This window comes from Myiozetetes cayanensis, unplaced genomic scaffold (genome assembly GCF_022539395.1).
Source record: "Myiozetetes cayanensis isolate MyiCay16 unplaced genomic scaffold, myiCay2020 scf4, whole genome shotgun sequence".
In the NCBI taxonomy this organism is placed as follows: Eukaryota; Metazoa; Chordata; class Aves; order Passeriformes; family Tyrannidae; genus Myiozetetes; species Myiozetetes cayanensis.
Window position 1 is genome coordinate 36,448,592 of NW_026087631.1, and position 72,089 is coordinate 36,520,680.

Genomic DNA, 72,089 nt, shown 5'->3' on the forward strand with positions numbered 1-72,089 from the left:
TATATAGAGAGAGTATACATATATGCATAGTACTTCAGCTTGATAAAGTCCAAATTGTTTCTTTACCTCCTCTTGAAAATGCGCATTCATGTCCTTGGATAGGCCTTGTTATCTGTACTAGATAAAAGGTACTTCTAGTACTAGTAAACTAAATTAAAGATCCTCAGGCTAGAATGCACCCCAACCCTCTTCCTCCTGTCATGTTTCTTATGTTATGAAGGAGGCTCTGGTGCAGTAAATTAGGACACAATACCTACCTTTGTTATTCTGAAAATATAAGCCTGCTGAACTGACAGTGACTGGGTGATGGATTAAAAAATCAGAAAGATAGTACCATTTGTTGGCCGATAAGACAATCTTACAGAGACTTCAAGGTTAAATCTCTCACCAATGCTGCTTTTCAAATCTAAGTAACTTGGACTGCAGGTAAAGTTACAGTTCTGTGTTAAATTGTTTAACCTCATTGTGATGCTGCCAGCCCTATAAAGTTCGCTGGTTGCAGATTTTTACAGCTTTGTTGCTTGAGTAATGAGTGTCTCCACCACACTAAGAACTGTGTATTCACAGTTTCTAAATTACCTATAACAATTCCCTATAACAATTCCTCACTGGCCGAGGAATGTAAGCTCAGTTTTTGTGACTTCCTCTTCATTCCTCGGCCAGTGACAATTCCTACTGGCTGGTTTATGCTCCTACTTATCAACATCCTCTTGCAGTTCCAAGCTCCAGAAACACTATTTAGTGTGTTAAGAATGCAATAATCACATAGAAGAATAAGTTTTATATTAAACTTTTCCTTGTAGACAGACATCTAAATACTTCCAGAACTTTTGCTCAGGTTCTTCAGATTTCTGATCCAGGGCTATCCTCTTTTTGGTACTTTTCAAATACTTTATCATAAGGAAAACATTTATTTGTGCTATTAAAGCTTGGAGATCCGTACTGTACTTGAGCTTATACTGCACTGGCAGGACATCTATTTACTTAGGTAAAAAGCATTTCAAGACGTAGGTAAGTACATTGTTTAGATTGTAACAGGAACAAACAAATATATAAAACCAATGAGAGATGCAAAACTTGTCAGATTATCACCTCACTTCCAACCAAGTAGAAATAATTTCGATTGTTTTATACCTGAAGATTTTGTTTCAGTAAAAAGACTCTGATCTTTACAAACATTCACAGACAGCATGCTAGCTACAAAAATAATTTCTTGAGACCTTTTGCATTGATAGGGTAATGCTTACTTGGGAAAATAAATCTCTAAATGGGGCTGTCAGTCACTATGCAGATTACGTAGGACTCTCTATTGCAAGCATTGTAATGGCATCTTCAGATCAGATGCCTGAACTGTAGCTGAGATGAGCTCTTACAGCCCTAGTGATATTAAGTGTGCTGCTCTAGTCCTGATAACAGGATAACTACTGCAATAATTGCATAATAAATTACCATGGGCTAATTTAAAGTACCTGCAAAACATATTCTAACTATCTTAGCTGTGTACAAAAGACCTTACCATGGCAGGAACAGTTTCTACCAATTATTCAAAATTCCATTATTCAGATTCTCTTATCTATGCATGTTTTGGTCAACTTCTTTCCCTGTGGCAGGACCTGCTTTGCCTGAGGGGACGCCAGAATTACTCTGTTTCCCCACCCAGGGTGTCAATGGATACATCTCAAAGTACATAACTAGCACGTAGCACATGTGCACGTAGCACATAACTACTGGTCTCAGCCCCGCAGGAGGTGCCAGGGCAGGGCCTGGCAGAGCTAGGAATCCAGCACCTGGGGAGATCCAGTTTCAATTAGGCAGTTGCTTCGAGTCAAAGCAAGCTAGACAAGCAGTGAAGTAATTTGTCACAAAGGAGACCTCATATGAGAACAAAGGAGTTCTCATATGTACGGATAGAAGCTGGGAAGTTCTGGTGAACCACTCTGGGTATGCCCACAGGCATATGCCAACCACACTACATATAGAACTACAGAAAGAACTTGAGTTTACCCCTGATATCATAATTGTAAATGATTTTCCATGGGGTTTGTCACACCCGCTTTTGCATGCATGCATTATTTACATTTAATTCACTTTCTAACTCAGAAGTGTCCCCCCGGGATCAATTTTGGGCCCACTTCTGTTTAATATCTTTATTGACGATTTAGATGAGGGGATTGAGTCCACCATTAGCAAATTTGCAGAGGACACCAAGTTGGGAGGGAGTGTTGATCAGCTGGAAGGCAGGAGGGCTCTGCAGAGGGATAGGCTGGAGAGCTGGGCTGATTCCAACAGGATGAGGTTCAACAAGGCCACAACAACCCCCTGCAGCGCTACAGGCTGGGCACAGAGTGGCTGGAGAGCAGCCAGGCAGAAAGGGACCTGGGAGTTTGGATTGACAGGAAGCTGAACATGAGCCAGCAGTGTGCCCAGGTGGCCAAGAAGGCCAGTGGCATCCTGGCCTCGATCAGGAACAGTGTGGCCAGCAGGTCCAGGGCAGAGATTCTTCCCCTGTACTCAGGGCTGGTGAGGCCACCCCTGGAGTGCTGTGTCCAGTTCTGGGCCCCTCAGTTCAGGAAGGATATTGAGGTGCTGGAGCAGGTCCAGAGAAGAGCAACCAGGCTGGTGAAGGGACTTGAGCACAAGTCCTGTGAGGAGACGCTGAGGGAGCTGAGGTTGTTTAGTCTGGAGGAGACTCGGGGAGATCTCATCACTCTCTACAACTCCCTGAGAGGAGGTTGTAGCCAGGTGGACTTCAGTCTCTTCTACCAGGCAACTATCAGAAAGACAAGAGGGCATTGTCTCAAGATCTGCCAGGGGAGGTTTAGGTTAGATGTTAGGAAGAAATTCTTTACAGAGAGGGTAATCAGGCATTGGAATGGGCTGCCCGGGGAGGTGGTGGATTCTCCCCCCTGGAGGTATTTAAGAAGAGACTGGTTGTGGCACTTAGTGCCACGGTCTGGTAACTGTGGTGGTAGTGGATCAAGGGTTGGGCTTGATCACAGAGGTCCTTTCCAACACATCTGATTCTATGATTCTAAGTCTAATTTACACAAGAGCAGTGACTATCTTGTTGACTGTGTTCCATTTCATCTCACCAAACAGAAACTTTGCAGAAAGGTACGATTATTACAAAATAAAAATGAACTAATGAGACAGCAGACATGCCCAGACCTAAACTGCACTTTGCATGAAGCATATTGACACAAATTACACACCAAAATCAGTTGTCTTTATGACACAGTTTTGGTGTCTTGGAAGGGAGCAGACCAGCTAGGTGTTTGTGACTAGCCTGTATATGGTATGAGGCAGTAGTCATTGGCTAGCTCTACGCCCACTCGCACCCTGAGCCCAAGAACAGAGGCAAAGGACAACAACGCTAGCAGTTGAACAGCCAGGGCTGATCTGCCTCTATTAGCAAAATGGAGGGATTTTATAGGGCGAGATAGGGAAGGTGCTGGAAGGTAGGAGGAGCATGCAAATCCTCTACATGGGATAGGTTAAGAGTAGATGCATAAACATGAAGGGGTGTTAACAAGCCTTGAGGCAACTGGGGAGAAACATGATTGGCTGGTACCACAAGGTAAACCAGCCAATAGGGTATTGTTGCTGTGCCATGAGGCAAAGTCTCTGGAAAACAGGGTAGAAAACAAAATGAAGGATTCAATCCTAATATTAGGTGAAACCCTCAGGCGAAATAATAAAGTCCTTCAAGCAGCTGTTGGTGAATCAGTAGGTACTTCTTCTCCAGCTATGAAACGCTCCTTCCACTCATGGAATGATGTTTCTTCCTCTAGGTCATCCCCAACAGTCTTTACACAGTGTTTAGGCTCTATTCATGTGTCTAAACAATGATCATAAATGGTATGGGAAAGTTTTCCAACATACAAAAGGTATAATTTAGCAAGCAGAAGTAAAACCAAACAAAACCTACAAAAAACCCCACACAAACCAATAATCAAACCAAACAAAGAACACAACCCAAACCCACTACCCAGAAGAAACATTGTTTCAGCCCATGTCTGCATGTGATGACATTTGCAGATTGATGTCAGTTACAGTTATTCCAAATAATATATTCAATCATGCTAATCTGTTCCATCTTTAAATGTAAAACAGGACATAATTTTTACTTTTCAAGGGATGAGGCACAACTCATGACAATTTCAATCTGTGTGTAGAAAGATATCAATGTAGGCCTCTAATGAATACATTAATATATTTTTTTCAATTTCAAAGAAACAGAACGCTATCATTTTTGGTGCTCTTAAAGGCAAAACTTTTATTCACTCAAGCCCTGTCTGGCATTAGTGTCTGTGATAATGCTACTATTTTCAAAACTTAGAACAATCTGTATACACAAAGTCCATAGTCAACAAAAAACATGGGTGAGAGACCCAACTGAGTTCTAAGAATGTATATTTGTAATACTGCAAATAGCAAGCCTGAAAAGTGTTAGAAAAACTCTGGTTGAAGGTGAGTATTCTGAGGACATATAACCAAATGACTCCATGCCATAAAATACAGGATGCCAATTGAAAATGCATAACCAGTACTTGTAAGAGTTTTGGGAGTTTTTCTTATCCTCATTTTTTCTCTTCCTGGGTGAACTCCCTAACTACTATAAAAATAGAGCTCCAATAATTTCACAAAAATAGTTACTTGAGAATACCTGTAAAAAAGACTGAACTGTGTAGATCTCTCAAAATCTGGGTGCGGAAAATTTTCCCCTGTGCAAGTGAAGAAAGCCAGAAGTCATATAAGTACACTCTGGGCTCATCCAGAGATATAGCTGGTAAGATATATTTCTGGGGCCCCTAGGTATGCCCCCCTCTGGAAATATTGAGTGCTGTTTTTCACGCTGGCCAAAAGGGGCTGTGCCAAGGGAGAGAGAAGGTGGAGCTAAGAGTAATCAAGAGTAATCTGAGAGGGCCTCCAGCTAACTGGGCTTCAAGTGATACCTGTACTGTGGATGGATTAACCAGGTTCTGGCTGCTGTTGTCCTGTACTGCAAGTACTTTCAACATTCCCCTGAAACCCTCCTGCCCACGTTAGGCACATGGAGCTGAAGGAGACCAACCGTGATCCCTCAGGAGTGCACAATTTGGCCTTCCAGGTAAGCATCATTTCCTTTGTTTGTGGGGAAGAGGAAAAAAAAAAACAATGAACAATGCTTAATTCAGTTCCTGAACAAAGAAAAAGCAATTTCTGTTCTCAACCTGCAGATATTTTACAACATCCTACATGCTTTGCTCTGATATCATGCCAAAGTACGCGGCTCTTGTAAAAAGAACTGGAGCACAATTGCCACATTCAGGAGTACACTCCGCTAGCTGCCTTCATCTGCTGCGGGGTATGCAGCTATTTTTGAAAAGTCTCCTGACTCAGTAATATTTCATAGGCTGATGGATCTCACTGGCTTATCCACCTCTTGTATCCTTTGCTTGTTTTTTCTGACGATAGGTGATTTACAGTTCTGTTGAAGAGAAGGGTCATCATTATGCCACAGACATATACCTCATCAAAGCAATCCATATTAATAACATGAGAAAAATAATAATTTAACCATATTATTCTCCCATGCATAAAATAAGTGCAATTGTCTTGTTCTGCTCTCAAGAAGAACACAGAGAGAAGGTAAAGAGCCAATCCAAAAGATTCTGCATTTTATGTACCTAAAGTAATATTAAAAGCCATTTGAAAAATACAAATTTCAAAAGCAGAAGCACAAACCCCCAAACAAATAAAACCCCACAAAAAACCAACCAAACAAAAAACCCCAAACCAATAACAACAACAAAAAAGCCAAAAAACCCAACCCCAAGGCAACCCAGTTAGTTTTTTTTTCTTGGTGCCCAGCATCCGTGTGCTTTCATTGACATTAGAGCAGGGACAAACAAAAATTTGTGAACCCACAGCCAAGCTTTGTCACTGTGCTTATTGCCGAAGGTACAATAGGCCAGGGGGAGACAGTAGCTTTTGAGTATCCTGAAGAGTGTTGTGTTAGCAAAGCAACCCCTTGCTCTCCTCTACAGCCTCTCATCCTTACCCTGCCCCTGAGCTCAGCTAGCCGGAAGGGGGTAATGGATTGGAATGTCAGGCGACACTATTCAAATAACAAAGAAAGGTCTTTGTAGAAGGTAGGCATGTGGAATATTGCATAACATCAGTGACATCCAACCACTCTGTATATTTATTAATTGCGCTATGGAGACAGATAAGCAACAGACCGATGTGAGATTCTGCCAGTCAGGGAATATTTGCGGAATACAGGAGCATCAGGTCAAGTCCCTGCTTCAGTCAGTAGTTAATAATCCATGCTAAGTGGGACAACTTCAAGAAGGGACAGAGATTACTCCCTTAAAACATGATAGCCCACTGGTTAGGTCATTTTCCTGGGTAATCAGAGCGCCCTCAACGCATCCATACTTCAGAGCAGATAGGCAAGTACTTGGGTCTCCCTCAATTCCAGTGGATGAGGTAAGAGAAGGCATCAGTGTTTTCACACAAAATGTGTGTCTAGGCTAGTGCCATCAGCTTTCAAAGTCTGTGTGTATAAACACAAAAAGTAGAGAGCCCCTCCCTAGCTGAAAGCTCAGTATTGAATACTCTTGAGTAACATAAGCTGAAAATGACCTTTTCCCTCAGCAGTCTCTGTGGAGCACAGTAGAGTGATCTGAGCTAACCTTCTGCCTTGCACAGCCTAGCTCACCTGCGCTGTGTGCGGGGAACCCAGGTTCTTCCTTTCCTGTCTGTTGCAGAGTTTTGCAAGAGCCTACAATACTTCTCTGATTTAAATAATTCAAATGGCAAATCGCTGAGGCTATCCAACAATGAAACCTGATCTGATGCAGGTGTTTTGTTGATTTGTTTTTTGTTTGGTTTTTTTTTTTCCTGGAACATCAGAAGGTGTTCACAATTACATTTATAATGTCTATCTCTGACTCAATATATAATCCACTCCTTAGGGAAAATAAGGCACAGAAGGAAATAAGTAAACTTCTGCATATAGAAAAATCACTTCACAGTAGAAGCCACTGAGAAGTAAAAATCTCATCATTTTCCCTATTTCTTGTATTTAAACTTTTCTTGCATAAAAAGTGAACACTTGAATTCTTCCAAGATAAGAGTGTCTTACAGTACTAAGCAATAAGTATCTTACTTAAACCACAAAATATAAATATTCTGGAAAAAGGTTAATTGAAACCATTTTAAGTATCCTGGTAAGTATCATTTGAAGTATCCATAGCTGTCTTCAGATGTACCTGAACCACTTCATGATTAATGCACAAGGGGATAGAGTAAGAAAAGAGATAAAGTAAACCCAACTTAGCTAATTTGTTTTAGAAAGTACCTAAGTTAACAATACAGCTCTCAATGTAACACAAAGCAGCTCAAGGCTAACAAGCAAAGGATGAAGGATCAGATCAGAGCTTTATTAAGTCAAGAATGAGAAACAATGTGCTTTCTGTTTTGGAGGGACTCTTAATGGGATGAAGGGATTGTAATATAGAGCAATCTGCCTTTTGATTTGTTATAGAAGCGGTCAAAGGGAGTATAAGGTCTTCTCAATTTCATGTTTGCTGTTGATACCACAAACACATACAGCCATCTCTACTCTGATAGGTTTTTCACTGTATCACAGAAGCATTTAACTGCATCACCTTTTCCAATGATACTGTCATATCCCCTCAGAAATTAACCAAGGTTAACTCTGAGACAGGACATGCATCCCTGTAGCATAAAGTTATATCAATACCACTAACTGCATTTTCAAAAATGCTCAATCCTGCAAAATATCCCCTACTTCTTTTGTACACTATGCAGTTTCCACTTCAACTAGCATCGAAGTCTGCATGTCCTTCATTATTGCCTTGTGATAATGTCAGTACCTGGGAGACCCAGAAGTAACTTTTCCACTTATTAGCAGCTCAAAATTGTCTCAAAACAGAAAATAAAGCCAAAATGTACAGCTCTGCTGTACCTCTTGTTTTCTCTCTCTCTTTGATAATAGGGACATCCTAATTACTAACAGCCATTTGGGTAAATTACAATGAGTAAGCTTCTTGTATTGGTTTTAAAAGGTTACGTAGCTCTACCTACACTGCCAATCTTCCCTAGCATGCTCCTATCCTTCAGTGCAATATAACACAACACAATTGTTAAGACCTGCATGCTAAAGTTAGTTACTTTGGATGTCACCTCATAGCTAAAATCAACAGATCACTGCAGTCTTTATAATGAGACATTCAGGTTGTTAATATTCTTCCCCTTAAAAACATTGTGCAATTTAAGGAACTTAAATCATTATCCTCAATTCAGAAAATTGACCTCGTTAAGTGTCTACCTGCTAATGCAGTACATTGTGCATCTATAGCTACTATAATATCATACATAATTTGTGGAAACACTATTGTGTCTCTTGCCTTCAAGGTGGTTCCTCTCTGATGGAACTGGCTCGAACACTGCTACAGTTGTCTGCAGAATTCCTTCTCAGAAACCCTGCAACACTAACAATAACCCTAAAACTGAGATTGGATTCACCTAGGTTCTATTTAGTCCTCTTTTAAAAGGCAAAAATGTTATCTAATCAGTTTTGATGATTTAGATCTCTGATAATATGAAGTAACGCTCCTCAAGCAATGACAAAAGCTGCCTTATAAAAAGGGAAGGTAGATGGGATGAATAAACTCCCCTACATTTAAAATCAATACAGAGGTAAACATAGAACAAATACAATGCAAAGGAAAGGTAATACTTAATAAATATTTCTTTTTCACTGGCCTCCTGTTGTCAGTGTTATGAAGCAATAAGCAGTCTGCACTCGTGTCTGTAGCTGAGCACACCATGCTCTTAAGAAGTTGACATGAGGAAGGATCCTCTTTAAAATTCTGCCTTTTACTCATATTGCACAAGACATTGGTATTGCCATAACACATTTGTACTCCATTTAATTCAAACAAGCTTAAACTGTGTCCTAAAAAACGCCACTTGTTTTTGTGTTTGCACCATTCTCCCCCACTTCCTAAATACTCTTATCTGGTTTGTTAATTAAGACTATAGGCACTATTAAGAATTTATGTTTCATGCACATAATTTTTGTAATTTCCCTTGGAAACGATGAAGGTGTTGCATTGCATTACTTCATCAGATCCAGAGAGGAAATTCCATGTTTTCAAAACTTGCTTTCCAAAGCCATGCCTGTTTTATTAAAAAAAAAAAAACCCTGTATTTTGTGATACTATCCAACTCTCCTATCCAAGAACAACAAATTAATTTAAAAAAAAAAAACACCTGTGTGCTCAGAGGTGGGGAGTCTTATTTACAGCCCTTTCTAAAAGATTTAGCCTGCTAAATTTAAATCTATCAGTCCATGTTTCTTATCTGCTGTCTCTGCAGCTCATTTACTGTAATTTAGCACATGGATAATGAATATTCATTCTCCTGCCCTGTACACAGGTACAAAGAATTTTATCATTTGACTGGAATTTATGAATGCTATGATTATTGATTGAAAAAAATGTTCGTCTTCATTTAAAATGCATTTTAACTCCTTCAGAATCATGACACTAGCTAGCAAAAGATAGTACATGAAGAAAAGCTTAGATAAATGCTCTTCAGTTCAGGATATTTAAAGAACAGCAAGTTTTGAACTGTAAGTGACATGGCTTCATTTCAGCTAGCCAAATACAGTTGAAAATCTGACTAAATTCAACAAACCCCAACATTAAACCATTTGCTTTTGAAGTGTCTGTTTTCCACCGAGTTCCTTAAGTATTCTGATTCTAATCTCCAGCATAATGTAGTTACATGCCCTTAAACCATAAACAGTTTAAGCACCTGCCTGCATGCACTGATGGCCAATTGGTTTTCGTCACTAATTAGTAAGAGAGAAAAAAACTACTCTAGAGTGTCTGCTCTTGTTAAAAGCACAACGATGGAAGTTATTAGGTCTTTGCTGAATCCATCCTCCAAAAGTTGGGGAAGATGGCAGGGAAGGTAGTTGTGCAAAGACTTGACAAATGAACAGCTCAACACGAGGGAACTAAACAAACATTGAAAGAGCACCTCACTTACAGGGACAAGACAGCTCTGTGCTCTTGCTCTTTAATATTTTGCAGGAGGAGAATTCCAGGCAGGAAAAGTAAAGCAGCGTGTGAAAGCAGAACACTTCCTTCATAACAATTTTCAAATTGTAAACGTTCAAAATAGATGGATCAATACTGGAATCCTTCAATTGTGGCCTAAGATATGAATTTTGCCCTTGGTTAGGAGGAAGGCTGGATCTTTATTAACTTGTTGAACCAGTTCTGAGACGAAGGGCAACAGCCCGAGGACATGTGAGTTTAGACAAGAAAATAGTAGATACACATTAGCTGAGCACCATCCATGGCTCACACAGCTTTGTGCAATAGTGCAGGGACTGGAACAGCCAAGCTCTGTACACTGAGTTTTGGGCTCCCTGTACTAGTAAAGAAACATATAGAACTGTAGAATCGTTTAGATTATAAAAGACCTCTAAGACTATCAAGTCCAACCAATAATTTAGCACCACCATCTTCACCACTTAACTACGTGCCCAAAGTGCCACATCTACAGGTTTTTTGAACACTTCAGGCCTGGTCATTCCACCTGGGCAGCCTGTTCCAAAGCCTATTTCCACCCTTTCAGTGAAGAAGTATTTCCCACTATTTAATCTAAATCTCTACTGGTGTAACTTGAGGCCATTTTCTGTCACCTACTCACTTGTCATCTATTCACTTGTTCATGTAGAAGTATAGGCATCAGAGCATAAATGAGTTCTTACCACATATGAGAAAGGCTTTCAGCTTCTGATTTGAGCCTGTACAATTTCTGGTCTTGTCATGTTCCAGAATGACAGTGAAAGTGTGGATGCTACAAATCTGGAAGGCCTCGGAGACAGTTCACAGGAAATCAAGAATTCACAAAATAAGAGAACAGGGCATACTAATCAGGTATGGTTTGGGGTTTTTTTCCTTTTTTTTTTTTTTTTTTTTTTCTTTCAAATAACTTTATGTAAATTCATAGACCTAAATCTTTAAACACTGGGTTTAGTGACAAACTTTCATTCTGACAGAGAATACATATTATTAAATATTTAATAATAAGTAATATCTAATTATTAAATGAACATCCAAAATAGGGGAAATTTCAGACAAACACAAACTTGGGGCAATAGCTCTGATGTAAAACTGACCAGAGAAGGAAGAAAAAAACACAGTACAGATTAGTTTAATAATAAACATATTCATTTTAACTTCTTTTCACTGTATGTTTGTTTAAGACTGCATAGTGGGTAGCTCACTATGAAAACATGAGAGTCAGGTTAAAAAAACCCGCAGGTGTTTCACCAGAGTCTAGTATTAACATTTTCACGTCTACACTCCAGAAACAAACTTCTATTCTAAAAGTTCCATTATGTTGTAATCGTATCTGCTTGCCAAGTTTGGTGATGGTACTTGAAACAGCACATAAGAAATACCTGATGCAGTGGTACTCATTTCTATCTTCCATTGATTTTTTTGGTTATAATCAGAGGCAGCAAAGGCATGCTGCCAAAGTAATGCCCCTGCTTTCAAAGTTGAAGTAATTCCATATGCAGGTGTAGAAAGGATCACTTGGAGTGTTCTGTTACGCAGTCCTGGGAACTAGACTGGTATCTGAGATCCTAGGAGAGAAAAATTGTAGACAATGCCTATAACTTCCTCTTCAAAAAAAAAGCCAGCAAAAAGAAAATTTTTTAAACAAAAAGGAAAAAAGGACTTTCAGAATTGATTGAAACTGTAGAAAATTGGAGAAAAGTAGTGGCAGTCAATGAAAGCTTGATTTTTATCAGAAAAACAAATTTCCCACTGAAAGACTCCATCTGAAAGCATTCAACCTCTACTTGGTGCAAGTTTAGCAGAGATGAGTATACCCACAGTGACACTTTCTCAGACATACTATGACTGATGCAGAAAAATTTATTTTGAGGGTCTACAGCGTATGGATTTTGCTGTGTCCTAGCTGGTAGAAGTCCATAAGCTCCACACAGGCCTTGGATAACCCTCAGCAAGGGCCAACACTCTCCAAGAGCCAGATCTGGTATTATGTTTGCCCATGAAAAAGAACAAAAGAGGAAAAGGGGTTTGGATCCATTCTCCATTTCCCTTGTGTATCTGCACAGTTTCACACTAAGTCCTCTTTTATTTCAGATTTTCTCAACACCTTTTAATGTCAGTGTAGGAAAGTATTTGTGACAGTAAAATAGTGACATATATTGTAGAAAATGTGAAAATATTAATATTGATTTTTTTTTTTAATTAAAATACTCAAATGGAAATATAGGTTATATTCTCAGGATAAACCATATATTTCATAAATTCAAAGAGCCAGAGCCCAGGCTGTGGGTGATCCGAGGCCAGGGAGTAGGTTGTGGCACGGGGGAAAGCAATGAGGGAGTATGGTCTGGTCTGGCAGACCATGAAATAGGTGAAGTGGGGATGGTGGTGGGGATGAAGGAAATACCTGTAGGACATGAGCTTCAGGCTGTGACTGAGAGAGTGGACATAGTGCCAAAGAGAGTGTAGGTGCCTGCAACTGTGAAAGCATGGCTCTTCAACTCAGAGGGATGGTACTCCCCTGGTTTATAATGTAGGTACAAAAATCTGTGAGAAATACTGCTATGCAACAAACTCCAAATTTAAGCCCAGGAATAAATGATATTTACATACAATCAGCACTATGTGTCCCTCAGGTGAGAAGCCTAACTCCGGCAACCACTGAGAAGAGTTACTGCCAGTTACTAAAAATAATAGCAACTTCGTAGGAGTTTTTCAGGCTTGCTTTATTTCACAATCAAGACCAAAGAGAGAAAGAAATTGAGTTTAGCAAAAATCAGCCATAAGTATCAGTGCAGCTTCACATAGCTACACAATTCCACATGCACCTGTCCAAAAACTGCAGTGAAGAGGACCAAGAGACTCCTGTTTGTGTCAGGCTCAGCTTTCCCTAGGGGAATGAATGGCAGCTTCCACATACATACTGTTCCATTCTCTCCATGTTTCAGATTATTTAAAGTATGAAGACATTTGACAGGCTGACAGTGATGGGGTTGTTCAGTTTGGAGAAGAGAAGGCACTGGGAAGATCCCACTGTGGCTTTCTGCACTTAAACAGTGCTTCTTTAAAAAATTAGTTAGAACTGTTTATACAGGTAGTGATAGGACAAGGAGGAATGGCTTTAAATAGAAGGAGGCTGTGTTTAGGTAAGGTATCAGGAAGAAATTATTTACTGTGAAGGTGGTGAGGCACTGGAACAGTTTGCCCAGAGAAGTTGTGGATGCCCCACCCCCAGAGGTGTTCAAGGCCAAGGTGAATGGAACTTTGAGCAACCTGGTCTAGTGGAAGGTGTCCCGGCCCATGGCAGGGAGGTTGGAGCTAGATGGTCTTATGGTCCCTTCTGACGCAGGCTGTTCTAAGACTCTGATTCAGATCTTTCCCTAGCAACTCCCTGAGGGCTTTCCAGGACTTCCGGCAGCCCCTGCAGCAGGGAAACCAGACAGAATGCGGGGGCCAGGCCAAGGTCTGTGGTAGGCCTTGCTTTCCACAGCAGACTGGGGGATGGAGTTAGAAACAACAGTGACAGAAAAAGAAAAGGTAAATCTGCCTGCAGATTGTCACTGATCCAAAAGTGGCAGGGGGTACTGTGGGCCGCTCCTCTCAAGAGGATAGGACGTGTCCACTCGATCAGGCAAAGACTGCCTTCCCCGGGTGCTGGCCGGGCACTGCAGGGCAGGCAGCTGATCACGCTGCCCTGACACGGCATTCAAAGGAGGAGGCGTGGGTCTGGCACCCAGGGCCCAGCTGGGTACACTGCTGTCTGAACACAATGGTCCCCCGCCGTGGGTCATCAGCACATCCACAGGCCCCCCACCATGAGCATGGAGGGATGTAGCCATGGCACAGGTGCTTTCCCTGTTGGACAGGGATGGGGGAAGTATTGTAGTGCGGGCATGGCAGCCCCCAAGAGTGTGCTAAGGAGCTTGGGGAGGCTGTGCTGCTCCAGGCCACCTCAAGACAGTCTTCAGACAGGGTGGATGTCAGCCTGTAGTCATTCAAAAGCTTTAATGTGGCCATGCTTTTGTGGATTCAGATAGCAAAAAGCTGTTTTCCTAATGGAAGTGCGTTATCTGGCCAAATTTTGTGTTTCTGCTACAAAGCCTGTGGATGATAGCTGTCTTTAAAAGATTGTTTGTTATTATCCTTTCAGAGCAGCTTTTCTTAAGAACTATTAACTTAGTTAAATTTTTAAAACAATAAGCCTTCCTCAATTTAAACATTCTCTGTACACTAAATCATATTGAAGTTTGGAATGTCTGTGAGGTGCTGGGCAAGCTGACTAATTAGCAGGTCTACTGTCCCTACCTGCTGATCTGCAGCCCTTGCTTTTTGATTGTCTGCAGTGGTACTCTGTATGGGACCCCACCCTCTTCAGCTCTGAATAACATTTGTATGTCTTCCCCCTTTTATTTCCCTTTTGAAAATGGTGTGGATGGCTTGAGAATGCTCACAGCTATTCTAAACACTAGGTTTGCCTGATAGTGGTCACAGAGTTGGTGGCAGACAGGAGAGCTGGAGCCATGCATGCAGTGCAGACTAGAAACTTGAGACTGCTTCAGCAATGTGCCAGTGGGGCGTTTTTTGCAACTTGTTTAACAGTATACACCCCTCTCACAGCCTCAACACCGATCTGTTTTCCAGGGGGATGAATACATCAATATTGAGAGTGATCTGCTGGAAAACAAACGTGCCTCAGTAGAGGATGAGCAACCACGCTTGAAAGGGTATGCATTACGAATGAGTAAGTTTTGCACTCACTTCATCCTGGCCTAAGCAAAAAGCTGTTAGTGTTTCTTCTTCTGGAGTGACAGCTCTGAATTTCACTGCCATACCCCTCTGCTACACAGATGTTTGTATCACCTAGCAATTTGTGTAATACAGGAACACATCATGTTTAAAATTATTATACCTTACAACTGACATGGGTGACTGTGGAAGTATCCTTTTAAAGCTTTGCAAATTAAAGGAGCAGTATTTTTAATTTTTGCACAATAACTACTTTTTTAGCATTTCCACAACAGTTTTTTAAAGTGAGGTCTCTTTAAAACACAGTTCAACAGTGGTCTCTTTCAGAAAGTTAAAGATTCACTATTGTCTTTCAGTTTGCATAGTCATTTACACCCCCCTCCCCCCGTGCAAAGAAAGAATAGAACAGCTGTGAAAAAAGCCATTTTGATGGAGCAAAATTATTACACTTCCTTTGCACTGTTTCCGAGTGACCACAGAGTGAAAACATACATCTACATTTCACTTGAGGATTGGGCTGTTTTTTGGGGATACAACTTACAACACTTAAAATTATATCTCCTTGTACTTTTTTTCCTGTTATATTGAACCTTCGTTTGTGTCACTGATTTCTTTCAACAGATAGTACTGAATAGCCTGTGGTCTGAGACAGCCCCTTTGAAAGATCAGTCTATTGATAACAACGATTCACTACAAATGCAAGTTGTTAACATTCACTTCTGGGGTACATGTGCAATAGAAAATAGATTTCTGAGTTGTAAAATGCAAACAAGAATAGGTTTGGCATAAACAAATTTCACAGTAATGTGCTTAAGTGAGATTGGTTTTTTCAATATTTTTGGTTAAGTAAAAGCCATCAGCAATGTGCTGCATTTCAAGCCTCTAGGATCACCTTTTATGAAATAGTGTTTCCTTAGTAAATTAATTGGATTTCATAAGGAAGATATTTTTTCTGCCATCTTTCAGAAGGGAGCTGCATATTTATGACATGGGTCTGGATATTTAAGATATTTTGGTACCAAAGTGATCACAGCCTAAATTAATAAAACAAAAAGTAGATATGTTAAAGCAGATAAGAAATTACAAGCAATTGTAACCGGAAAGTAACAATTTTAAATTCCAAAGGACTCATAAGTAGCAGTAACAGGCAGTAGATAGTATTTTTTTCTTTTCTACGTTGATGGATGAGCCACAAATTTCATAAATAACTGGCTTTTTCATACATTTGTCTCTCATTTCTGCTTTTCTTCTCTTTCTGTTGTATCTAACATCTCTGGTGAGATTGGGTAGATGATCTAATGTTTTTATAAGATAAAAAAAAAAGCACTGTAATTTATGAAGCAACAGGAATTCTCAGAACTAAAATTGAAATATCAAAAGCAATCAAGATTTCTTAGAGACTGTATAACACTTTTATTGATGAAGGCGAGTGTTCCTGCTCTATTTTTCCAAGTGCTGATATGAATTAAATTAATATTACTTATTTCACTGGAATTTCATTTAAATTAAATCAAATTTTTTTCAAGTGCAGAAAAGAAGGGTATTTTTGAATTTCAGTATGCATCTAACTCCAGCTGCATTTAGTTTCCAAACAAGTAGAGCCTGTATAATTAGTATCTCTAAATATAATGTTGCTTTTATATAGTGAGGGTGTAAGGCAATGCTTTAGCAGACACATCTCTGAAGCAGTGCCTCTGAGATGACAAAGGTACAGCTGTGATTTCTTTTCCAGCTTGCACAATATGTAGCTACAGCTTTTGTAACTGAAATATATCCGTATCACCAGCATACATATCATTGGAAATCTGTGTGGAATTAACTCCATTAACTGCTGTTTCCCTAATTTCCCTAAATTTCAACCTCCCTCATGAAATCACTCTGTGTTACCTTTAGTGAGGTGAGGAAACAACAAAAGTGCAACACATAATAACTGGAAGAACTGATACTAGAGTAGGATGTTCAAATACAACATAATGTTAACTTCCATGAGCTGATGACATGAAAAGTTAATGTAAATCATAACCAAATTTTAAAAAATCCAGAAACATCTACGTCCACTATAATAAGGTTTTAGATAGATATTGGTTATTTTACACACAAAAATGCAGCCATAGGCTTTCACAGTTTTAGCAAGCCTACTGCTCCAAATAGTAGTGCTGGGCCAGTCGTATTAACAGACTTTGTGGGTCTACTGATGGCCCTGAATCTGTATCTACCTTAACAGACTCCTTCACGGAAGAACTGCACATCAGAAGCTAGTGGAACTGGCTGGATGACTTTGGCCAGTTAGGCAATTAACAGATTGTCCAGTTAGAAATCTGCCATACTTTCTTTTTTACTTGTCCAACATCAGCCTAAAGTAGTCTTGCTCAAAAGGCACAATTTCATTAGGCACTTAGGGAGCCAAATTTAACCTTTACCAAGTTCCAACTGCAGTGGCGAAACTTTGACCAACTTAACCCAATTTTCTTCTGCAAAAGCTTACATTTCTGTTCTTCATTATTTTTTCCCCATTTTTCTAGGCATTTAGAAAAGAACTACGATAAAATCTGTGAATTTTACAAGGAACATAAAATTAGAATTCACTACGTGATCTGTGGAATTTTAGTTACAGGTACGGTATGTATTACACTCAGGGTTGCTGAAGTTTTATTTATAGGCCTTCATGAGATTATAGGCTGCGCTTGTCTTCTATCTGACACAAAAAAACTCTTGTCTGTCTTTAAAAATACATTTCAAAGGAATTAAAAGTGAATTTAGTACTAGAAAAGAACTCCAGGTTGCAAAATCTCCTCTCATTTTGAAACAAACCCCACAAATCTTGCTAAACTGCTCCTCTGGCATGTTTCCACTCTGACTAACAATTATGTTTGAGATAGCAGGATAGTTCAGTCTTTGTGACTGCTTCACTGCCAGCTGCCTCCAAAATAACAGTTTCAGGAACTTGCCCACAACTATGAAATCACATTAAAAAAAAAAAAAAAAAAAGTCGGGCACAAAAATAAGACTGAACTTAAGTCAATAGGCTAGAAATGAAAGTTTTCTGTTCTGACCCATATCTCTCAATATCCATAAAAAATGTTTTCCAGAGGAAGTGTTTATGACAGTATGCACTGAAGAATCATTCAGATATTCTTCTTTCTCCCTCTCCTAATTAGCCAGTAGGTCGGTTTGTTTCATCAAATTTGTTTTTGTGATTTTCTTACTACTACCACTGAGAACATATAGAACTGAAATACATCTGTGAGATAGGCACCAGCATACCAGAAGGCGGTTATAAAAGTGCTGTTTGCATGCTGAATATTCTACCCTCACAACATCATCTTTTCTTGCTTTGTCATAGTACGTGCATATTCCTGCTCAAGAGAGTAAGTGAGTGCTAAGGATATGTCAGGGTTACATAGAGTTACTTACCTTACAAAAATCAGTAGTCTTTCTTTCTTATTTGCCATAGACAAAATCAAATTATTATTTACAAGAACTGAATATTTTTTTGACCACCATATATCAGCAATGAGACTGCCAAATGACAAAGAATTTCACAGCTATTTTACAAAGTATACTACTTTTAAGCTTCACAATTACTTCAGAGAGCCATCAAATTAGGCAACTGACATATTTCTAAGTGGTTTTTTCTAGTTTTATTGGATACACTCATTCTCTTATGAAAGAAGGAACGAGACTTATGCTCTTAATTCATGGTTTTTGCACAGGAAAAAGAAGTTCTTTGTTTTTCTTTGTATTTAATTTTCCCAAATGGTTAACATTTTTGATATGAACTTGGCCAAAGCATATAACCTTCTCTAACAGAATGAAAACCATCTTTCATATCATAAGCACATCATGTTGCCATTTACAAAAGTAAAGTTTTTCAGTATTTCAGCAAAGAGTCAGAACATCACTGAAAAGATAAACCTGGGCCTGACTGCCTGACTTTAATCATGTCCTATAAATTTAAGATTTGATCCTTACGATTTCTTTTTTTAAAAAGCCCAACCTAATGGACATGTATATTCTTGTTTCTGTAACAGCATACTTGGCAGTAGTTATTGCAGCCTGCAGCTTGAATTTTCAGAGAGCCTTGCCACTCTTTATCATCACTGTCATGGTCACATTCTTCATCTGCTGGGATATTTTAATAGCTAAGTATGAAGACAAAATTACTGCATTCTTTTCCCCTGGAGAAAAATATCTGAAAAAACAGTGGTTTTGGCTGAAATGGTAAATATTAATTACTTTCTTTTTATGTAGAAGGACAAAGCATTAGTCAAGTTAATCAGTCAAGTTTATGTCAACTTACACCCCCATAAGCGCAGGGAGATGGGTCAATCATGCAAATTTCAATAAGATCACAGAATAATTCCTATTTTGCAGTTTATAGATATCAGACACACCTTTAAGTTTTAAATGCACTAACTAGGTACCAAAAATCTTGACACAAAGTGTACAAAAATACCAGAGATTGAGATAGGACAAGTTTGTAGTTGGAAGAGAATACATTCACAGAAGTTTGGTTGTGTTGCATTCACTCTGCAGACCAGAAAGTGCTTCACTGTCACTAGTTCAGAGAACTGTTAGTTTCATAAAAACCTTAACTCTAACTTATGCAAACTGCTTATAACTGAAGTGTATTACCTAGACACTGCTTTTCCACATATCCCCATAGCAATTTTTACTTGGCCTTCAGGAATCAGAATATGCCAGCCACAATTAGTGTCATAATAAGGTCATACAACCTTAATTTGGGGTGGTAGACATTCATCTGGCAGATAGATGGTAGATAAATTAGATCTGGCAGATGCTTATTTCAAGTATTCGTGAGCACGTATCAGGAATATTGAAGTTATCATCGGTAAAATGAGGAGCCAAAGGAGACTTGTAGACTGAAGAAAAGACCACACAAAATATCATTAAAAAGGAAAAGCAAATTGGCCAGCTGCGTTCTATTTCAGCTAGGTTACCTGCTAGCTGAGAGAGAAAGAACTCTGAGGTGGAGTCATTCTCAGTTCAGGAAAATGTTCCATCTTATTCTTAAGATTTAAAAATGGTTTTGCTGAGAGGGATGCTATAAAGATTGTGGTCCTTCTGCTCAGGAGGCACATTAGAGAGCAGTCACAAAGACACATCTCCATTAGATAATCTGGCAGTCTTTTTGGAGGAAGGAGCAAAAGGAACAGGAGAGCCCCAGGTAGCACGTGGAACAAACCATGGGCAGTAAGTGCTGTATTACCCAGACTGCAATCCATATCACAGATTAAGTGCTTAACCATATTCCTCCAAGAGACAGAAAATCTTTAAGGTGTAGAAGGTGTTATTCAGCTTTGCAATGGCCAAGCTATTTTGTGGAGTTTCCAACTTTTCTAATCCAGGTCTGAAAATGGAATTTGGGCGTCCATTGCTGAAATCAGTGGAAGCTAACTGTTAGACACAAATTTTGAGCTGTGTTTATTTCCCATCTGTGTTTGGGAGATGTATTTTGCTGCCTTTCAGGCTGTCGTTGTAGTAATTAGCTTCAATAAATAAGCTGAATATGGTTCTGTGATAGTGGGGACGATAGAAACACTGAAACACAGATATACACATGGCTCTTGTCATTGTTTTTGATATAGCTTAACAGACTACATCTGGTTACAAAGAAATAAACCATTTATAACCTGCTCCTTGATAGAGTGTTCTTCATAGACCCACGAGTTAAATGGCACAGTGCTATTTGTAGAAAGCACAGCCTGTCTTGCCAAGAGTTAAGGAAAGATTCAACAAAGGAAAGGAAGGAAGGGAAGAAGGAAGAGGATGGAAGGAGAAAGGAAGATATCACACTTCATTTAATAGAAATAACACCCAGACAAGAGTTACTCATGCTCTATGGGGTTTTGCTCTGGGTTTTTAATCTGGCTTGGGGGACCTTGTTGGAGGACACTTCTTTGGGATGCCACCAAGGGATGTTGTTGTTAGAGGTGCATCAGCAAAGGCACATTCCTGCTTGTGTAAAGCTACATGTTTCAGCCTACAACATTGCACAGAGAGTTCATTCACAAACAGAAATGTAAGTGTTGTGGGTGGGGGAAGGGAAAGGAATATCTGGTCTTTTCAGGATGTCATGATGCTTTTTTTTCCCCAGGGTGTTGTGTGCAGCTCTTATTATAACTATCATCTGCTGGCTCATCTTTGACACAATGGAACAGGGATCCCACCAGCTAATCTCCTTTGGTGGGCTTGTGATGTATGTTCTCCTGATGCTTATCTTTTCAAAATATCCAGCCAGAGTGAGTATTTAGTCCATGTTGGATTGCTGGGGATTTTTTTTAATTCAGTATCTCAAAAGCTATTCCCCTACCCTAGCATCAAGTTCAGTAAGAGAAAGAGAGGCTTACTAAAATTTAAGTAAAAATTTAGGCTTGCCCAATACCAAGTGATGCATTTAATTTCTGAGGAAAGTAATTTTGCTCTTGGTGAGCATGTGTGGTGTTGAACCAGCATCTACCTCTCATTATTTTGGGAAGCCACTGCCCATCTTTTGTCCATCCAGCTCTGATGCAGATTGGAACACATTTGCTCCTGAAGCATCAGTGCAAGCTGAGGTGGGCCTTCTACACATTTTCACCCACAGGAGCCTCGCCACAGTCCTCTGGACATCACAGGGTTGTTTGAGGACATTGTCATCACATCAACACAAATTGCATGGAACTGAAGATTGTCTTGTATATAGCTCTTAATCTCTCATAAGTTTGCTTCCCACTGCAAACTCAAAAACTGAGGCCTAGTGGAGGTCCTCACTTTTAACTCACCAGCCATAGACTGGTCAATGCCATTTATTTTAAATTTCCGTCAAAGATGATCACTCTGTTCTGCTGTGTTATTGCGAACAACCACCACAACTCCCATCTCAACTTTTCCTCCTGTGTGAATGCCTCAAATACCAGTGCATGCTTTTGTTAGTCATATATCCACTGTCCTGGTCACCAAGTTTCACCAGTACTTTCCACACTTCTTGCATCACTTCTTAACAGGTGAAGTCCTCTCAGCAAGGACTAATAAACCTGTCCTATTCTCTGCAACTGCTGCTGTCTCCAACTGAGATGAAAACTACTCCAAATGCATTATGGTCTCCCATGAGTCCTCATTGCACCTAATTGATTTGTGTTGTTCAAATACAATCTGAGTAAATTAGAATACCATTTCAACTCTTTGTCTTGTAAATAATTTGGTCTAATTTTCACAAACAAAAGATGTTTTCTGAGGCAGCAGAGCAGGAATCTTCAGTGGAGTGAAGAGGAATTAATCACAGGCAGCAACAATTTTTCTTACAACTACCTTTATATGATGAATCACAATATATGACTGAGTATTTCTTAAGTATCAAAAGTCTTTTAAGCTGGGGAACAGAAACAGATTTGAAATTACCCAAGGATAAACCCTGTAAAAAAATCTCCTTATTCTCTGTCCACGTATGTGAAGATCCAAGTCCCTTACAACCTGGTTTGGCAGCTGCTCCTATCCTGCAGCGTAGTCAGACAATCCCCTTGCCTTATTTTAATAAATGTCTGAAGTAAATTATTATTTATTTAAATAACAAAGAGTTTCTTTATTTTTCTGTCTATCTAGGTTGCTTGGAGACCAGTACTTTCAGGAATAGGAATGCAGTTTATTCTTGGGCTTCTTATTCTGAGGACCAAAGTGGGTTTTGATGTATTTAACTGGCTAGGCATTCAGATCCAGGTAAGCTACTGGGAAAAATCCTCACTGTTTTTAATACAATTTTCTGTCCTGAGACTCTTACATAACAGTCAGGCTTTTCAAGGATCTATTTGCTTCTGGATGTTTTCTCCTCTTAAGGAAAACTGGGTTCTCAGAATGGTAATTGACTACCTGAATTCAACCTTCTAATTTCTTTTTTGTCCAGTTAATACAAGACCATGGGGGACAATCTGATGAGTAATGGCCAGAAAGATCCCATTTCTTAATGGATTTACCATCCTTGGCCTGAAGTTAAATTTGCATCCTTGAAACATAAAACCACTATTGTGCCAGGGCACTCATAGAAACTCTTAGACGTGGCCCAACTCCAAGCATCCTTGCAATAAATGTGACATTCCGAAAAGCCTTGAAGTTTAAGGCGGAACCACTGTTGTCTTCAGAGTAGCAGCAGTCCAGGCATGAGGGATATTTCATAGTTCTCATGACATGTAAGAAAATTAATTTAACTACATACAGGTGGCAATATCCACATCTGCAAGCAGAAAAATATCTCTAGAGAGTGGATAGGATCTGTCTGTAGGTGTCCCTGCAGACACAAAGTTTTTTTTAAAAAGCTCAGTGCTGTAAAGTAATGAATAAGCAATATTCAAAATGTAGATCAGAGAGTACCCACTGAAGGACATTCACACTTTTCACCCCAGGGATACTATTCTCACAGCTGCTCTTCACAGGTAATTAAACACACGTAAAACAAGACAGTGCAGAATGTACTGTCTCTCTATGGAAGCAAAGGCACAAGTGTGATGTCTGCCTTTTCTGCAAGCAGTGGGAGTCATCTGGGTTTTGTCACCAGGTTCTCAGTCTCTAACTGAAGCAGGTCTGGTGCACCCTTTCATTAACTTCATATGGCTTACAGTTGCTCTTGTCAGAATTCACTACTATAGCTATTATAAACTGTACTTTATCTCCAGTTTAAAATGTATCATTAATGCATATTTTGGCATCAGGAGTATAAAAATGTAGCACTGGATCTAAATTAAAGAGTAGATTTCTTTAGGTTAGCTTTTAGGTACTTATTCCAAAACTCATTACTTCAGCCATTAAATCTCTATTTTAAACTGTGTCATTTATTGCACTTATTTGCATGATGGAGCATAAAAATGTGCCACAGTATTAGGATTAAAAAATAAATGTTTCTTTTAGTTTACTTTATGGCCTCTATTGTGTTGGGTAATCAAGGAATTTGTGCCCTATGCTCTTGTCATTTGCCTGCATACCCTGCACTCTTGCTAGAGCAAGGCAGAGACCCTCAATTCAGCCAGACACAATCAGTGAGGCCTGAACTCATATAGAGTACAATCTTCTTGGACTTCACCAGATCTCTGCAAGATAGCTAGCAATATCTTAGTTTTTGGTAGGTATCAAGAGCTTATGGCTAATTTCCTTTGCTTTCTGTCCCTAGACTTTTCTGGAGTACTCTGACACAGGTTCCAAGTTTGTGTTTGGTGAAAAATATAAGGATCATTTCTTCGCTTTTAAGGTGAGAGAGTTTTTATACATGCTGTATGTGGCAGATAAACAACAGAAAAAGGAACAGTATAGCAGGGAAATAAATTTATTACATGTTTTGTGATACCTGTGTAGTCACCAGAGAAATCAGCTAAGAGGTAAATTATTCCTTACTATGAGACATTCTGAATAGAAAATTTGGGAAGCCCATAGGAAGCATTTCATTTGCTGCTATACACTTAGTTAGATTGTACTTGTTTAGTCCAATTATAACAACATACATTGCATGTAGACAGAATTTTGGGATATCTTTCTGCAAGGAATAGGTTAAATGGTTTTACCTGGCCACCCACAGAAATACGACCTCCAGCCTAGCTTTTCCACCTCTCCATGAGTAAAAGTGCTATTCTTAAATGTCTTATCCTCAAAGGCTGTGTAGACCAATGCTTCACAGACATTGCCCCTGCAACAGTGGAAAGCCTTGATGTATATTTATGTACACCTGGTAAAAGAGATAGAAGCTGCCCATGCATAACCAGGAAGAATTACATTAAATTGTGTTATTATTACATTAGTAAGATCCCAGGGAGATTTTGCAGCTCTCTCCCTTAGAAAACCCTGCTGGGAAACTGCTGGAATACAGTTTATGTTCTCTGTGCTCTCTGATCTGCATCAATATTCTTCCCGGTTTTGCTTCGAGAAGTACCTCATGCCATAATACCTGCTTAGGCTGGAATCAACATATAAAGCAGAAAAACCTAAATCCAACCCCAGTAACAAAAAAACAAGCAAAAAACTCCCCAACAAACTTGAGAAATGTATCAAGACTTACTCAGAGATCATTCTTTTGATGTTTCAGAGAGCTGACCATGGGCTTACATGCCTTTCATCTTCTTTTTTTCTTGAGGTGATATTCCAAATCAGATAATCTTCAAATTTGGTTCTTTCACCACTTGAGAATGAAAGTGCTATCTGTAGATGCTACCTGTAGAAATACTAAAGAAGTGCTATCTGTAAAATAGGCTGCTTCTAAGGGTAGTTAGAACATCTCAGAGGAGAAAAAGAAATTAAGAATTTAATCAATAAATATAAATTATTTTTGAAGTTCAATATTTTTTTAAATACTAAGGTGAAACCTTTAATTTCACTTTCTGCTTTACTCTACTGAGCACCTTTACTCTACTGAGCACTCAAATAATGATTTGTATTCCCAATTACATATTTTAGGGGTGAAATGATTTAATTCCCACCTCCAGTGTTATTTTTCCTGTGGCTTTTGATAATGCCTTATGAATATTATTATTTCAAGGTGATTTTTAGTGCCTCAGTGGTGATGTAAAATTCCTTGCTGACTAAAGCCATAACTAGAGACCAGACAGCCAAAAGTTTGCTTCTGTGTATGCAAACAACCATCAATCTTATTCTATAGTTCAAGCCAGCAATAGACATGGCATATCTAGAAGAGTATAACAGGAACAAGTAGGTTATTTTCACATTGAAAAATACCCAACAAAATTCAGGAGTTGATTTTCAGAGCTGCATATGTCTAGGAATATATATATGGTAAACAGAGTGGCAGACAAGTGCACAGCAATACCAGAACATCCTCCATCTGCTCCTTCTGTAGAAAGGGAATTCTCACAGCCAGCCTATTCTCTCTTGAAATACTTGTCATTTGTTTAGACATTAAGATGGGTCAAAGTGCTTTTTGTGTGTCTTTCAGATATTTTGTGAGGTTTGCATGTTACTCTGAGCTCTCCAAATCTTGCCACCAGATATTTTAAAGCATCCTCCAAAAAAGAAATGTCTCAGTACTGGCTTACCTCTTGAGAGAGTGGACAAGAGATAGGGTATGTCTTCACAGAAAACCTTCAGAGTCTAATTGTATTCATACTGCAACCTTATCAGTATGCAGGGACATATAAGTTTTCTGCTAACTTAGGTAGACATCGCTATAAGATCAGACACAGCACATACGTGCATATGGGTTATTTTAAATGGGTATTTGTGAAAGCAGACAGGGAGTTTCAGAGTTCTGAAAAAAAGCACTTGCCCACACAACCAAGCACACCCAAGTACTTAATTAGTTGGAAAAAACCCTCTTAGTATTAAGTCATCTATCCTATTGACTACAAAAAGCAAAGTTTGCTTTCAGCAAACAGGAAATAAACTTCCTTTCTGCACCAGGAGGATTACGGCTCCCTGAGAAAGGCTTTACTTTGAAGGTCATGCTTTAGGAGTGTATGAAAGCAGGATGTTCCTTAAACATCACTAGCAACTTCTTCTTTAAAAGAAAATAAGAAAAAAAGGTGAACATTCAGCCGCAAATGGGAGGGGAAGTTGAGAGCAGCCGTCAGTTTTAACTCCCTGCTCTCCATGTAACATTCATATTAATCATGATCTGGAAAGTAGCTCTTTAGTAAGATCAAACCTTATTGCAGAATTGCCAATAAACAGGAAATAACCCAGTTCATAAAACATACCGTTTAGAGAATTTATTTTCTTGAAGGTTGTATTTTGGGAAGCATAAACTGCAACATTTGTAGGTCACATAAATATAATTCTAAAGAGCTCTTTGATTAAAATTCTGCATTGAAAGGCTGTGCGATTTTTCAGAATGCTCATTAAATGTATTCATCCATTAAAACCTGAGTATTTAAAGGTATGTAGTACGCATCAGGAGCTGTACAAACTGAAGATTAAACTTCCACGTCAGTTTGCCCACAGAGAAAAATGTAATTGTAACATTTTAAGCATGCAGTTTAAACTAAACTACAGGAGCCATCCACTCTTCCCATGCAGAAACATACTAGACCTTTTGGAGAAGCTGGCTTCTGCTACAGCTAAGGTTCATCTGACTTCCTGGTCATATTTCCTTTTAGCAGTTCTCTCCTATTTTTTTCTGAGTTGATAGATGTCTCTATCTGCAGGTTGTAATGGTGTGTGTAAATTCAAATTAAATGTGAATTTTTTCATGGTAGAAGCAAGTGGAAGACAACCCCATTGTGAGCCCCTGTTCAGAGCACCCATAGCTTTGGGGTAGACTTCATGTTTTATAACGACAGGTGCTTTAACCAGGAATGGCTGCAACCACAAAACTGGAAAAGCATGTTCTAATGTTATTTAAAATATTTTCAGAGGAATGTGGAGAAGGCCAAAGGATGCCTGCTGTCACCCAGTATTGGCAGAACATTGTGTTCTCTCTCCTTCCGCTGAAAGCAAACCACGGCTCTCAAACTTGAGAGCTTTTCCTGTCCATTTAGAGTGAAAGATGGGTGATCACTCACAGTTTTTGCCATCAGCTAGAGAGAGTTGACCTTTGCCTCTCTGCCTACTGTTTCTCCAGACCCATTTCGTTACAGACATTGTATCTTGTGCCAGGATATGGAGCTGGCTGGGAGCAAGATGCCTCTTTGGCTAGCACAAAGGCAAATGGCAGAAGAGAAAAGGCAGGGAAGAAAGAGGTTAATTTTACTAAACTAAACTTTCTGCTATTTCTGCATGACGAACTATCCTGAGAGGATTGCAAAAAGGATCAGAGAATCAAACTAAAGAAAGCAGTCTTTTATTAACTTGTTGAACAGCACAACAACAGCAGTTAAGTGCACTCTGTCCTTTCAGTGAAAGGTTCTGATCATACAAATTGAATTTCCAAATGTTTGTCAAGACTGTTGATAGTACCAAGTCTCCTCTAGAAAGGCGCAGCTTCTATTTACTGTGAAATTCTGAACTAACAAAGTTGTTTGTTCTTTTTCATTCTATGACTTGATTTTACGTATAATGCATTATGTCATTAGTAAGCACAAATGAAAGCTTCCTAGTCTTAGTGGTATTGTTTTAACTGTAACTAATCTGTCTGACTAATTTTGGGTCTTTTGGGGGAATGTTCTTCCTTCCTAGGGTGTTCACAACCTACTAGCATAGCAGTGGTGAGGTCCTGTGATAGGAGTTTTATTCAGAATGAAAACCCAACATATTTAATAATGCATCAGACAGTGCGTTAGGCATTCATATGATTCTTTTAAATTATATGTTGTAGGGAAATGTTTTTCCTTTAGTCTCCAATGAAAGAGACTTATATTTACTTTATGTATTTAGGAAGTGTATACCTTTAAGGAGATTCTTTCTCAGCATACAGATTACAGAGCTCTTGAATATTCCACATTGGCATTATAAACAATACTGTAAATATAGCAGAATAAAAGAGGATTTTTCTATAATCTGTTATTGAAAGGCATCTACAGAGGCTACCTTTGATTCTGTGAAATCAAGTCAGCTATAATTCCAATTGAAACCTCTTCAACTTTTGCTAACACAGCAGTCTAAACTGTGTTTTTTAAAACACAGACACAGAGATGATGGTTGGGTGGGGTGGGGTGATGGTTGATGAAAAACTCAACATGACCTGGCAATGTGCACTCATACCCCAGAAGGCCAGCTGAACCCTTGGCTTCCTCAAAACAAGCACGGCCAGTATGTGGAGGTAGGTGATTCTCCCCCTCTACTCTCCTTTTGTGAGACACCACCTGGACTACTGCATCAAGTTCTGGTGTCCCCAACATAAGAAGGACATGGAGCTGTTGGAGCAAGTGCAGGGGAGCATCATGAAGTTGACAAAAAGAACACCTCCCCTGCAAAGACAGGCTGAGAAGGTTGGGGCTGTTCTACCTGGAGAAGAGAAGTGTGAGTGCAGATCTCATGGCAACCTTCCAGTATCTGAAGGGGAAAAACAAGGAAGCTGAAGAGAGACTCTGTCTGGAACTATAGTGATAGGACAGGGAGTAATGGGTACAATTTGAAAGAGGAGAAATTTAGGGTAGATAATATTAGGAAGAAATTTGTTGCTGTGAGGGTGGTGAGATACTGGAACAGGTTGCCCAGGGAGGTTGGGGATGCCCCAACCCTGCCAGTGTTCAAGGCCAGGTTGGATGAGGCCTTGAGCAACCTGGTCTAGTGGGAGATGTCCCTGCCCATGGGAGGGGTGGTTGGGACTAGATGATCTTTGAGCTACCTTCCAACCCTTAACATGCTATGATGCTAGAGGAAGTTGAGATCTGAATTTTACAGCAGAGTACCATTGTTAATGGTTTTCAAAATCCAATTTTTACGTATCCAAGTCTTGTAAATGCCATTGCCCAATAATGTTTGAAATTACTTAAACATGGCTATAAACTTGTTAAAACAAACTGTTTCAAAACTATTACACTGCTGCTAGAAAACTATGTAGATAAATGAAAGTTAGTTAATTCCAGCACAAACAACAAGTCTAGAGATTTAACAATTTTACAGCATATATGTAAACTAAATGATGAGTTTTCCATACCTGTAAGTACATTTTGAAAACATGACCCCCTTTTTCAAAAATTAAATGGGCCACAGAACCAAGGAAAGGAAACCACTCTAAAACTTTTAATGATTTTGTGTCTCCAAACCAGGTACTGCCAATTGTAGTTTTCTTCAGCACAATAATGTCTATTCTTTACCACGTTGGATTCATGCAGTGGCTCATTGGAAAGGTATGAATTTTTGCCAGTGGGTACTCGTTTGGCTACTGTGGGACATTTTTGAACATATGCAGAGGAACTATAGCATTGACCCTGACCAAATTGCTCAGGGGTAGACATGAAAAACAGTTCTTATTTTTAAGCTAGAAATATCATAATGTGTCTCAGAAGTCTTAGATTGATATGATTAACTCTAGAAGTGCATGGAATAGGTAGATCAAATTTTTGTTTCTTTTTTTCAATTACTTTAGGTTGGTTGGATAATGCACATTTTCATGGGGACAACTCCTATTGAATCTCTGGTAGCTGCAGGTAACATTTTTGTGGGACAGGTGAGTTGGAGTATGGAAAAAACATGATAACACAATATTATTAAATATAGTGAAATTGTGCTGCTCACTGAGCATCTGTTTATTAAAAAAAACATTTCTTGTTAAGCTATGACTCTCCTACAGCAGGACTGATGGTTGATTTACAAAATTCCATATGTTCATATGTTGGCAGTGATGCAAAAAGGGAGGGAATTTGGAAACCATATATTTTCCCAACAGAAAGTCAAGCATAAATGTAGGTGATAGATGTCCAATAAATGACTAACAGGTTACTCCAAGGCTATGAAGAAATAACAATTTCAGGGTTTTTTTTTTAATTCAGAAGGCAAGTGGGATGAAAAGAGGACATGCAAGGCAGGCAGGGACAGGAGAGAAAGGCGATGCAGAAAACTAAGATTTGGTGCTAGTAGTATAAGGCTTTAACTACAAAAGCAGGAGGCAGCATCTCATAGGAATTTAGGATCCACTTTAATAAGAAATCCATTAAACTCACATTTACAACACTGTCTCAGGGTTCAAAGTAGAAAGATCACCAAATAGCATCCAAGTCCAAAAGCAATATTAGCATGATATTTCAGTAGTCTGTCACTGTTCATTTTTCTGTCCTGATAATAAACTAAATTTATTGCCTTTTATTGGGAATTTCTGAGTTTGGTGCTTGTTTTTCACTTCCAGACAGAGTCTCCTCTCCTGGTGAGGCCCTACTTACCATACATCACCAAATCTGAACTCCATGCAGTCATGACAGCAGGATTCTCAACTATTGCTGGAAGTGTCTTAGGAGCATATATTTCTTTTGGGGTAAGACAGGGGAAAAGAAATGGAAAATACATGATTTATCTGAAATCTTCTAAATATAAAAGCCCAGCTAAAATGCTTTGAAAGTATCTCTGAGTCATTCCCATCAGGATTTTTTTGTCCCTCTCCGAAGGAATTAACCACAAAAATCCCCTGTCTTCTTCTCCATATGAGCAATGTGAACTTTTTAATGAACTTTAAATGTCTGACAGTTTTAATTGCTTTCCTTCATGTTTGCACTTTATGTGGTTATCACAGAGTATTTTCTCTCACCTGGAATTCTAGATTTCTTCCTCCCACCTACTGACTGCTTCTGTCATGTCAGCACCAGCATCATTAGCCACCTCCAAACTATTCTGGCCTGAAACTGAAAAGCCTCTGGTAACTCTGAGAAGCAGCCTACAAATGGTAAAATGGTAAGGTGATCGAGGCTCTGGTTAATCCTAATATTACTGCAAAAATGAGATTTGGAAAGATCACTGCTCACACATAAGCTTAAGGGGGACTACATGGTAGGTCTGCAAGCAATATATTAATTACACACTAATATAGTGCAAATGGTTGATTTGTGAATTCAAGAGCAGTGTGCCCAATTACAACATAACATATGGAGATGTCACGTCCCATTGGGACAGACAGTAACTCTCCAAAGAAAGAGGGAAATACCTACATGAGGTGACCCACCAAGAGGTTTTTCCACTTGTGACATTGCTGTCTTTCTTTTGTAATGAATCTGTAAATGCAAACATCCAAAAAAAAAGGTGGAGCAATCATTTCAGCAACAGCAGCGAACTTGTTGCTGATCTGCATGGAGACTTACCTGTCTTGAGAATGACAGGCAAAGCAAAAAGACTTGTAAGAAGCTGTTCCTGAACAGCCCAGGCATCTCTGCAAGAGGTGTGTGTAAGAAGAGCAGTGACCAATCCCTCATCCTAGCAGTGCTACAGTATTGAGACCTGATCCATACAATGCCCAACCCTGAACCTGTCAGAGAATTCATCCTCGAGGCACCACAAGCATATGTTTCAAGTGTCTGCCATGAGGATTGATTGCAAAAGCCTACTCCATCTTGTCATTTCGCATCATTACTTTCCCTATGAGTCAACAGATAGCTTTGATACTAGATTTCTAATCAAGTGCACATACCTTTTAGTTCTATTATCTGTTCTTGAATTGAAAATGTTCACACTGTGGTTTTTTCTTCAACAACAAAGTGACTCAAAGAGTCTGCTGGAAGCAGCCAGTCAGGGTGCCTCTACCTCCATCACACTGGTAGCAAACATCGCCGTGAATCTGATCTCCTTCCTTGCCTTGCTGACTTTTCTTGACTCATCCCTTTCGTGGCTGGGCAGCTTGTTTGACTATCCACAGCTGAGCTTTGAGGTATGGCTTCCAGGTCCTTCATGCAGATCACATACGTGTATAATTTATCTTACTCAAATTAAGTGCCTGTATGGTTTTGTTACGGTTATTTTTCATTGTTGTTTTGCTTTTTAATGCTACCTAAACAGTCAAAGTAAAATTATTGCCATGTAAGTATTTCTGTAGCTATTGCTCTGTGTATAGTTTCCCTCTTTGGTGTTCTTGCTAACCCTCATGGTATGTTTACACAGAGTATACTAACACCTGCCTCCTCTGATTTGACAGTGCAGCATATCTGTCTGTTACACATTTGACAAACCATTAACATCTTCAGCTAAACATTAAAGTAGCTTTAGCTTCAGAATCCCATCAAACACTTAATGCTCATCAGGTTAACTAAGATGGGGACACTGGGACAAAGCTGGACTTGTCTGAACCCACATTTACTCAATACCACTTAGTTTTCAACACAATGTAAAACTGTACCCAAATCACTCATCTGAGCAAACAGGTTTCAAACAAGACTTCTGTTTTAACCCAAGTCAATATGTCATTTTTGACCCAATGCAACCGTCTTGTTTCAATGGTTTGGGGCTTTTTGTTTTACAAGACTCTAATAGAAGTCCTGCATTAAACATGGATATAACTTGTGATAAAGGTGCTGAAGAAGTGAATAGGCACTCATAACAAATGTGGTTTCAGCAATGTTAAGATAGTACCCTGCAGAGCTTTCACAGATATCTCACCACACAGACACCCACAGTCAAGGAAAGGCTCTAATATGCATGCCTCAGCCCTCATGCAAGGGCAGGTATTTTAATAACTGCTGGATAGTGCAAGAGTTGGACAGGTAAATAGTCCAGAAGGAACTGAGTTGCACAGACATGATGCATTCAGCCATCTTTCCCTTTTAAGAGACACTAACCTCTAATCCTTTGAGAGCAGAGAAACCAGCCAGAAATAGGAACTGCTTAAAGACCTCTTTTACATTTGCTAAGGACTATCTGACCAAACCGTTTCACAGCTGGAGCTATTTCCTGTCATATAAAAATAAGATGTATTGTGAGATAGGATTTCTTTTTAAATTCGCATAAAACTTTTAATGCCAGGGAAAAAATGGTACAGCTTTAATTTTGTTCGATACATAGCTTTTATGCAGAGACAACTCTTCTGTTTACACCAGCCGGAGTTAATAACCTGGTCATTAAGCATGTTCATTAACACTTTTGATTTAATCAGCAGAAGAATTAGACTTCTCAGTTCCCTTATCAGCTCCTTTAACTCAATATTTCTTCTTTGCTTTAAACACCATGCCCAATTTAAAGCCATTATTGGGGGAAAAAAAGCACAGAAACGATTGTTTTACTTTAAAAGTAAAACTAGGGATATGCCTAATTACTTTGTTATATGTAGATTTTGAGTTAGTCTTTTAAAAATTACTCAAGCATACTTTACTATGAAAAAATCAGTCTTCCTGAGGTGTTGGCAGAAAGAATTCAAAGCCAGTTTTTCCCCCTGAAATAAAACCATCCTTGTTGTAAGTTTAGAGAAATTATTGCATGCCATTGTTCTTTAACCAGCCATATATTTTGACCAGCCATATCTTTTGACCAGCCATATCTATTTGTTTTATATATTTCACAGACTATTTGTGCTTATGTCTTCATGCCATTCTCTTTCATGATGGGAGTAGACTGGGAAGACAGTTTTATTGTTGGTGGCCTACTAGGTTACAAAACTTTCTTCAATGAATTTTTGGCTTACGAGCGTCTTTCAAAACTGATTGACAACCGAGAAAAGGGTGGAAGCATGTACATTAATGGTGTGAAACAGTATATGACAGTAAGTAACATTTTCAGTTTTACAGATTTACTCGATCTAATACTTCAGTGTTGAAACTCAACTTATTTTTTAATATGGGCATAGAGTTGTTGCATATTACTCTACAGTGTGTCCTTAAGCGACAGAGTTCAATTATGAAAGTGCACTATTTCTTTGTGAGGCTGCTAGGATTGTCATCACACTAGCTGTCTGAAACCAACATAGAAACAGAAGGGCATAGTTTTGGTGAACATGCAATGTCCCACAGACAGAGGCTGTCTTCAAGGTAAGCTTCTTACCTGATTCTCAGCTAGCACATCCCTGTGAGCTACTGTCCTAAGAAAAACCTGGGCAAGAACTAGAGAATCCTCCTGTCCTCAGAGGTTTGCCCAAGCATTAAACTTGAAGAGAGGCATCCAGCAAACTTTAGCAGATGGCATTACTGGCACTCCTTCGCTGGAGGCTATCGTCGCCTGTGCAGAGAGCAGTAATAAAAGATATGTATTGCATGGCATACACTTCCCTTGCCACACTGACTCCAACGAGTCTGTTTCAATTGGCACTGAAAGTTAGTTTGCATAAAGACTTCCAACCAAAGCCTTGTCCCACCTCTCATTCACAGTTCACCCAACAGATATATAACCCCTAGTATAGTGCACTTAGGAAGGTCGTGCTAAGGGATTCCAAAGTGTGTGCACAGGACCAAAGGTCATGCAGCAATCAAAGCTGATCAAAGTTTTGCAGCCATGACTGCTACCCCACCTGGCATCCACATGCACAGTCTTTGCTGAATTTGTCTTAAGCACAGGCAACAAAAACCATGATATCCAACTTTACACCTGCATTGGCCTTTGTTCCTGAAATCAAGATAAATTGTCACTGTAGAAGAATCTTTAATTATAAAGCATTTTGTACAGCTTTTCTTTTAATCTCGTATGATGCTGTGGATACCTCTCATACTTAAAAACAAAAACTATGCTCTTGACCACTTCCATTCCTGATTACCAGGACATATTTCACATGTGGAGATAGAAAGATAGAAAGACAGACGGTCTGATTAAATATTCACACTCTTGCCTGACCATCCATTACCAGTGCTCCTGAAACTCCTGCCAATAGAATCCTGGGCTGGAAGGATCTTTGTTATGCCCTGCTACAGTTGTGCTTCATTCTGCTTGGGGAATATGGCTCTGAACTTCTGTATATGTGAATAAGAGCTTTTTTAGTCTGGAAGTCAGCCTTGAAATGCAGATCCTATGAACTCTGTTTCACTTTTTTTTTCTTTTTTTTTTTTTTCTTTTCAGTAAGATATCATATAGAACTTCCACATTCACCTTTTTATACCTGTAAAGAGCTGTATTAGCTTCCATGGTAAAACCTCTGATATATACCAATAATTTTGATTTATAATGCTGGTAAAAATTGCCCAGTAACCATTATAATTAGAGAACAATAGTTTAGGTGAGGGTGTGCTTGACTTCCATTTTTAATTTCTCTTCAGCTTTAGAGCTCTCTAATACATCCTCACACAGATAATCACTCAGAGTGAGCAAACAAGTGCCCTCACCTGAGTCAGTAATTACACAGCTTCCTGTTTTCAGAGAAAATAAAGTGCAAATGAAAGCAGGGAAATCACAGTACACAAAGCTTTTTCTAGGAAAAGCTGGTAGAGTGGGTACTTGAAAAGCATTTTCCTGCATTTGTGCAGATTGATTGAAAGTATCTACAAATTGATGTTCATAAAAGAGGAATTAAACCAGAGAAACTTCTAATAAACAGGAAACCTGCTTTAGCCTAAAACACTATTCCTATTTAGCTTAAACAGGAATTCAAAGCTGCCAGGGGAACAAAACATTTGCTGAGATACGTTGCTGCCTATCTCAAAATGTTTGAACTACATTTATCTGAAGTTTTGCAAGGTTTGTAGCCTGGTTTCACCTGAAGTCATTCTGCATCATATAAGGAGTCCCTGCATGGAAGCAAAGCTCATTCTAACTTGTCTCTGATTTGAGTTTCACGTTGAACTGGTATTACTCAAGGGGAGAAAGATGGTGGAAGTCAGCGAGGAAATAAGCTGCTAAGGGGCATTCCAAAATCTTAGTGTCCCTCTCTACCTGTTAACACACCAAAGTACCCACTCTCTATGAGACCAATTTATCTTCTGTGCTCAGGGCGGAGCATGCTCAGAGCAGCTTTGTACATAGAGTCCTGTGCTTGTTCCGGAACAAAGAAGTCAGGAATGCATACCAGAACTTGAGGTTTCAATAGAATACTATGGAGGCATTCAGCTACAAAGGAGCAGCTGAGTTATAGCTCTCTGACTCATACATTCAGAAAACAGCAGCCAAATTTCCACTAGCAAGATAAGATTTTTTTTGTCCTTAATTGCTAGTACTCAATTCAACAAGGCACAGCAATGTACATGCAAAATAAAACCATCACATGATTTATGAGTCCTCACACGGGCAGTGGGTATAAAAGCAATCAACTTCCACCAAGAGAATGAGCCTACCTTTCTGAAAGCCATTACTTGGGCAGCAACCAAGTGAAATTGAGGAATTTTAATACTCAGAGGCCTGAGCCACAATACCATGTTTTCAGACACTTGAATCAGCATGAGCTGTTTCAAACAACTGAGAGGGTATGTGTTTGTTTTCCAGGTTCGCTCTGAAATCATTGCCACCTATGCTCTTTGTGGCTTTGCCAACTTCGGCTCCCTGGGACTGGTAATAGGAGGCCTGAGTAAGAACCTGTCTAAAAGACAATTTGTTTGGCAAGCAAATCCCAAAGAAAACACCAGAAGAAACAGGTTGTGGGTGAAGCTTAGCAGCATTAGGAGCTGAGTAGCTGCTCTGTTGGCACCTAACTGTGCATGGAAGGGATCCCAGAGGGGCACAGTCATTGGGGTGGAGGTACTGGGAGAGGGGCTGAGGGCAAGGGGAGGGGACCAGGTCTTGCTGATAGTCCTCCCTCTTTAGCCTTCAACCATGAGCCTGAGCTACTACAACCCTTGAGCTTCAGAAGGAGCAAACTATTTCAATAGCATGCTGGTTTGAAAGATGAAGTTGGCTGTTTCCTGTAAAAATGTTGCATATATGCATTAGGCTTATAGGGAAAGAGAAAAAAGCCCACACTTCTCATATCTCAGTGGAAAAAGAAAAACTAAAAAAAACCATGTCAGTTCCTCACCAGGCAGCTGGAACTACTGGTAGCCCTCTTTTGCCCTGAAGCCCCAGTGGGCTCCACAGTGCCAGCAGTGGTTCAGCATGGAGGAGCAAGACGCAGCCACGGGACCAGATCCTTCTGAAGGGCACCATCAGCAGCACATACATGCAAGGTCCCAAAGCAAACAGAAGTCACCATTTTATATACAAGCCACCTTCTTAAAAGAAGAGCCAACATTGGCACTTGGCCTTCAAATAGCCCACTAAATAATGTCATGCTCTTCCTCCTTTTTTCTCCTAGTTCAAACTGCAGGGTCAGAAATTCCTCTTGTAGTGAAAAAGCTGGCAGCTTAATCTTCCTTACATATATTTCTGTTTGACATATACTTTACTTTTCTTCCTAGCAAGCATTGCTCCCTCAAAAAGGAAGGAAATAGCTGATTGTGCTCTCAGAGCAATGATTGCTGGAACTGTCGCTTGTTTCATGACAGCCTGTGTTGCAGGTACAGTACTCAGGTTTGGTGTCCCCCACAATCAGTGACCACCACGTGGCAGTATATTGGTACCAGACTATACACAGCTGGGCAGCTCTTGTCACTCAAACGCTAGGTGATTTTGGGCTTGGCAGGGTTAAAAGTCAATATGAGATGAAAGGTTCCTGAAAACTAGAATAGGAAAAGATTTTAGACCGTCTATTATATCTCTTGGTATTTTGTTTGTTTGTTTGTTTTGGTTTTGGGTTTTGTTGTTGTTGTTTCGTGGTTTTGTTTTGGGGTTTCTGTTGTGGTTTTTTGTTAGTTTTTTGTTAGTCTATGAGTAACACATGACTCATACACAAAGCAAGTTATAGATGAATTACACTCCCTCCTTCACACTGCTAGCTACAGAAATAGAGAAGTAATTTTGGACCAGAAACAGAAGAATTGGAATGAAAGAAGGATAATAAATAAGGAGGATAATAAAAGAGAAAGAGTGAGGGGGAAGTTGAACAACTTTTTGTCTTAACATTAAACTGATATTTAGGTTGATATTATTTCCACAGAGCACTTAAGTTAATGAAATAGAAATGGAACTCAACAACAGATTCTTAATTTTTGAAGTCTCACCTTCAAACCAAAAGTCACAATGCAACAACCATTTTAGGGATAAATTATAAAGAACATAATATTAATGATTTCAAAGATTTAGTTAATTGACCAGATATGATTCAATAGATAAAATTTATCTCCAGTATTTAACAATCACTTTTCCAGCTCTCTTTCCTGAGTATGTTATATACAAAATGTAGCTGAAAACACTATGGCTGTTTCTATCACTGATTCCCTATCCCTTTGTGATCACTGTATCAACAGAAACATACACATTTTAAGGATAAGCCCACACCATTTTCTGAAGATTACGGAACTAGTACACTTGAAATGTCTTTAGTCTCACAGCCATCCATAGTATTTTTAACATGACACTGCTCTGCATAACTGAGGAATCAGGAAGACCTACTAAAATGTGTCATTTCACAATACTGATCTCAGGAATAATATTGTGAGCAGCCACTGGGAAAATCTTTCCAAAATAATAAAATCTGCTTTGGAAAGAAAATTGCATTCCACCCACTCCTGCCATGGTAAATGCTTTCCTTATGCCTAGGAGAAGGTAGAAGAGCCAAGCAGTTACCCCAGTTCTGATAAGAACATATTAAAAATGTGTCCGAGTTCCAGAACACTACATACAGAAAGAGTTGTCACTTTTGTATTCCGTCTCTCTGTTACTACAGTGAATGCTGTTATTACTATTTGCAAAAACATTTCAGGAACATCTATCCAAGCAAACTATCTTAATTTAAAACAAAGTAAAAGGTTCTGTATTTACTTGTACTGCTAAAAATGCAGCATAGTTCCATTTATTTAATGAAAGAACACTGATGCAGCAGTGAGAAAGCCATTACCATAACTTTTAGTGTAATTACAAGGAGCAAAAAGCTAAAATGGTTGAAGTGTAACAAGGCACTGTAGTATAATTTCTACATATAAAAAGTAAATATATTTTTGGGGTCACTCCTAAATTCAGTTCTTTAAAATTCTTCATATTCCTTCAAAATCCTGCAATTAGAGGCTTTTAATCTTGCGCCTTTACAGAACCATCTCAGATGGTGACTTTTTATCAACCAGAATGGTTCATTTGATCATGCCCCCATGACTCACACCCCTAAGTCTTATCTTCCCCTTCATTACTCATTAATAAAATTGTTACTTACTTTACAGGAATGCTGAATGTCCCTGGTCTGGAAGTTCCTTGCCACATCTTATTAGGAAATGTCTCCAACTTCACAGATTTCCCTGCCAAGAACATAAAGCTAGTTGAATGCTGCCAGCGTCTCTTCACCAGGTATTGAGGAACCCTTTACCTTCTGTCAGCATAATTTAGGGAGCTCATATATTTCAGAGCTCATAGGGAGCTCTGAAAACCTTTTTTATTATTAAGTTTTTGGTATTTAGCTTTTTTCCTTGGGCACCTGTTTTCCATGAACTTGCATCTTTTAAAGAAATAAGTATTTTAATGCTGCTGAATAGTTTTCCTTTTCTTGGGGCACTTTTCTGTTACATGACCAGCACACACAGAACCAACACACAACTCAAAATATCTTTATTCAAAGCTAAGCTATCCAAAAGACTAAAGGTATCTTATCATATGAAGATTCAGTGGCCTAGCTCTGGTTCATCTCAAATACTGACAAAAAAATAAATATTTAAACTAGCATAATGTTTTAGCTAGACACATCACCTCCACTACCTGTTTGCCACAAGGGTTTTTTTGTGGAGAGAGGTATCTTCATTTACTTGGTACCAAGACTAGTAGAAACCTGAAATGTCTTACACTCTTTAACTCCTTATGTCAGGAATCAAAATTCTAATTGCAATTTCAGGGGTTTTTTTTCCCTCTATTATTCTTTTGACACGTATATTTCTTCTTTCCATGCCTTGACATATTATGTATCTTTGAGCATGGGTATATACAATGTGTAAAGTTACCATCATCTTTATGGTAACATTTTTAGATTTCAACTATTCACAAAAATGTAATTAAAAAAAATTACTCATGTTAGTGTCAAGACCACCAGCTTCTGCCTGAACATCAGTGCTTGAACATCACTTTAAGGAATTCCCGTTCTTGCAACCTGATGTTCCAAATGAGTTTATCATAACACTGAACCATTGTAAAAAATGATAACATAGTGAAAATCATCTGTAGGTATATTCCATCATTTTTATTTCTTCGTTACTCCATCTTTTGTACATCACACTGATTTTAAGTCTAACAAGTGGCTACAAAAAACAGGTACCTGCTCTATTTTCAGCAGAATCAATGTTGAGCAGATGCAAAAACACTGAATGGAGGAGTGACACTCTCAATCATTTCAGTTATCTAGGATGATATACCAGAGACATGAATACTTTATACAGAAAACCATGCATTATCCTGATAAAAAGAGAGAATATCTGGTCATGGCACTTGGCTGGTGCTTGGAAAGTCTTCTCTGTTTCATTTCTTATGAAAATTTTATCACATTTAAAGTGCTTTGGAGAAAGCGTGTATGCCCATGTGTATGTGCATGTGTGTGTATGCATACACTGTGGAGAAAAAGAGAGAAAAATTCCCACAAGAAAGTTCTGTGATTCTGTGAATAGGAGTTTATCTGATTTCTGCTTTTATCTCCTTCCCCAGTGCAGATCATTCGGAGAAGATCTCTCCTGAGGGAAACTACAGTTTGAGTTCCTGGAAAGTATGTTGCCAAATACTGGGTCAACCCGCTGTTCATTGTACTTAGACTAAGATCTAATTTTTTTGTGGGGGGTAGATTATAAATAAGAGTTGTGTTCTTCAGAAGAAGGGAAATAAAAAATTTCCTTTGTAACAAAAAGTGTGAATTTCCCCCACGCAATCTTTGTTTCCCATCTCTTACCAGCCCAGTTCCTCTGACTTGCTTGGTATTAGTCATGAAAGAAACTGGGATAAATGCAAGACATTTCTTGCTGCAAATCTCTTCTTCCATTACAAATCAGAATAGAAGAACATTTCTAAGCCTGATTGTCCTTTAATTTCTACCCTAATTTTTATCCAGCTTGCTGGTTATGGCAGGATTTATCTTTCAAATAAGTTTTGAGTCTGAAATAAAGAAATACATTATTTCAAGGAAAATTAATCAGAAATGTTAGCTTTCACTGTCAAGCAGAACACACCACATGTGCTCTGTTTACAAACCATCACCAGTACTCTCCCTCTTTGCTACTCCCTACCATGCTCTATTTATAACAACCTTTCAAAACGACCACCCTTTCCATTCCAACTATTGTATCTGGTTAAAAGGACTACTCAGGCTAGTAGGAACAACCATACTTGAACTTCTAAAAAATGCTCTCATATAGCTAAAGGTAACAGTCTTCTTCCCACAGAAGAGATGTTGTGTGTTTCTTTTCCTTTTTAAGACTCCTCTATAGAAGGATTAGATGGAAGGCAATTTTTGCAGAGTTTATATGACATTTCCCTATTTATACCTGGTCAAAGATATTGCCCCCCTAGTTTGCTAATGGCTTAATCAAAAGACAATATACATGGGACATTGCATCCAAAATGTAGCACAAAGAGTAGTGAAAGCAGGAGGGGATTGCTAACAAGTACCATCATGCATTCAGGTGACTGTTTTCTCTCTGTCCTTGTGATGGCGCTAGGAGCTCAGTGTAGAGCTCTTTGTGGGTTTTTTGACACAAAAAGGGAACAGTGTGTTTCACCAGCGTGGAGTTAACCTAGCAGCTTGGACCCTGAATGCTCAGCACCCAGGAACACATTTCTAACAACACCAGCAACAATGAACCTGCATCACAGACCTGAGAAGAAACATATGATTTAATCAAATACTTGCTACACATGTGGTGGGTTGATGTAGGCGGACACCAGGTGCCCACCAAAGCTGTTCCATCCCTCTCCTCCTCTGCTGAACAGGTGAGAGAAAATCCAACAAAAGGTTCATGGCCTGAGATAAGGACAGGGAGAGATCTCTCACCAAGTACTGTCATAGGCAAAAAGTGACTCAACTTGGGGAAAATGAATTTAATTTTTTGCTGATCAACTCAGAATAGGATAATGGGAAATAAAACTCAATCTTATAAATACTTTCCCCCCATGCCTCCCTATGCCCTGGGATCAGTTTTACTCCTGATTTTCTCTACCTCTACCCCTCTCAGCAAACTAAGGTGAGGGGGTATTGGGGTTGTGGTTAGTTCATCACATGTTGTCCCTGCTGCTTCTTCCTTGTCAGAGGGAGGACTCTTCACTCTCTTTCCCTGCTCCAGCATGAGGCCCCTCCCACAACAGTTAATCTTCCATAATGTACTTTGAGTCCTTCCATGGATTGCATTTCTTCATGAACTCCTCCAGCATGGAGCAGTCTCTTCCAGAGGGTGTAGTCCTTCAGGAACAGACTGCTCCAGCGTGGTTCACCCACAGGGTCACAAGCTCTGCCAGCACTACTTCAGTGCAGGCTTCCCACAGGATAACAGCCTTCTTCAAGTAACCACCTACTCCAGCCTGGGTCCTGCAGGGGCTGCAGGTGGATCTCTGCTCCACCATGAACTGCAGGGGAATAGCCTGTTTTACCATGGTCTGCAGGTGAATCTCTGCTCGGGTGCCTGGAGCACCTCCTCCCCCTCCTTCTCCGCTGACCTTGGTGTCTTCAAGGCTATTTGCCTCACATGTTCTCACTCCTCTCTTTTGGCTCCTTCTTTTGCAGCAGGTTTTTCAACCCTTAAATCGTTATCACAGAGGTGCTACCTGACAGGCTCAGCCTTGACCAGTTGCGACATTGTCTTGGAGCCAGCTGGAACTGGCTCTGTTGGACATGGGGGAAGCTTCTGGCAGCTTCTCAGAGAAACCAGGCCTGTATCAGCCCTCCTGCTACCAAAACCTGTCCATGTAAACCCAATACACTATACACCTGTAGATTCAAAGATCTAAATGAAGATTTTGTAAATGATTCAAAAACAGATGAAGACTATGTGGAGGTATCTTATTTCAAAGGTCTTGCAAAACAGAGAGAATTTAGCTTGCTTTGTGGTTATTGGCATGGTAGGGTACAATACGTTGTAACTAATGCAGATCAAAATGAATGAAGCATTGGTGGCATGACTCAATTTTTCACCCACTGGATGTCAGTACATATCTAATTGCTTTGTGCTGTAGCTTTCACAGGATGTCAGTCATTAGAAGTCACTGGTAATAATTCCAGGAAAACTTTTACACAGTTCTGTGTTCAGCAGTTCCAGGAAATATACCGTGCAGCCTTTATCTCACTCAGAACATGTATCATCAATGAAAACTATCCTTAATGTAAGACAAAGTTCTCTTTGGCCCCAGTTTAGAAAAGTACTGAAATACGTAAATGAGGCCCTGGTAGGTAACAGAAACGTTTCTGTTTTAATTGGCTGAGAGGCAAATGGAAAAAACAAGGACATTTTTGAAACTTTTTCTAATTCAATATACTACAGCATCATTTGCAACCTGTATACCTTTGTGAACATATGAGTCATTGACTATGTGTTGTGATTTAACCTGGCATGTAGCTAATCGCCATCCGGTCGCTTGCTCACTCCCTGCCACTACTAATGGCATAGGGAAGAGAATTTGAAGGAAAAACAAAGTAAAATTTCTGGGTTGAGGTAAAGACAGTTTATTAGAACAGAAAATGAGGGTATAATAATAATAATTATTGTTATTAATAGTAATAGATTATAGAAAAGAAGTTATATACAAGGCAATTGCTCACCATTCACTGTTGCCCACCCAGGCTCCAAACTGTGGCCCCCAGCCAGCCTTTCCTACAGTTCATATAGCAAGTGTGGCACCATATGGTGTAGAATATCCTTTTGTACATCTCGAGTCAGATGTTCTGGCTGCCTTTTCTTCCAGCTTCCTGTGCTGTGTCAAGGGCATTGAGGCAGTGCATGGGAAGCTCCCAGTCTTTGTGAGACAGGTACATGGTATTGGGAGCACAGCCCTGTTTGGCAGCCATCAGCACAGCTGGATATGCCTTGAGAGCAGCTGGTGTGAAGCCTCAAGTTTGGATTCTGTGGGCACAGTTCATCCATGTGGCACCATCCCCATTCTGTCAGCAGGCCCACAGAATAAGTGGGCCTGCTGCAATCCTAAGCTGTTATCTGTTATCAAACACAAAAAAAAAAGTCACAGATCAGAAAACTTTGAGAGGCTGAATCAAAGTCTCTTATTTGCATCAGTCTAAACTGGGTGGATATCCACTGAAGCTGGAGTTATCATAGATTCAGATGTGTTGGAAAGGACTTCTGATGTCATTAAGTCCAACCTTTGATCCACTACCACCACCGTTACTAGACTATGGCACTAAGTGCCACATCCAGTCTCTTCTTAAATGCCTCCAGGGGCGAAGAATCTACCACTTCCCTGGGCAGCCCATTCCAATGCCTGATTACCCTCTCTAAAGAATTTCTTCCTAACATCTAACCTAAACTTCCCCTGGAGAGCTTGAGACCATGCCCTCTTGTCTTACTGATAGCTGCCTGGTAGAAGAGACCAACCCCCACCTGGCTACAACCTCCTCTCAGGGAGTTGTAGAGAGTGATGAGGTCTCCCCTGAGCCTCCTCTTCTCCAGGCTGAACAACCCCAGCTCCCTCAGCCTCTCCTCACAGGACTTGTGCTCGAGTCCCTTCACCAGCCTGGTTGCTCTTCTCTGGACCTGCTCCAGCACCTCAATGTCCTTCCTGAACTGAGGGGCCCAGAATTGGACACAGCACTCCAGGTATGGCCTCACCAGCACTGAGTACAGGGGAAGAATCACTTCCCTGCTCCTGCTGGCCACACCATTCCTGATCCAGGCCAGGATGCCATTGGCCTTCTTGGCCACCTGGGCACACTGCTGGCTCCTGTTCAGCTTCCTGTCAATCCAAACTCCCAGGTCCCTTTCTACCTGTGCCCAGCCTGTGCCCACCCTGTCCCCAGCCTGTAGCGCTGCAGGGGGTTGTTGTGGCCAAAGGGCAGGACCCGGCACTTGGTCTTGTTGAACCTTATCCTGTTGAAAGCAACCCAACTCTCCAGTCTGTCCAGGTCCCTCTGCAGAGCCCTCCTGCCTTCCAGCTGATCAACACTCACCCCCAGCTTGGTGTCATCTGCAAATTTACTGATGGTGGATTCAATCCCCTCATCTAAATCATAATAAAGATGTTTAACAGGACTGGGCCCAGCACTGATCCCTGGGGGACACCACTGGTGACCGGCCGCCAGCTGGCTGCAGCCCCGTTCACCAGCACTCTCTGGGCCTGGCCCTCCAGCCAGTTCCTAGCCCAGCACAGAGTGCCCCTGTCCAAGCCCTGGGCTGCAGCTTTTCCAGGAGTGTGCTGTGGGAGACAGTGTCAAAGGCTTTCCTGAAGTCCAGATAGACACATCCACAGCCTTTCCTTCATCCACCAGGTGGGTCAGCTGATCTTAAAAGCAGATCAGGTTGGTCAGACAGGACCTGCCCCTCCTAAACCCATCCTGGCTGGCTCTGATCCCTTGTCCATCCTGTAGGTGCTGTGTGATTGCACTCAGGATGATCTGCTCCATAACCTTGCCAGACACTGAGGTCAGGCTGACAGGCCTGGAGTTTCCCGGGTCCTCCTTCTGGTCCTTTTTGTGGATCGGCATGGCATTTGCCAACTTCCAAATTTCTGAGACCTCCCCAGAGAGCCAGGACTGTTGGTAAGTGATGGACAGTGGCTTGGAGAGCTCTTTCACCACCTCCCTCATCACTCTTGGGTGGATCCCACCTGGTCTCATAGACTTGTGGGGATCCAAGTGGCTCAGCAGGTCACTAACTGTTTCCTCCTGGATTACAGGGGGGCTATTCAGCTTCTTATCCCTGTCTACAAGCTCCAGAAGCCAGCTGTCTTCAGGACAACCTGTCTTACTGTTGAAGACTGAGGTAAAGAAGGTGTTAAATACCTCAGCCTTGTCCTCATCTTTGATAAGTATGTTCCCACCCCTGTCCAATAAAGAATGGAGGCTTTCCTTGTCCCTCCTTTTGGTATTGATGTATCTATAGAAAGACTTTTTGTTATCCCTAACAGAAGTGGTAAGGTCAAGTTCAACTTTTGCCTTTATCTCTCTGGTTTTCTTTTGGCAAGACCTAACTATATTCCTAAACTCTTCCCGAGTAGCCAGCCCTTTTTTCCATAGTTGGTAGATTCTCTTTTTTACCCTAATTTCCTTTAAAATCTCCCTGTTTAGCCAGACCGGTCATCTTCCCCATCGGCTTGCCTTTCAGCACACTGGGACAGCCTTCTCTTATGCATTCAGGACTTGCTTCTTGAAGCGTGCCCATCCCTCCTGGACCTCTTTGTTTTCAAGGATAGTTTCCCAGGGGACACTCCAAACTAGTCTTCTGAAGAGGCCAAAATCTGCCCTGTGGAAGTCCAGCATAGAGGTTTTATTGATGGCCCTCCTTGCATCCTTGAGTATTGCAAACTCCATTATTTCATGGTCTCTGTGGCCCACACGGCCTCCGACCACCACATCTCCCACCAGCCCCTCTCTGTCTGTGAACAGCAGGTCTAGCAGGTAAGCTCATTTACCCTCTAGCCCTGGTAGGCTCATTTACCAGCTGGAGCAGGAAATTATCCTCTATACATTCTAGGAATCTCCTAGACTGCCTCTTCTCTGCTCTGTTGAGTTTCCAGCAGACATCCATCAGGTTGAAGCTGCCCACAAGGACAAGACCTGGAGATTTTGAGATATCTACCAGCTGCTTGTAGAATAATTCATCACCCTCATCAGCCTGGTTGGGTGGTTTGTAACAGACTCCCACCAGGATGTCACCCTGTTGGCCTTCCCCCCTATTCTGATCCACAGGCACTCAACCTCATTGTTACTGACTTCCAAGTTCTACAGAGTCAAGAGACTCTCTAACATACAGAGCCACTCCTCCACCTCTCCTACCTTGCCTGTCCCTTCTGAAGAGCTTGCAGCCTTCCATGGCAGCACTCCAGTCATGCCACTCATCCCACCACATTTCCATGATGGTGACTACGTCACAGCTTTCCTGCTGCACGATGGCTCCCAGCTCCTCCAGTTTGTTACCCAGACTGCGTGCATTGGTGTATGTGCACTTCAGCTGGGCTGCTGGTTTCACTCTTAACCTGGGCTTCCCACCCTTAGGCTCAGCTCTGGAGAGCCCGGTTTCAATCCCTTTCCCCTTCAAACCTAGTTTAAAGCCCTCCTGATCAGCCCTGCCAACTTATGGGCTGTAGTCCCTTTGTCCTTGCTAGATAGATGAAGCCCATCTGATTTGAGGAGACTAGGGATCACAGAATTTGCAATGGTCAAAAAAACCAAAATTCTGCCGGTGGCAGAATTCTTTAGCCATCTATTGATGAGAAGGGTTTTCCTACTCCTCTCCTCATTTGTCCCTGCTACTGCAGGAATAGAGGCCAACACCACCTGTGCTCCTTTCCCATTAACTAATCTACCCAGCACCTTGAAATCCTTTTTAATCACCCTGGTACTGCTTCCATCGCTGACAACCTGAACTACCAACAGTGGATAATAATCTGAGGGCTGAATTAGCTCAAGGAGTCTCCTACTAAGCTCAGACAGTCTCCTGCTCCCTGGGTATCATACGCTTATATCAATGTAAATCAGACAATGATTATTTCCTTGGATTTTATTCTATTTTCAAGCTGGTTTTAAAGTCTTATAGGTGCATAGAAGCCAAAGAAAGTACAGAAGTTATGACTGTATTGTGTATTGATTGGTACACATGCTTCTGTTTTGCCTTGTGGAGGTCTGAATTTGATACATGAGAATATGAACCTGGAGAACAGACTGGGAAAAACAGTTTCCTCTTTAGCTCATGATGTTTTTGTAAAGGGGGGGGAAAAATCAAAGGATTTCTTGTTGCTATGGCATTCTGCAGCGCAGGGATTCACTATAGCAACTGGTGCATTACCTCAAAAAGCATTGATCAGAATGCATGTGTTGCCATGGTTGCCACAATGAATATTTTATTTTTGCTATATTGATTGATGTCTTTGATGTCAGGTGGCTAGAATGTGAGGGAGATGAGAACATGCTACATGACACTAGTGTTTGTTCCCTGGTGGCAAATATAGATGGCAGTTTAGGACTACAATTGTCTAGAGGAAATGAGAATATTTTGATTTTTTTACATGCAAAATCTTGCATATTACCAGAATTAAATATATTAAGAAACATCATATTTGGATCTTCTTGCTTACTTGTTTTCCATGTGCTAGGGAAGTGTTCCTACCTCAGCAGAAATTGCACTGCAACAATTCTGCGACTTCCCACAGAATATTCTGAGCTGGAAGGGACCCACGAAGATCACTGAGTCCAACTCTTAAGTGAATGGCCTATATGGGGATCAAACCCACAACCTTGGTGTTATCAGCACTGTGCTTGTCCCCATATTAGGAAGAATGGCCCCATACATAGAATAATAAACCCAGATTTGTGTGCTCTTATGAGTTTTGTAACAGGCCCTGTTTTCACTGGGGCAGCTTTCTCAGCTCTGCTTCTGATCAACATGTGTTGTTACAAGCTGTGTTACAGCAAAATTTGTTAGACAGAGAAAATGGGACAGTGGGACTTTCACAGTTGTAGGATTATACACCCAAGAAGTCTCTCCATCTGATTCTGTGCTGGAAAGTAAAGAGAAACTATACATTACATGCCTAGTTTCTGTCAGAGTCTCTTACACATGGATCAAAACAGATATAACTCTACCAACCCCATACTTTGCCTAAACAAACAGCAGTGGTTCAACTAAAGAAAGAAGACTGTGGATAGGTTCATAACAATGTTATTTCCCCTCTCTAAAGAAAACTGTTATACTACTGTCACAGAATCTTAACAGCAGGGACACAAAAATTTGGTGTCTGTACCAAATGACTGCTGTTACATCTCACAGTCCTGCCTTCCTTCCATAGTTACGTATCTTTATAAAACCAAATAATACAGACGTCATTAACTGCTGACTGAACTTGTGTCACAAAACTCTCACTTGACTGTAGTTGGCTATTTGGCCATATTACAATAATTATTACATAGGGAAACACTCTGAAGTCTCTTACCTTTTTATTTTGAATAATTTTTGTGTGACAGGTACTTCCCCAAGAAGCCACTGAAAAAACCCTCTTTATCTATTTTGAATTCGCAATACCATGTAAAGAACATCTCCTCCCAAATTTTTTTGAATAATCATGTCCAGACATTTCAAAATAGAAATTGATCTTTGCAGCTATATGCTATTTTTGTAGACAGCTCAGCTGAAGTAAGTTGATGTCCCTTCTGATCTATACATGTTTACCTTGCTTAAGTGATTGTGGTATCTGCTTCACCTGAAACCACATAGGACAATTTGCAGATCTCTCCTAGAACTCTCAATTCTCTCCTTGTGCTAATAAAATCACAACAGAGCCCAGAGAGAGGTTTCAGGTCAGGCTTCATTAAGTGTTGAATTCCCAAACCTCTTCTTTTTCCTCTTTCATCCTTTCTTCTTCTGACCATTCCATCACTTCACAGTAGCATGTTCACATCTTGCTTTCTTTATCAGCTAGTTTTGATCATCTTTGTTTTGATTTCACACACCACTACAGGGTGCTGGAAATTTTCCTTTCTTGGATCACTAGGTGGCAGAACACAATCAGTAAAAGCTCATCACAAGAAAATACTTAGGGATACAAGTATCTAGCCTCTTTATATATGTGGCCCACTTGGGGTTTTTGTTGCTTGAAATTTCATGTTATATACTTTGATTACCCTGTTTTCAGGTAATGTAAAAATATCATATGATTTGGCCAAGATGGTTTGCTTTTAAGGGATCACTGTGGGCACATTTTATAGCCCCACTTTTCAGAGTGCCACACAAATTGTCTGTGCCCTGAAGATCACCTTTTCTAAAATGATGTCAGCTGAGTCTCAGAGATTTCTTATCACCTTTGTAGGTTGTGGTGAAGGGTGCTAATGCCTGTTTAGAAGTAGTAGAATGAATTACGGAATGCATAAAGATTTAGATGCTACAAAAACTTGCAGTAGATGGAGGCATGGAAAAGGTACAATATTCTCATTCCACTTAGCTGCAGATAATACGGGGCTAAAGATTTCTAAAACACATGAACGGTCCACAACATGATAGGCAACAGCAGTAATAGTACCAAAGTCTGTTTTACTGTGATCTCCACCAACAGTCCAGATTTCAGCATGTCCTCTGCCTCGGGGCTTGCTGAACACAATAAGAGTTTTCACAAGCTAGTATACTTTTTCTTGGTTTCCTTGTAGACATAAGGGGGAGCAGGAGGAATCAGCTCACTGTGGGAGAAAGGCTTAAGAGAAACATATTAATAATGACGTAACTATAAGTAGCTACCCTAGAAAATAGTACTGTTGGAGAGGAGAGGGAAATGTATTGTGCAGAAAACAAAGCCAAGAGATCCTTATGAGATGTACTCAAGTAAATGGCTTGCTTCTGGAGAACTGATTGTTGGAGTCTGGCAAACTACTCACAGGAAAGAGGGAAGCACAAAGAGCCTCCCTTGCCTTCCAGAGATACTAGAACCACTACTCAAGGGCTTAAATGCTTACTTCTAAATATGGCAAAGTAATCCACTTCGCAGAACAGTAACCTGCTCACAGTGAGTTGCAAGATGTTCAACAGAATTTAAAAGGCTCTTTAAAAGAGATTGGACTGGTATAGTATTCTCAACCTAAATAAGGAAGTCTCTCTTTTACATTCACTCCAATTTAGAAATGTTTCATCTAATAACATGAGACAGCAGCTACCTGCTTTGGGCTGCTCTTCATCTCTTAGATCTATGACTGTGTTAATGGGAACTTCAGGAAAGGCATACACAAGATGTGAACACCCATCCTTCAGAAACCTATATTGGAACCATCCACAGAACATGCCTGAAAAACAGGAAGGGCTCAAAGCAAGAGACAGTGTGCTGTTGAGATAGGCTTAGATTTGGCTTTCTTGCATTAGCTTTTCTTCGTATTTCCTTATGTCAGTCTATAAAGCCTGCTGTGTATGCTTGTCAACCGAATAAACTAAAACCCTTGTGAGTAGTAGTGGGATGTGTAGTAGTGTTGCTCTTACCAGCAATACCCAGCTTTGAAGAGGCTCCCTTTTCTGAAACGTTGTTCATAAAAGCATTTTCACTTGGACATGAAAGGGAGCATATTCTCCAAAGATATTTGCAGCTAGTTTCAAAAGGTACGTTTCTGTCCTGCAGACTTCAACCTGATTGTTTCCAATGAAATATTTGCCAGATAATGGCCAAAAGCAAAAACCTAAAATGTTGGTTTAATTCACTGTGGTATTTTCTCTATATTCTTTTTCTTTACAGAGAAATGCAAGACTTTAAATAGTGACTGCTTAATTTTCTATAAAGCTTGCTGCCTGAAGTTCCTTCAAAACATTAATGCCAAGTATTAGAACTCTTTCTTCTGTGTGCCTGTGCATATTGCAATAACTAGAAAAATATAACTATATCTGATCATTGTCACTCTGACTTATAAAGACATTGTTCCTTGCAGACATTTGAGGATTGAATGGGTGTTAAAAACGTACCAAATTTGTTCCTGAATTAGAAGTCATCCTTGCCCCCTTCTTATCCTTTACATAGTCTCTAAAATAGCATTAGAATGTGTTTTCAGATGCACTGAAATTATTTCTTCTCTGAGAGAAGGTCCTTGGTCTGTGTAAACATCTCCCAAAATCCTACAGCACAAACATCAGGCAAAAACAACTTCAGCACTATATATATGTTGCATGTGCTTATTTATGTGGCAAAAATATTTTTCTATATATTTGACTCCCACTAAAACTATATGTGGTGGCAGCAGAAAGCGAACTGCATTCCTTTCATGCTTTATGCTTTCTCAGGTACAGCTGTTACAGCTCTGCACAAATCCACTAAGGTAGCTTACTCATTAGCCATCAATGAGAGGGCTAGCCTGATTCCTGAGAACTATTTAACTCAGCAGCAAGAGTAGTCATGAAAAAAAACATTATCTGACAAGCATGAATCTGCCAAAGAAAGTTCCAGTTGAACTGGACCTGAGAGTGCAGGCCAAAGCAGACACTGATGGTAATTCTTCCCCTGGTTTATTTTGATAGAGGACATAGAAAAAAACAGTTTTCGGAAGACAAAACATCTTCCATTTGCAGATTATCTTTGCAAATACAGACATTTCAAAGAGATAAGGTTGAATCCCGAGGTGTTGGTAGAAATGACCCTGTTCTTTCTGTAAAAGTGATCTCATTTAGGTTTCTCAGAAGACCATCCTGTACTTACATGCCCCAGGAAAAAATCTAACAAAACAAAAAACCAAACATCTGCTGCTAGACGTAATTTTCCTGGTTGTGACAAAAAAAGTCTATGTTGATGAAACCTGTTTTGTTTGATGGTGCTGGCAAAGGATGTTCTAAAACATAGTAAGTATAATTCTGAGTGAATTACTTTCACAGGGACCACAAGCAGGCACTAACCTGCTTTTCACTCTGCATTATGCAAACAAATAGACCAAGCATCAGAGAGCTTTTGATCCAATTTTTATGGCATAAACAGAAAAGCATGTGTAGAGATAAAGACAACAGACTCAGGTGCATACAATGGTAATCACAGTAGTGCTATCATAGATTGATAAAAGGCAGTGAAAGTTAAATAGTCATTAATGATACAGTATAGAGCACAATACAGGTATGACCAGGTCTTGTTTCCTAAGCAAGACTCTGTGTTACACTTGTATTCTGTTTGTGTAGTGTAGTCCTCAACTGCTGGTAAAGCAGTACACTTTAACACTTAATCCCTTCCTTTTGGCCACTTTTAATGGCCGATTGCTAGATCCACGTTGATTGGTTCCGTTGCTGGCCATGCATAAGACCCAAAATTCTTATCAGAGATGGGCCTATAGGGCTTTGTTTACACTACAGATAAAACACTGCTTCTCGGTGGGTTGGTACTTGAGTTTTATATACATGTGTCTTCTATATTGTTCTAACATCAGTGAGATCATTCAGAGTGAGTATTTTGTTTTAAGTGTTTGCCCTGGTCTCTTCATCACAAGTTTAGATAGACCAGGACTGAACATGTATGCTCTGTCTGATGCTGCTGCTGGTAGCACCTGTGGAGCTGAAAAAGGGTCAACAAGGACAGACTTCACAAAAGTGTTTGTAAAGGGAGGGGGGTGAGAGGCAGTGGTTTTATTCGGAGTTTTTTTCACTTAGTTTATAAACAGTCAGCTCGACAATGATTAAAAGTGAAAGAATATATTGGTTTTGCACTATCTTATTCAGCTCTCTGCTCTACATTGGGTCTAGGACTGGCCCATGAGGCGCTGGTAGGAGAGTGGTAGCTCTGCACTGGATCTCATAGTAAAGCAGTGATACCATTAGACTTTTACAAAATTAGTGGCAGAAGTTATGGAACTGCTGTTGCTGAAGCACTTCAGCACACAAGCACGCAGAACAGATTCTGTTATCATGAAGTAGGGTATTGGTTTTATGTTGCAAAGTTTTGGTGGTGGGGGGCTGCAGGGCTGACCTCTGCGAGAAGAAACAAGGGCTGTCCCTATGTCAGACACAGCAAGTTCCAGCCAGTTCCAAAACGGAACCACCACTGATGTCCACATGTTATGTGTATAGAAATACCTCCATAGACCGTCTGTGTGAAGCTATGGAAAAGGTTCAAGGGCTGAAATTGTCTGGATGCCCCAAAAGACTGGAGATAAAAAAGAAAACAGTAAACAAATTCCAAGTGCTGCCTATTAGAAAAAGTGACACTAATGGAATTAATGGAAATATTACACCTTCTGCTAGTCCTGTCTAATTAGAAATATGGAACTATCTTACTGAACGATATTATTTAACAAAAAATGGACTATATGAACAGTCTGAGCCTTTTAGTTATTCATAATCTATATTATTTTTCTCACACAAACTGTAAGATTATTTAAGGATGAAGTTCATTATTTTTCATTGTAGCTGCTTCAGTTATGATATGCTCTTGAGTAGCTAAAACCTCTCTCAGAAAGTCTAAAGAAGGAAAAGGACATCTGCAGTGGCAAGCTTTTTTTCCATTCCTCTACTCATCAAAATGATTTGGAGTCATAGGATAGCTATGGTTGGGAGAGATCCAGTTAAATAAATGAATTTTTTTTCCTATGCATTCAACCTTTTCTGTGGTTATATTTCCCTTTACAAAAGGATAGCAGACACTTCAGAATAAGAAAATCTTGGGCCAATCCTGGCTTACACAAAGTGGGAGGAAAACCTTCATTCTCTTGCTATGAGCAATCCATAGCTCTGGTTCTCAGTCCTGATAAAAAGTCCAAAAGCAGCTGCTTGTCTCAAAGTAGCAGGAGTATCTTTCTACACTGGGAAATACAGTGAAAGGATTCAGTACGGATGACCTGCCCTTCAGCTGGGTGAGAATTTGGTTAACGTCACTTAAAGCATTTCTTTGCCATACTTTCACCAATCTATTAAAACTGCCATTAAAACTACCTTATACGGTGCACATTAGTAAAAAAGACTCAATTTTGCATTTTGAACAGACTATTTTTATAATTTTGAAATTTTTCCAAACATTTTTCAAGCTCAACAATTTGTTGAAATAAATGATTCCCCAGAAACAGTTTTTGGTTTGAGAAATTAGCATTTTACAGGAGAAAAAGGATGCTTTGACCAATTCCAGGTGCTCTGGAGGAGCGAACAATATCTCAGGAACGTGATTTCCTTTTTAAAATCTAGCATGATTTGTTGATATAGATGCAGAAGCCTGTTACCACTGTCTAAAGTATTAAGCAAGCATGGTGTTGGAAACTGCAGTGATAATGGACGCCTTCTGTTAGAGTTTTGTGCGGAGCAGCAGCTTACCAGCACCAGGCTGAAGACAACCTGGATGCATCCTCGATCCAAGCATTGGCACCTCATTGACTGTGTCTTGGTACGACAGAGAAATGTTCGTGATGTTCATCATATCCGAGTGATGCCTCGTGTAGAGGGTCAAAAAGATCATCGCCTTGTGCATTGTAAACTTAACTTCCACTTCAAGTTCAAACCTAAAAGGGGTGGTATTCCAAGGAGGAGACTCCAAGTTAACAGCCTTCAAACAGCTACAGTTAGAGACATCTTCCAGGTAAATCTTCATTCCATAGATCCCTCTCCCAAAGCGCTTTCGCAACACATTAAAAATAGCATCCTGCAGTCCTCTGAAGAATCCTTAGGGTTCTCTTTCAAGAAAAACAAGGACTGGTTTGATGAAAACAATCAAGAGATCCAGGAATTGTTGATAAAGAAGAGAACTGCTCACCAAGCCCACCTTGCTCAGCCATCTTGTCATGTAAGAAAAGCAACCTTTTGTCTTGCATGCAGCAAGCTCCAACAGAAATTTTAAGACATCCAGAACAAGTGGTGGATCAGTCTAGCAAAAAAGATTCAGTTGTGTGCAGACTCGGGTGATTACAGAGGATTCTATGAGGCCTTGAAAGCAGTGTATGGACCTACACACCAGGTTCAAAGCCCTTTACTCAGCGCAGATGGTCAGATGCTTCTCACAGATGAAACTTGCATTCTGAATCCATGGTCTGAACATTTTCAGATTCTTTTCAGTACCAGCCGTGTAGTTCAAGGCTCAGGAATTCAGTACATTACACATCAACCAGTGAAAAATGAATTGGATATTGCCCCTACTATGGGAGAAACTCTTAAGGTCATACAGCAGATGAAAACTGCCAAGGCAGCTGGGGTTGATGGAATCCCAGCTGAAGTCTGGAAGCACAGAGACCAAGTACTCAATGCTAATTTTCATTAGTTCGTGGTGCGTTGTTGGGAACTAGGTGAATTACCATCAGATCTTCGTGATGCAGTCATCATCACTCTGTATAAGAAGAAAGGAGATAAATCAGACTCTTCAAATTACCAAGGTATTACTTTGCTCTCCATTGCTGGTAGAATCCTTGCGAGAATTCTTTTGAGCAGATTAATACCCTCTATCACGGAAGACCTTCTACCTGAAAGCCAGTGTGGTTTCAGAGCTAATAGGAGCACCACAGACATGGTATTTGTTCTCAGACAACTGCAAGAGAGAGGTAGGGAACAGAACAAAGGACTCCATGTAACTTTTGTTGATCTCACCAAGGCTTTCAATCTGTGAGCAGAAAAGGTCTGTGGTAAATTTTGGAACAATTAGGATGTTCCCCAAGTTCCTCAAAATGATCATTTTGCTTCATGAGGATCAGAAGTGGCCAAGTCAGATATGGTGATGCACTTTCTGAGCCCTTTCTAATAACCAATGATGTGAAGCAAGGCTGTGTTCTTGCACCAGCTTTATTCACAGTCTTCTTCAGCATGATGCTCCAAAGGGCCACGGCAGACCTCGATGAAGACAACGGTATCTACATTCGATATCGTACCGATGGGAGCCTGTTCAACCTAAGGCGACTGAAGGCCCACACTAAGACCCTAAATCATCTTGTCCCTGAGGTGCTTTACGCTGATGATGCCGCCCTTGGTGCCCACATATCAGTTTACCAGACTGATCCTGATGCCTTCTTCTTGAAGAGAGCCAGGCAAGATGGAGCCCTTCTTGTTACTAGGGTGGCTTTTTCCCTTTGTCCTGGCCAGGCAGGCATGGCTTCCAGCCGCAGCAAAGCCCCTCCCTTTCCCTCCAACTCCCTGCAAGAGCAAGGCAGAGCAGCAACCTTCAGATGACATAATGGTATGAATATTCAGTGCTGTAACTCTGTTTTCCTTGGCTCATAACCATTATCCACTCCTTATTCTCTACCATTCACGTCATGCCCAGATTTACACTTTCCAACTATATACGTACATATATACTCACATTCCAACTATATATGGATAAACAGGCTCCCCAGGGAAGTGGTCACAGCACCAAGCCTTTCAGTGTTCAAGAAGAATTTGGATGATAGTCTCAGGCACGTGGAGTGATTCTTGGGGTGTCCTGTGTGGGTGGACTCAATGATCCTTGTGAGTCCCTTCCAACTTGGCATATTTTGTGATTCTGTGATATATATATATAATATAAAGGTACAATGTTACAGATAACTACTCAAAAATCAGATTCCCTGTGCTTCCCCATCTTTCTGCGTTGTAACCATAACATTGATATCTCTAATCAGCTTCTCAAGTTCCAAAGATTTCATTGGAAGCTTTCAAATGAGAGCTGATCGACTGATAAGAAAAGGTATGGAGAAAAATAAAAAAAAAAGGGTAGAAGGAGAAAAAAAAAATCCTATTTTTTTTAGTTGCCATCTTTCTTTTGAAAACTGCTTCTGAAAATATGAGTAACCAGGCCCAGAGACCCCAAAAAAACCCAAAAAATCCTTTTTTTTTGCAGGGCTGAGAGACTTAAAGGTCCAGCTTAAATAATTTATTTTGTGGTCGTATTTCTTTACCCTGAGTAATTTCACAGATCTGGAATAGAAAGCACTTGAAGAGTAACGCCTGCCCTACATACGGCATATGATAGAAATGGCCCCGAGGATGTTTGCTAAGCTGAAGTTGCTGAACTTGGTGATTAAGTTCAGGAAACCCACACTTTTGCACCCAAATACATTTGCTTTCCCATAACACAAACTATGCTTTAACATCTGTATCTGAGATTTCTAGGGCAGTAATTTCTGTAGGTCTTATGCTGAACTAATTTTTTTCCTGGTGAGTTTACTTGCTTTGGTACTTGTGCTCCTGCAGCTTTGCTTCAGGATACCCCTCCCACAAAACAAAGAATAAATCTCCAACTGTTTCCTGAGGGTCCAGTGTTTATACATTCACTCATTTTCTGCTCTTTCAAATACTACTCTAAACAGCCTGCAGTACCAATTCACCATTGCTCATTCCCTGCTATGAGAACTGTAAGGCTGACAGCTTTTTTTTTGTGTATATGTTCATTTGTTAATCAGGGGGAGCATTCTGTCTCATTATAAGTATATTGAAGCAATCATCATACAGGTGCAGTTCTGTATATTTAACTTACAAACCAAGGAGGGAGTGAGAAATAGAGGGATTACTAAACAAATAGCATGCAGACAAAAAGAAAAAAAAAAGAGAGAGGGAGGAAGTTATTGCTTTTAATCACTCTTTGTCCACTGAAATCCATTTAATAGCAAGCTGAGCAAGAATCTCTTTGCATGTTGTGGCTGCCTATTCCAAATGGCTGTCTGCCAGCAGTTTTGCTGAGAGTGGGAGTCATCTGATATTACAGCACAGAGAAAGAGAGCAAGCACATCAGCAGGACATAGGGGATCAGAGAACTAAATGGCATTTAGAGCACAGCCTGTATTTTCTGTGCAGTCTGAGAAACAGCACAAGTTGACTAAAAGCATGATTTTGTTGGTACCCAGCTTTTATCCAGTGTCTCTTTTAAGCTCTAAAAATGTAAAAGATGTGCTTATTAGTTACAGCTTGTTAAATAAAAGCTTGAACAGCTCCAGGTTGAGTCAAACTGTCTTTCAACACAGAGTGAAAGAGGAAGACCTTACAGATCTTTTCGATCATGGGCTACAACATGCTGGAATACTTTGTGCTGTGTGTTTAGCTCCATGCTTGCATTTTTCCCAGAACCAGACTTCAACACAATGCGTTTGTGATGCTTCACATTTTATGACCTAGATGTACTTCACAAGTTCACTTCTCTTTCCTTGTAACAAAACTTCTCACCAGGTAGTATACCCGCACATACATTTACTGTAGAGTTAAATTGGACATTCATAACTACATGGTTGACATAAATCTTTCTGTTCACCAACTAAAACCTTACCCAACCTCACAGTGACTTTCAAGATGTGCTAGCTTGCTATCTAGGCTAGATGCTAACCCCTGAGTCAGGTTATGGGCTCTGCTTCCTTAGTCTTCCATGCTGCAGTGAGGTTGCAACTGGTGTCAGTCAGTTGTGGGTAGGTCTCCACTGGCTCCCATTTTATGCCCAAAGAGGCAGCATGCTCTTTAATGAGTCAGCATGGAGGAATCACAGAATATCTGAGTTTATTAAGGCATCAGGACTCGTCTGCCTCTACATCTGGCTGACAAACATCGGCGACCACAATGCCATCAAGGGCCTACTGCTCACACACATGTAAGGATGACCTACATGTCCAACTGAATTAGGAAATACTCTGATTTGACTCTGCAATGAGGACACTCCATTTAACATTAAAGTCTATCAGGTTAGGACCCTCTACACAGCTCTGTGCAATGGTAGTGAACTGTCAGTCTTTTCCATTGCCAGAGAAACCCTTTCAGAAGCAGGAGAGTACCTTGGCTCCTCTGCAATCATGACTTGTAAATTTGTGTAATTAAAATCATTAAAGTCACAATAAAGAACACTCACACTGCAAATATTTGTGAGAAAAGTGTTATGATTTCTGTATAATTAACAGAAAAAGAACATTTAAATACAATTACTCAATGTGAGTAGGGTTGGTTTAAAGTGTATATTTCTCATAACTCATGCTGTTAGTATACAGTCTGATCAGTAATAATAGAAATTTCAGCCCTTTAATATCAAACATTAATGTTTCACTAAGCTGCTTGTGGTAGGATTTTTGTAACTTGGTGAGGATACTTTTAACATTGAAAGTGCTGGGTCTAATCATAAAGGAAGTTAATTTTACATGAGAGTTCCATCATGACCACTGTAAACACTGAAATGCAAGGAGCTAGGGTACAGGATAGAAGGTCTGTTATGTGTTTGACTACTTGGCATTAGAGTATAATGGTGTCAGGGCTTGAAAAGGATGACACAATCTTTGGAAAGCCCTTCTAACCTGAAAGAGTGGTGCCCAGGGAAAGTAGTTAGTAGCATCAGTTTGTCTGTATTTACGTACATCTTTGGTGCTTCAAGCTGGGCTGTGAGACAGAGTGTAGCCTACACTAGCGAAAAACAAGAGGGTTCTCACACTCTGAAGGCATTGATTAACAGCCTAACAGTCAATCACTATTTAGTCCACAAATCTGTTGAAGGCAATCAGTAATTTTAAAGTAAATCTCCAAGTAGTTATACACTGTATTTTTATACTACATTGCATATATACCTATTTACAATATGTTCTCCCAAATATGAATTAATTTAAATTTTATATTGCACATTCTAAAAAGGGTAGGTACATGTGATCAGAAGGTGCAGTCACTCACAGGCTCTTAATCTCTCTTATTTATAAAGAAAGACAAAAATTACCTGCAGATTATCATTGTACAATGGCAGCATGTTCATATCATTTGCACGCACTATTGCCAGGAGGCACAATATTCCTGTTTCCATATTATGGAGTTTAGATGCAGACACAGAAGTTAAATAAACTGCAGTGACAAACTACGTTGTTGTTTGTTTAGCTTCTAGTACAAACAAATCCAATCTGTTAAAAAGAAAGAGAAGAAAAAGATTGTTTTTAGCACTAGGCTGTTCTGTGTCACTCACTGAGATCATTTAAGGCTTACTAAGCTACTCTTCTTCTAAAATTAAAGCAGAACTTTATGATTTCCCAAATCATATTAGGAGATTGAACCAGAGCTATAACAGATTTTGAAAGAGCCTTTAAGTGCTCCAGCAGATAATTAATTCATGAATAATTTTGGAATAGGGAATCTTCATCATGCTGCTGAGGTTTTTTCTGAATCACTGTGGCCTGTCTACTAAGTATGATTCATACAACCTTGTCGTATAGGTCACAATGTTTAGGAAAGTTTTGAAAATTCTAGTAAAGAGCATCTTCAAAGAATTCAAAGACTTTATAAGTTTACTAACTCTAAACATTTTTAAACAACTCTTGAGTTATGGTAGCTGTATAGTTCCTCTGTAGCAGGACTGTAGCATGGGAAAAATGAGGGGAATTAATTCTAGCAAAGTAGTTTGGTTTAGAGTGTGCAGCACATTTTATTGCACTGGTGCAAAAAGAAATGGTAATAATACAGTAGCAGTCAAGTGTATTGAAGGACAACACAGCAAATGTTGCCAGCTGGATCTTGCAAGAGTTTCTCAGATATACATTTGTCCATGGCTTTTTCTGTTTATGACCTCAAAGCCCATTTTTTACAAAGGAGGTTATGTGGTGTAGCTCGGCAACATTTGACTGCTCAGCCTCTTTCTTCTCCAAAGACCCTATGAAAGCTTTTGGCTGGTAATCAAGAAGACTGATATCTCCTTGTGGCTCTTGCAATTAAGCATGGTGATAATTGAGAATGACCTTAGAGATGCCTGGGACCTATTCTTTTAAGGTAATAGACATGAATAAATGCCGCACATGCAATTCTGTTATGAAAATGATCCAGGGTAACTTAACAACCACCACAGAAGGTATCACAGCAAGAGAAAGCTGGAGCATTAGCTGTCCTCAGCAATTGACCTCTAACTCTGCTGGAGCGTTTCTGCTGGTGTGAGACACAAGACACAGATCACACAAACCTGTGGCAATCAAAATGATCAACAGCAGCCCTTGGGCAGCAGGAGAGCTGGATGGAATGGTGGATACCAAAGAGCAAGAGCCTGTCTCCTAGTTACAACCTGTCAGGGGGGAAGAGGCAGCTAAGGGTAGGACTGAGGATGAAAACCAGCTCAGTCACAGTGACTGAGTGGAAAGTGGGAGATTTTTGAAGGCTGAGGGCCTACACTATTCCCCAGCGAAAAGGGCGTGCTCTCAGAGGGAGTATATAAAGGGAGAAAGAAGGAATTCTCATTACATTTCCTTTAAGTATTATAAAACTTACAATTTTACTTGTGCAAGAAACACAGAATGGGACTGCTAAGAACTAAAAGCTGTTAAGAAAATTTTTGATGTGTTAGTTCTGCCACAGACCTCATATTTCTTGCTAAAAACCTGTCAGGAAATCTAGTATCATTCTAGTGAACTATCCTAGTCACTCCTTCGTGGCATGAGTGACCTAGTAAATTTGTTGTGTCCAGCAGTGAATGGCTTAATACCACTTTAATGTGGCTCCTATGAAGTTGCTGAAAACTGAGACCATGCAGTTCTTCATTAGACCAACTGTGTGTAACTTATATTTTTCCTCTCATCCCTACTCTTCACAAGGATCCTTGATTCTCTTTGGCTATACAGAACAGCCAGCTTTCTCCATCCCTACCTTCACTCATGCTTACGATGTCCCTGCAAGTCAACCCTATATATAGAGACTGTTGGAATCTGGCAGGATTACAGTTCATCCTCTAAAAAAAAAACCAAAAACAAACCAGAACCTCCAGAGACCCAAAGATGCAGCTCTGTATTGCAGCAGACAATTTTGACATTGACTATTCCCAATTATTTTTTTATATGACAGATTGCTTTGAAAGATGATTAAAACAACTACTTCTTCCCATAAGTAAGGTCTTCAGATGCAGGCTTTGTAATTTTATTACAAAATTGTGACTTTATTGCTAGTGTGTCTGCCTGAATAAAAATTCTCCTATGTCTTTTACCTTATGTATAAATTGTTCTTTGAATATAGTGAGGTTTTACTCTTGAAAATTCAAGACAAAATACTCAACCAGCTTGATTTTCATTTCTTTTGGCTAACAAAAATATGGTACCTTTAAGAGAGATGGAAATGTAAGAATCAACAGAGTGGTCTTTCAACATGAGTCATTATTAGAGATGAATTAGAGTTTTATCTGAAATAAAAAAGCCTCATATTTATTGCTGACAATGTTTAGCAATTTCATGTCTGTTAATCACAACAGCAACAAATGCCTTTTTTCTGCCTTGAAACATGGCACTGTGATTCAGAAGGTCTAAAAGTGTCATGGTATAGCTTTGGAATAAAAAATTAAGAATGTTTCTGTCATATTAGTAATCACTTACCCATTGGGGAAAGCTTGATAACAATAGGAAAGACAGAATCCACAATGCAGCTAAATAATTTTATCATTATTCCCAGAACTTTGAAGTTATAATACTGAAATACAGAAACTGCTTATTTTGGCAATTATCTAAACCTGTTTCCCAAAAATTATATGGATAAATAACCTACTAAAATAAGTGTGCATCAAAGATCTTCTTTGAAAAAAAAAACAAACTAGAACTGAAGGAAAATTATCTAGGTCCCCCTCACCCCTAAATCTAAAAAGCTTATTTATTTATTTATTTATTTATTAAAGGTCTGTGTTCCTAGGAGAAGATTTGCCCAAGGAAACGGAAAACCCAGTTTTCCTGCATCATTATCAGTAGAGCTTTCACAGAACGAATGATATTATTTATACTAGATCTAGTACCCTCGAAACATGCCAGACTGCGAGATTTCATAGCCTCAAATGAGACAGAGAAGTAGCATGTAACATGCACATCATGAAGTCTGTGCATCTTTGCAGGGGACAGTTTATGCTTGTGCTGTTTGGTCTTTTGGCTCTTGTTTTGATCCTGAAAAGGAGCCTCATGCATGGGAGCCAGTGATCCACATTAAACTCTGTCAGGCCCTGCATACACATCTTACACACACATCCTTCAGGCTGGGCTGTGCTGTGCCACATGCCACTCGCCTCCCTCAGCCACGGGACAGACCCGGCCCATCGTGGTGCTGGAGGAGTCTGTAGGCACCTTCTACTCAGCACTGCCATCACACTTTCTCTGTGGCCTTGCCCTTATATAACAGTGAGGCTGGAACTTCTTGTAAGGAAGTTATACATGACCTTGAATGACTGAAATGGAGAGTTTCTCCCCATGGACAGGATCTGCTCTATGCAGCGTGCCATGGGAAAATCCACAGGGGCTCTGTCTTCTGCTGCACAGGCTTGGGGTTCCTGGTTGTCATAGGTTTACTTGTTCTAAAAAAACCAAGGGGGAATATTTTTTTCTTTTGATTGCATTGCTGTAAAAGAAAGATGTTGAACAATGGAGGGGGAAGGTGTTTGCCTAGGGTGATTGACACACACAAACTAGCAAGCAGACCGACATTCCAGGCTGATAGCCCTCAAAAGATTGGGAAGGGTGGGTGGGAAGGTGATGAGGTCTTTTTCCTCTCCTCAGGAAACAGCTGTCACTTCACTTTTGCCCTGACTCAGGGAGGGTGTGTATGTAGAAAGGATCCTAGTTTACTTTGGTTTTCGCCGGGTCATCTGTCTGCTTCTGGCTCCAGTTTGTCTTTGTTCTCCTGTGTGCTGTTCTACCTCCAGCCCAGATCTGCTGGGATTTCATCAGAGAGGTTTGACTGATACCTTAGAGTTTTGATTTTTTTTAATATTGTAGATTTTAGAGGTAGTTATGTAGTGAATGTAGATTTTAAAGTAGCAGCATATTATCCCTTACCCTTTAGCACAGCAGTTACACGTAGATAACTGTTACCCATTGCCATATCAATCCCCCTAAATTCCATTAGTCTGTTTAGTCTTATTTTCAAGGTAGAATTGCAGAGAACATCCTAAAATCTGCACAAGAAAATACAGACATAGACACAACAACCTTCAGACCCACAGCTTTGGAAAACCTCCAAGGACTTCACATGCTTTGAGGAAGATGAAGATGAGGAAGAGGGAGTCCCAAAACTCCCCCAGACTCAATTCCTGAAAGGCGTGTCGGGGGCAGAATCAGGGTAGTGGCTGGACGGGGACTGGGTGGAAATCATTATAAAGATTGTAAACATCTGTGTTCGGGAGCACGTGGTGGTGGTACTCCTGAAAGCCTGGAGGCTCACTAAAACCTTTTTGTATCCTTACCTTTCCTCCTACCGAATTTGTCCTGGAGGTTTTTTCGCTCCACAGCTCGTTAGTCCAGAGCCCAACAGCGCCCCCTGCTGGCCGACACAGAGCAGCTGCAGGCTCTGCTCCTCCAGGGCCCGACAGCGCCCCCTGCTGGCCGACACAGAGCAGCTGCAGGCTCTGCTCCTCCGGGGCCCAACAGCGCCCCCTGCCGACGTGGTTAGAATTGCGCCAAAAGGCAGAAAGTACTGAACTGTGTCCTTTTAGAAGGGGATTTTTGGGTACAGGATTATTGTTTGGTTGTTCGTGTGTTCTTTTGTTGTTCTGCCAATACACATGTATCCTTTAATAAAGGGCTGCTATTTTTTTTTTTCTTTCTCCATACTTCCTCAATTGGAGCCTCTTAATTTTGGATTTACAATTGCTTAGACAGGAGTTTGGTCTTCCTCATAATTCATCCTCCTTAGCAAAACATTTCAGTCTCATTAAACTGAAACACTAGTGTCTGAGGGGATGTAAGATGCTACTCATTACCTATGTTCCTCTTATTATTCTTATTATTCTGCCCTATTAAAGCAGATATCTTATTAAGCCATTTGTTGTTAGGTCTTTCTTACTGAGATTCAGAAATATCCCTGCAGTCCCTCTCATCTTAGTCTACTTCTCACCCTTGAACAAAACAACTCCTAGCTTAGCCAGCCAGTAGCTCTAGAGGAGGTGGCTTGCTGCTTCTAAAAGGTATATTTGTCATTAGAAATTTAAATAAAATTGCCTCAGTCTTTCCCATTAGACAGCCACCCACAGCTGCAGCTCCAGAACACCTGTACCAAATTCAGCACACAAGTGGAGATGAACAGCTCTGCATCCCACCACCAAGGCCTTAATCTACCCACTTTTTTTGCACATAAAAATTTGTGAGTGTAATGAATCACCTTGCTAACAAAATTCCCAGATGTGTTATATCCTCACATATATTGGATGCTTGCAAAAGAGCTTAAAAATGGCCCAAACAGGAGTGTTTGATTTTTTCTGTAGGCATTTGTATTTTGGGGGCAGCAAATCTCTATGCTTTCAAATGTATGCAGAAACAAATCTTCATGTTTAGTAGCATGCTTAAATGCTGAATACTGTCAATATTGAAAAGAACACATTCTCAGAAAAGGGGACTTGAAATTAATTTTGTCTTCTGCATTACCATGGTCTCTCTTACTTTCCTAGGTTTCATTTCAGCAATTTTTGTTTTGGAGGGTGCCAGAGTAACGCAGAAACCAGCTGACCAGTCATTTCTAGTTCAGGCAGTTCAGATGACTAAGTATTGACCTTTCTGAACTGAGTTCTGTTGCTCTGAAATCCCTGAGTGACAACATTAACAATGCTTTCCTTTAGAAGCCTAGCATTTACACATGTAAAAAGTAATGGTGAAATACCTGCCCCAAAACTGGTGAGGAAATGCTGTCCTGACAGCATCTGATGAGCTGTTATTTTGAAGCCAGAAAGCAGAGTTTAGATCTATTTGTTATTCTCATATTGCTCTCCAGCTGGCACCATTTGGGCATGATAGGATGGGAGAAAGCAGTCCAAAACAAAGATAAATATAGGCGTATTGGATTCTGTCTTCCAAGAAAATAAGGTTTTCTGTAAGGTAAGTATCTTTATATCAGGTCCTCAGAGCAACAGCAAGCTAGTACACTAAGAGTACACCAGTGTTGCAGATGTGACTTCCAAGATTGATGATCAAGTTGGGAAATCTGCTTAGTCTGAAATTTGAAGGCACAGGTCACCAGCTGTCTTAGAAAATGTGTTTTACTAATTTTACAGAAACTAAAAGAGAAGAGAATAAAGAATAGGACAGGACAGGACAGGACAGGACAGGACAGGAGAATAGAATAGAATAGAATAGAATAGAATAGAATAGAATAGAATAGAATAGAATAGAATAGAATAGAATAGAATAGTTCTCTTGGAAGGGACCTGCAATGATCATCTGGTCCCATTGCCTGACCCCTTCAGGGGTGACTAAAAGTTAAAGCATGTTATTAAGGACATTGTACAAATACCTCTGAAGCACTGACAGGTTTGGGGCATCAACTGCCTCTCTAGTAAGCCTGTTCCAATGTTTGGCCACCCTCTTGGTAAAGAAAGGCTTCATAATGTCCAGTCTGAACCATTCTTGACACAGCTTTGAACTATTCCCATGCATCTTGGCATTGGATGTCAGGCAGAAGAGATTAGCATCTCCCTCTGCACATTTCTATGATTTTTGATTGTGTCAAATAAAAGGACAAGAAAATGAAAGGTAAGTTGAGTTTTATGTCACTCTTAAGATACTTGAATTTAAATACCAGGACACTGATATTAAAAAAATTTACAAACAAGGGAAAATAATATGTAGAAGTTTCAATTTAAACCAATATTTAATGATGTAACTACATTTTTTGGAGTATTTTTAAGTATCAGTTTACATTTTAATTTGCAGGCTGTAAGTAAAAACTCTCATTGAATTGATACTATCTTTGGAAGCATTATTTTGAAGAACTGACTATCTGAATAACAACATCATCTTACATAGAAGCGTACATTTTATATACAGAAGCTAATTATTTAACAGTTAAGTAACATTAGAATTTGCTAACCATTGTGATTCCATGAGCTCAGAAATACCATGGAAAAATCTGCTGTTATATAAGCGTATTACTCATTCTGACCACCTGCTTTGAAGATCCTTTGCCAAATCTCTTTATGGTCAGTTTTCAGTCCTGAAATAAACAAGAATTAGGAAGTATCATTTCTTCAAAGGATTTTCATTACAAAGATGGGGAAGAGTGCTTGCCACCTCATGTCTTGATTTTCTCTGTTTGACAATGTTTAGTACTTACAGCTCCCTTTCAGTTCACTCATAAAATACCTGCACATATTGAGGACTTCTTAAACCCAGGTCATCTTTACTTAGTCTCTTACGGGGGGGAAAAAAAAAAAAAAAAAAAAAAAAGAAGGATTTTAGCACTCTCCAAATACCCATATTTGAAGTCATTGATGACACCAAGTAGATTATTTTAATAGCAGGACTGAAAGCAGATCAGTTTAGAAACTTCCAGCATTTATTGTTCAAATTATTAAAGAGTTTTTCATGCCGTAATGGCAATACTTTGCCCAAATGATTTATCTGCAGTATTTCATCAGACAAGAACATAACTGTATTTCCTTACACAGGTAGCTATAGCTCTAAAAACTATAGAAAATAAAAAAAAAAGTGGTTTTATTAATTTGTGATTAACCTCTGTGCATATGACACCAAGATGGATCCATTTTCAGTGCCTGACATCACCTTTAATAAACTGGTATCAACTGTGTTCCTGCTCCTGTGATGAGGACAGAAAGATGATAGAGCTAGAATCTACTATTCTGCTCAGTAAAATAAACTTCAGTTCCACCAGTTCCTTTTCTTGTGAAAGTTAGTATTATTATGTCAGGAACTGCAGTGATGACAATACTTTGGCCCTTCCAAAGAAAGTTTTTTCAAAGCAAGAAAGAAATCTGATCATGGAAAAGAACCAGAATCAACACATAATGGTCAATTCTTCGATTAGTTGATCAGCTATACAATATACCATATGAGGCTTTCCCTGCCCTTTCCAGTATGGTAGATAATTAAACAGCCTTCCTTAAACAAATAAAACTAAGATGTACTCCAAGACTAACTGGATCTAATTGGTGAAAGAGATTGCAATATAACATGCATGTGAGGAGGTTCTCTTTGCATCTAAGCAGTGCTTTGAAATTGTCTGGTTCACATGGATGTGTGTGTATATTTTAAATGTCATTGGCAAAAGAAAACAGATTAAATGTGATGCTATAGTAAGCAGGAGGCTGCAGCACATGGGTCCACAGTATAATAACAGATGGCACAGGTTAAATCTATTTATTACCAGTCACTTGGCAGGGAGACTGAAAAAGGGAAAGAAGAGAGGCAAGCAGATGCCAGGTGTAATATAATAACACTTGATATAATAGTCCCACTAAAATACGTTTTATTTTCTTGTCTCTTACTCAAATTTCCCCCAAGTTTTCTACCAGAATTTTAAAAAAAATTCACTGTATCTGATTAGGAATTTTTAAAAGTCTGCACAACACTTACTCCAGGATGTGTTGAACAGCTGGTTTTCCACTGCTGAAAAATAGGAGACTTTTTATTACTCCAGTGGAAAATCGCGGACTAGGAGTAGTGCAAAGTCATTAAAAAATGAGGGAGAGCTAGTTTGTCATGGCAAAGATGGGTAGCTTAACTGTCTGTTAACTGCTTTCACATTAAACTCCCTCCTCTCTTTGTCTATTGTACCACCGCACTGTAGTTCTTTCAGAATTAGGATTTCATTTTTCACAGGCATTATTCTAGTTTTCCCTGTGAAGTTTCTGAAGGGAATAAAAAATGGGTTTAGTGTTTTAACTTCAATTTTAATCTCAAAATCCAAGCGAGCAATACAGTGGTCTGTGCGTTCTGAAGATAATTATCCTATTATTGTTGCAGCACTGCTTTGTTGTTTTGGTTTTTTTTTCAGGGTACAAGGCTATCACTATTCCTGATGATAACAATATGGTGATCATCCCTCTGTTCTTTTCTCCCTCTTCTTTGGAGTTCATGGTAAACAGGCTAGCTTGGTCACCACTAAATCAATCTCACCTCATATCCTTTCATAAGCATAAATTTAGTTCTGAGTGATACTGATTGTAGCAACTGTATCCTTGCCTTGGTCAAACTGAATTACTATTCCATATGGTGTTGCATTCCTTCCATGTGGGCTCCCTTTACAGGAAGCTCCTTGTTAATGAATAGAAAGAGCTGAAAAAACCTACAAAAGTCTCAGATAAACTCTTCTGCATTGTAAAAAAGATGTGTGGATTGATAAATTCACTAGGATATGTTATTATTCATTATTCAGTTTTACAATTAGTGAACACCTGGCATGGGAAAGGTGAGATGCCTGTTTACTTACCATCAGTACTAATGTTGATTTCCAGCAGGCAACAGAGAGCACACAACTTTTATCCTTTTAAAGGACATAAAAATGTGAACAAAAAATAATTTAACTAATATTAAGAGACACAGTTTTAAATGTTATCTTCAGAGATTGTATATTATATACCTTTTCTTAAAGTATCATTTATATGAGGCTTCCTTATGGAGTTGAAACAGACTAACAAGGATTGTTAAAGGTCAATTTATTTCAAATCTATAAAATAACAAGGAATTAGGTAGAGGAGATGTAACACTTCAGGCGGGTATAGTATCCAGTAGAGCTGAATCAAGTTAATTTTCAACTGTAACTAAAACAAACAAACAAAACACGAAACAAAAAATGAAAACAAGTCTCTTCTGTAAATTGCAGATATGAAAGCCTGATAATATTTGTTGGATCTCTGTTGGCTGTTGATTGGTTCCGTGTTTTTGTCTCCAATCTAACATTTCCTATTTTAATGTGTAAGCTACAAATTTCAAAGAAACATATGGATACAACATGTTTACAAATCAACAGTATCTTATAAAAAATGAAAATTTGAACAAAATTCAGAGGAATAGATTATTTGCTTGTAACAGCCATTTGAACCTCCAGAAACTCACAAAACTCAACAGAACCTTTAGACATCAATTAGCCTATTTATCAAGAACATTGATCTTTTGATCTATATATATGTCAAAGTAACTCAGAAAGCTTTTCTAGAAGGAATGGGCAAAAAAGGGAAGAAATAAAACTCATTAAAGACTTATGGGGAAGAAAAAAGAAAGACATCTAAAGGAATATGTTAAAAATACAAAAATAAAAAAGACTCATTCATTTGTAGTGCCAGTCCACATGAAGCCCAATATGTTCAACATACAAGTAAACAAGAAAACATTCAACAGAATACTAAGTCACAGAATGTTTTGCATAATTAGCATCTCTTAAAGTGAAATTGTAAGAAGATAAACTGGAGTCTCTCAGTGCAAACTGCAGATTTTTGCACACCTGAAGATATTGCAGCTGACTTCAGTGAGGCTGCTGAGATTTCTTGTTTGGAGTTGGAGGTAAAAAGGGCACTGGTCATTAAAAGTGGGTCAGGGTGACAGAGAATTTGTTACTGTTCCAGCTCATAAAATGGACTGACTAAAGCCCAGCAGCATAGCACTGCCTTTATATCACGCTCTCATAGGAGAAAAAACTCCTATTTCTATCTCCCACTGCACCCTCTCTATAAGACCATAGAATGCATTGACCTGGCAGCCAAACACAACAAAGAAGGGCAGGAATCAATATCAGTGCATCTGGCTGGCCAGACTGCAGGACACCACAGCTCAACATAAGCAGTATTCCTTTTTTCACCGAGTGAAATGTTGTTTGGATAAGGCTTTGAAAAAGTTTATGCTCTCTTATAAAGAACAAGTTGCAATAGCAGTTGTCTTCAGACATTGCATTTGGCATGCTGTTTTCATCATCATGGCAAGTCTTCGCGAACGAAGATTTGAGAAGGGCTCTAACCAAGCTTGCTACAAGAGCGCTGATGGCTAAAAAGGCCAATGCGAGATAGACAAGTCTGGTTGCAGAAGGCACAGCAGAAAGACTCCCCAGGTGATATCGACGAGACGCGATTCTTTCTGCGTTGTCTTTTCTCCTCGAGAGTGATCCTGTGTGTGTTCTCAAAAGCAGCAGCAGCAGCAGTGTTATAGATGGTGTGCTGTTTTAATGTTAGGATAAAATAACTAATACAAAAATGCGAAGTTTCATTAACCATGAAAGTCGCATCTCCCACTGGCACCTCAAATCTATATGTGTTGTCATCTTTGTGCCTTCAGTGTCAATGGCAGTTCACAAGAAAATGAAGTTTTAATAAACCCTTTTAAGTAACATCTGTTTTGCAGGTCACCTGGAGCCAATATAAGTTTAGCAATGCTTCAGTATTTAAATGGTATCAGAAGCCTTGTAGATGGACATTTGCCATCTGGAACTATATCTCTGGCAAGTACAGTCCCACCTTTTCTTTCAGGATGCTTGTGTCAATGGAAGAAGTACATTACTGCATTTAAAGGTACTGAAAGGTTTCTATAGGTTCTCCCCTAAGCCTTCTCCTGGCTGAACAGCCCCAGCTCTCTCAGCCTGTCTTCATAGGAGAGGTGCTCCAGCCTTCTCATCATCTTTTTGGCCCTCCTCTGGACTCTCTCCAAGAGGTCCACGTCCTTCTTATGTTGGGGTCACCAGAGCTGGACATTCTCCTTGGGATCTCACATGGGCAGAGTAGAGGGGCTGAATCACCTCGCTCAACCTGGCCATGCCTCTTTTGATTGAGCCT

General features: G+C 39.8%; 1 protein-coding gene across 1 annotated transcript; it reads left to right on the forward strand.

Annotated features, from left to right (window-relative positions):
• The first annotated feature begins 5,053 nt into the window (after positions 1–5,053).
• On the forward strand, positions 5,054–40,869 carry SLC28A3 (solute carrier family 28 member 3). The gene is made up of 18 exons (XM_050329740.1): positions 5,054–5,110; positions 10,869–10,970; positions 14,757–14,839; positions 17,384–17,475; positions 18,893–19,082; positions 20,980–21,124; positions 22,464–22,577; positions 24,019–24,096; positions 29,501–29,581; positions 29,821–29,901; positions 30,577–30,702; positions 30,985–31,115; positions 31,914–32,082; positions 33,706–33,903; positions 36,543–36,624; positions 37,451–37,549; positions 39,305–39,428; positions 40,767–40,869. The coding sequence occupies exons 1-18, from the start codon at positions 5,054–5,056 to the stop codon at positions 40,867–40,869; spliced, it is 2,055 nt and encodes a 684-aa protein (XP_050185697.1).
• The last annotated feature ends 31,220 nt before the right edge of the window (positions 40,870–72,089 follow it).

Bases quoted from the DNA above. Each gene is read 5' to 3' on its own strand.
- SLC28A3 (XM_050329740.1), top strand. From the start codon at position 5,054: ATGGAGCTGAAGGAGACCAACCGTGATCCCTCAGGAGTGCACAATTTG. The intron at 30,703-30,984 runs GTAAGACAGGGG...CTGGAATTCTAG, and splicing joins GAGCATATATTTCTTTTGGG to ATTTCTTCCTCCCACCTACT. The intron at 37,550-39,304 runs GTACAGTACTCA...CTTACTTTACAG, and splicing joins CATGACAGCCTGTGTTGCAG to GAATGCTGAATGTCCCTGGT.